This window comes from Myxine glutinosa, chromosome 8, assembly GCF_964187855.1.
Source record: "Myxine glutinosa chromosome 8, kmMyxGlut1.1, whole genome shotgun sequence".
In the NCBI taxonomy this organism is placed as follows: Eukaryota; Metazoa; Chordata; class Myxini; order Myxiniformes; family Myxinidae; genus Myxine; species Myxine glutinosa.
The window spans coordinates 31,064,069-31,116,646 of NC_136268.1; the positions used below are offsets into that span (position 1 = coordinate 31,064,069).

The 52,578-nt window shown below is 46.0% G+C and overlaps 1 protein-coding gene across 1 annotated transcript; it reads left to right on the plus strand.

The window, feature by feature from the left end:
- Positions 1-3,642: 3,642 nt before the first annotated feature.
- On the plus strand, positions 3,643-45,206 carry LOC144893260 (P2X purinoceptor 4-like). The gene is made up of 13 exons (XM_078783144.1): positions 3,643-3,749; positions 4,105-4,221; positions 6,370-6,529; positions 7,192-7,263; positions 13,091-13,151; positions 13,247-13,328; positions 16,045-16,125; positions 17,810-17,948; positions 21,620-21,756; positions 22,464-22,545; positions 28,187-28,252; positions 32,126-32,221; positions 44,779-45,206. The coding sequence occupies exons 2-13, from the start codon at positions 4,106-4,108 to the stop codon at positions 44,788-44,790; spliced, it is 1,104 nt and encodes a 367-aa protein (XP_078639270.1). The 5' UTR covers positions 3,643-3,749; position 4,105; the 3' UTR covers positions 44,791-45,206.
- Positions 45,207-52,578: the final 7,372 nt, after the last annotated feature.

The window sequence follows — 52,578 nt, forward strand, 5'->3', positions numbered from 1 at the left end:
GAAGCATGATAAATGATAATGGAGGTTTGAGTACTGGTGTTGGAAAATGAGGGATTGAAGAAGGGTGTTTGGGAATCTTCTTCCCTTTGTTGAGGGGCAAGGTCCAATGGCACCAAGCTTCTGTCCTGCCTTGAGCACAATACTCCTCCATTCCCCTCTGTCCTTGACCAACTCTCTCCACTCTCCAACCACCTCACCTTACTGATATCCCTCTTAACACAATCCTCCCATCTCAACCGTGGTCTTCCTCTTTTCCTGCTACCTTGGTCCCTCAACTATCTGCTCTCTTTGCCATTCTCTCTTCCACCATACGCACCACGTGTCCAGTCAATCTCAGCTGGAATTTCACCAATCTCCCCGTCAAGCTCATCTGCACATCAATATCCTCCCTCAGTTCATCCATCCTCCTTCTATCCACCCTCTTCACTCCAACAATCCACCAGACCCAATTGTTCTTGCAATCCTGCAGCCTTTGTTGTCATCTCACTGTCAGTGCCACCGTCTCCAAACCGTAAAGGTAGACTGGCATTACACACAACATCAGAACCTTCCCTTTCAATTTCCTTGATATATTCCTGTCTGCCATCAATCCATCCACCCTCCTCCATGCATTCACACATACCTGAATCCTCCTCCACACGTCTGCCTCTGACTTACCATCTGTGAAAGTCCTTTTTTACTGACTTCCTTATTATTAAACTTCAATAAGTCCCTGTGAGTACGTTTTTATTCACAGTTAAATTGTAATTTCTGTGTGGAGCTTTTTGACAATGCAGAAAATAACAGAAACATGAATATTGTTTTGTAGAATTATCTAGAGCCATAACAATGTTGCTTAATCTGTAAAAATGATAATTTAAGCTATATTGGAACATGTTGGAGATGTTAAAAGCGAGAAAGAGCTGGTGATGAATGACTGTTGAAAAATGCAGCACCCAGTGAAGTTCTGGAAAACCAGGGCCAGCTCTCTATAATTACCACAATCAGCAAAAACCTTTCTACGGAGATAAGTTCCATGCCCCTACTTCTTCTCCTCGGTGAGACCTGTAGATAAGAATGACTTCCAGCCTGACTATACAAACGTATTCCTGGCCTTATGATGTGATTGATGAGAAACACATGGGTCCTGGTGTCGGCCTGGCTGTAACTTCAATGACCTTTTAATTACTTTCTGACCTTGCACCAACTTCAGAGAGCTATGGAAACTATAAGAGAGCTGTACTCTTGAAGAGCAGCAAGAAACTCATTTGATGTCTTGTGCGCTGAATATTCAATGAAGTATTTGTTTAAATGCAAGTGAGTTTGTTCCAGCAAGTTTGATTAAATCGTTCACCAGAAAATGATAGTCTCTGTCTCTCCGTTTATCTTAATTGAGTAGAGATATTACACATTCTGCACATCCCTGTTCACTGTTCCCCCCCAGATACTCAAACCTATTTCCCTGTCTGATCTCCTTCCCCTCCTGATATTCATTTCTTTCCTCTGTGGCCTAACCCACATTACTTCCGGCTTGTCCATGTTCATGTTCAGCCCAAGTTTCTCAAATGCTTCCTTCCTCTCCCCCAGCAATTCTTTGCATGTCCCGCCCACTCCACCACAACAGCCAGAACATTCGCATACAACTTCATCCCCAGAATACCTCTCATGTTTTGTTTCCTGCTTAGCAGCTCTATCACCATGATAAACATAAGTGAGCTGAGTGCACTTCCCTGCCTCAAACCGATGTTCACACAACTCGTCTGACATCCCAGGACCAACCCAAACTCTTCCCTTCATTCCCTTATGCTTCCCTTCCACCAACCTAACTTCTGCTTCTGGTACTGCCATACATGTCTGTTGCCATCACCATCTCTCACGGAACAGTGTCGTAGGGCTTTTCCAGGTCGACAAATCCCAATGCCATTACACCTTGCACCTCCAACCTCTTCTCCACCAACTGTCTCAGCGTGAACATGTCCCAGCCGTCGTCCACCTGCCCGTTCTACACCCCTGCTGCTCTTCTCCAATCTCCACCCTCCTCTTTATCCTCCTATCCAAAATCCTGTCCAGCATCTTCATGACATGACTAAGGAGTGTAATGTCCTAGTCTGTCCCCTCCCCCCCCCCCCCCCAAAAAAAATTAATCATATGATCCCTCCCTCAGCTCAATCCATTTTCCCTCCTCCCTCAAAAATACAAACATATCTCTTCTTCACTGGGGAAAGAAATCCAAACTCTTCTCTTGGTGCTCAGTTACTCATTTCCCTATCCATTCCTTTCATTATCCCCAAACAAAATCATCGTTAAATAAAACGTTTCTCTTGCTTCGCACTTCGTGACATTAAAAAGAAAAAAACGCTTCCAAAATGTATTGAAATGCCTTATTCTGCTTTTTACTCCATCAGGAACAACCAATTCATTCTTTTTCTTCATCAAAATCTCTTCCTTTTTCTCTGACTAGGCGTATTTCCCAAACAGTGTTTGGGAAATGTGTTTGTCCGTGCATATGTGTTTGTCCGTGCATATGTATGTCCCCTCAAACGTATACCAATCAGAGCTGAGGATATGGTCACATGACAGGGTGATGTGAACACGCCAGATGTCATTACGGCAGTACGGCGGCTGACTCTCCAGACTCCGCCATTTTGATTTATATGTCGAACGTATCGTCGAACCTGTCATATATCATATCACCATCGCCATGCTCTACCTTTACGTTTTTCATTCAGTGTGAAACACAAACAAACCGATTGTCGAAACCATCGGCGTTACGTCTCTTCCAACAAAACGGTACGTATAGGCCTTTTAGGCGTAATGACTCACCGTCCGCTTCGGACAAATTAAACCCAGGTTTCTTAATACAGTAGTGTATCGTTTCAGTAGTATCGTTTTTGTAATAATAATAATATTATAGTAAATATAACCATAACATTTTAATCCCAATGTGAATGGAAAGTTGATGCATTGAAGCGGTGTAACCGCGGAAGTAAGGAATTCACCTCGGTTTTTCAAAAATAATATAATTTTCGTAATAATAACGTAACGTTACGTTATTATAATAGTAAATCTAATCGTAACACTAATCCCTTTGTAGTGACTGCAAACGTACTGGAGGTTAAATATATATCTTATATAATCATATTAAAGTGGTGGAAGTTTTGTGTCTGGCAGTCATGCTACGTCATTACGTATATGATGGCATTACGGCGTAAACACCCGCTCACTTCGAAAGCGGCAGGAAAGGTCATTCCTCTTTGGGGTATATCGACTAGTCAATCTATGGTCGGGTATCAAGAACATTGGGTGTGTGTTCATTTACCAAGTTTCTTGTGGAGAGATCGCCATTTGGTTTAAGCATTCGAGCAAGCACTCCATTCAAAACCGTTAAGGAACGGCTGGCTTGGCAAGCGCTAGCTAGCTGCTTGGTGAATGAGCACACCTCCTACCCCTGTGGGGTGTATAGATTACAGTAGATCTATCGTCAGTTCTGTAAGTAAAACTTACCTCATGGGTTTCGGGATTTCTCCAAATTTCTTTGTTTAATATTATAAACAGCATTATCGACTGTTTGAAAAGCTAATCATGTGTGTTTGTGGTTTATCATATTTTACAATCCCGGCGACGCCGCTGTTCTTCTGGTCTTGTTTTGTATCAATGATCAATCTCACCCATTTTCGCTTGTCTCCGCCCATCCCGGTCACGTGCGAACTCCAAGTGCAACCACCGAGCTCCTCTCGTTTATTCACTCGAAAGAAAACGAAATTGAGAAGGTAAGCAGATCGGTGTACAACTACAAGAACAAGGTAGCCTGCGATTCAAGGTGTATCGTTTATTTATTTCACCACGAAGCCTCGTTCACTGTAATCGCTTGGGATTTCCAGGTGTGTTCGGTAACCAGGTTTATTGTCGAGCGCTCGCCAAGTGGCTTAAGCACTCCACTCAAAACCGTTAATTGGGAATGGCCGGCTTGGCGAGCGCTAGCAAGCTGCTTGGGTATTTTATTTTTTTTCATCATTTCATTTTCATGTGACAAAGTCCGCCACGCCACTTCCTGCTTCCTGCTCGCTGCTCAGCGCCGCGATCGCCCACACTGATTTGTCTCGCTCACCTCACGTGCTCACGCAGGATGCCCTGTGATTGGTTGTGCTCTTATGACACGCCGCGGTTCGTGCAAATTCGCAGCACAAGCTCCGCCTGCCTGCAATACCTGCTCCAGATTGCTGTGGTCGCCTACGTCATCGGGTGTGTGACGTAACAAACACGGTTACAAACAAAAGGCTTATTACCTCAGCCACTAAAGGTGGATGGAGGTGATGTTTTCACCCCTGTCTGTCCGTTTGTTTGTGAATAAAATATCTCAAAAAGTTGTGGACGGATTCGGACGAAAGTTTGCAGAGATGTAGCGTAGTATGTCACAAGGACGAAATGATTAGATTTTGGTGAAGATCCGGATTCGGATCCGGTTGCTAGAATCTTTTATGTGATTCTTCACCATTGGGAGATCGGGCCAAAAACGATACATAGCAGGATATCTCAACGTTATGGATGGATTTGGACGAAACTTGTTGGACAGTTTGTGTGTGACAAGGGAGAATTGATTGGATTTTGGTGAATATCTGAATATGGATTTGGAGATGATAATTATTTAATTTTTAAAGTGATTCTTCACCATTGGGAGATGGGGCCAAAAACGATACATAGCAGGATATCTCAACGTTATGGATGGATTTGGACGAAACTTGTTGGACAGTTTGTGTGTGACAAGGAAGAATCGATTCAATTTTGGTGAAGATCCGCATCCAGCTCATATAATTTTTGAAGTAATTCTTCACCATTGACTGACATGGCCAACCAGGTGGAGGTTTGCTCTCTACTGAGTGCCGTTCTAGTTGATGAAATGCATTATACATACTAGCTCGTTTTACTTGCATTTCATTTTTTTTTTTTTTTTTTTTTTTTGTATACAGAATCGAGGCTCGTGAAGGAGCTAACATTTATCACACAAACAAATCAAACAGACAAACAAAATATATAAAAAGAGGGAGGGGAAGACAAGATGAGAGAAGGGGAAGCACACAAACACAACATTTGAGAGCAGCGACGTCGGGAGATGTGTGGGAGAGAGAGGGCTTGGGGGGAGGAAGCGTGGGAAGGGAGGGGGTGGGAGAAATATAAAACAAGGACACCAAGGACTTCCAGGAAAGAAGTTGGTATTTCAAAAAAGTGGATTTGGGGTGAAATTAGAGGTGGTAGAAAAGATCAATTAACATCCACATTTTACCGTGACAAATAAGAGATGGTGGTGAACAGCTGTTTTAAAGACCTGGAGGGAGGAGTGGGATTGAAGAGAGTGAGGGAGTTTGTTCCAGAGGTGGGAGAAAAGAGGAATGAAGGAGTGAAGGTGAGCAGAGAGTCTTGATTTTGGCAGTTTAACCATAAGAGGGTTGCAGGCAGATCTTTTGCGACCTGTAGGAATATTTGGGGGACAGAGCCCAGAGAGAGCTGGGGGGGCAAGGCCGGAGAGGAGTCGGTAGAAGACGGAAAGACCACCAACCTGCCTGCGGTGAGTAAGTGAAAGGCCCCCAGAGTTAGCTTCATCGCGGGAGATTCCAATGATTCTGAACGCTTTGGTTTCAACAGCGTAAAGACGAGCTAGGTGTGAGGCAGGAGCACCGGCCCGGAGGGGGGGAACAGTAATCCATTGAGCTGCGGATGAAAGCCTTGTATGTGGTGAGGAGCTCAGGTGTGCCAAGGAAGGACTTCGCACGACGGAGGATGCCCAGTCGGCGACTGGCTTTGGAGGCCAGATTTGAAATGTGCTTTTCCCAGGAAAGATCATGGCAGATAGTGAGACCCAAAAGCTTGAGTGACAGAACTTCTTGGAGAGGATTATTCAGAAAGTGGATGGGAGGGTTGTCCAGTCGGTCTTTTCGGAGAGACATCGTAAGAGTGTGAGATTTGTCAGGATTGAAAGACATGTTCCACTTGTTATATCACAATAAAAACTCGGACATCACTCAGTTGAGCACATACCTCCGCCAGGCTGAACAGTTCACGTTTTGTATCCCACTGATGTGTCGGATCTGGATTCGAACCTGATCCAAAATCTGATCGGCTTGTTCATGTCATCTGACCAACTCATCCACCTAGTTTTAGCATAACCCATCCACAACTTTTTGAGATATCGTGCTATATATAAAGTTTTTGACCCCATCTCTCAATGGTGAAGAATCACTTTTTATTATTAAAAGCTCATATCCAGATCCGGATTCGGATCATCACCAAAACGGAACCAATTTGTCACCTGTCTGTGATGAGTGCAAAGTTCATAATGAGATAAGTCTATAATGTTTGTCCTTTTATAACAATTTATTGCCTTATTGTAAACAGTTGGGTAATCATTTATCGGCATGGCTACCAAGACATGGAAGTGCCAGTTTCCACAGTAACGAGCAAGCTGAGAGGTGTGGCATTTTACCGTGACAACGATTCATCATCGAGTGGAGGTGTCTCGGTCTGGGATGCGGCCGACTACGTAATCCCTCCAGAGGTGAGTTGTAATGCTAAAGATCAGGAGTGACAAAATATTTAAGCACAAAGAAGGGCATATTGCAAATCTTGCCCGTTATCCCCCACCCCTCCCCTTGCATATCTTGCTCTTTCTCTCCCTGCCGACCTCCTGCCACCCCCCAGCTATTGTTCCATTGTTCATGCAGGTGCAGCCATGCTGTTGATGCACTGGCCCTGTAGATTATGGCAGGACTTGAGAATATGGCTCAAATATCAGCACACAGTGGCCCACTCTTTTCAAAAGGCGCCACAAGATCATTAACATCCACAAGTGAATGTTATCAGATGGGATAACCGTCCTAACATCCCCTTAAAGAATGGAGCTTGCAAAATTCCAGGATTACAGCTTATTGTCTGGTCGGGAGTAAAATCCAGAATCGACATCCAAACTAGTTCAAAATTTCCATTGGAATTGCCATTGTATTCCCACCTTATTAATCTCTCTTCTTTCTGTACCTCTTCTTTCTGAAGAGAATAATAAGGTTTGGTCACAGATGACGTTGTATCCCCGCTAACTGTGTCAGATTGATCTCTGGTAACCTTTTATTACTCATACATAAGAAAAGTTAAATGTTTTAAAAGTTTGGACAAAATATCTTCTTTTAACCTGTTTCTTCCTTCTCTATTCCATCCCCTCCCCAGGAAGAGAATGCATTCTTTATTGTTACGAATTTCATCCCGACCGCAAATCAAAGCCGTAGCACCTGTCCATCGGTATTTGCCATATGGCCTAATGCCTTGCCTTACACCCACCACACCCCCAGCCAATCATTTGTCCTGTGTTTCTGTTTAATTCATGATCTGCCGTTATGGATAATGACATAAAACAACTGGAATTCCACCAGGCTGAACAGATTACGTTATGTATCCCACTGACAAGCCGGATCTACATCAGGACCTTAATCAAAATCTAATCGGCTCGTTATTGACACCCAATCAACCTGTCTACCAAGTTTCGTCTGATTCCATCAGTAACCTTTTGAAATAACCTATTCACAGACAGGGGTGAAAACACAAACACAGGGGTGAAAATATCTATATCCACCAAAGGTGAATGGAGGTAATTACATCATGCATACATGGTAATAGATGTTCATCAACTCTTGTTTCTGTGATGAGTTATCAATTAATGAAGCAATTGGCAAGAGCTTTTCATGCCTCTGCTGACGAAGTCGCATGGTGACCTGTTCAAACCAGCCTCTGCTCACCTTAAAGGTTTCACTTTGACTCGACTCGCCTTGTTCGCCTTCAGGTCGTTAAATCAACTGCGGGGTTTAGCCTGGATCGCAATCAAACTTATTTGCACATCAGGTTGGTTTGGGAATTCGATCCAGACCGATAATAAACGGTCCATATTCTCCACCACCAAACTACGAGTGCGAACATTCCTCGAAGCACCCAATGTCGTATTGCACTGCCAAACGGCTCTCACCTTGTCCTTGTTTGTCCTGATTGTCCTCACGGGTATCCCAGTGACGATGGCTATATGCACGATCACCAACATCAAACCCCCTCAACACATCTAATTTGCATCTCTTCTTGCTCACAGACGCACTAGCCTCACTTGATGATTGGTTTTTTTTTATACCAAAACTTTCCTACTTGTATCAGAAAAGTGTTAATTCAACAATATTGTAGAGAAAAAACGGATAACGGGACTACTTGTATTGAGAACTCCCTGTATAAGCATACTAGCAGAAGTACCCGGCATTGCCGGGCGGGGGAGGGGAGGGGGAGGGGAGGGGAACTGGGGGAGAGCGAGCCCCTTGGTAAAGCAAGCGATTTTTTTTTTCCATAGCGTTCATAGCGTCATAGCGATTTTTTTTTTTCATAGCGTCATAGCGTTCATAGCGTCATAGCGTTTCATAGTGTCATAGCAATTTTTTTTGTCATAGCGTTCATAGCGTTTCATAGCGTCATAGCGATTTTTTTTTTCATAGCGTCATAGCGTCATCACGTGATCGCTCTGAGCGAATCAGTGCCTACCTGCTCTGATTCCGTTGATTCCGTGCGCTGAAATGCGCTGAGGTAAATATGAATAAAAAATATGGATCGTCAAATATTTTGAGTTCGGCCAAGTTCGTCCCAGGCTCAATGGCCATGTCTATGCCAAATATCAAGCACGTAAGCCTCTCCGTTTAGGAGTCTATCGGTAACATTACACACACACACACACAAACTGTGTTTTATATATATAGATATTATGATGCAAAGATGAACTGATTAGATTTTGGCAACAAGAGGGCAGAGGTTACGTCAGGTAAAAATGTGATACTTGAGAACAGCTGAAGGGATTTAAATCAAACTTGGTACAAGTGTGTATAACTAGCTGGCGCTGCCTGGGGGAATTTGATGCAATATGTATTGAAATATTGAGTCAGAATCAAAAATATCTTTGTATTCCAGAGGTACATCACTTGCACGCAAAGTTAGTTTAAATGACGTGGGGATGCAAAATAAAATTTAAAAAAAACCGAATAATTACCATCAGTAGTTTAGCCCATGTAATTTCTGTACAACAGACAAAGAGGATTACAGGTGGGGGAGCATGAACACGGTGGTGGCGTTATAAATCTGGAGGTGCAATGTGCCCTAAATGGCCCTTGCCAGAGCTATCTCTATTGGGTGAACTCGCCAGAAGTGCTCCGACTGGCATCTTACCATGCCAACCTTCGTGACGCAGTGGATTAAAGTTAATAACAAAGAAAAATTAACAGACAGATCATACAGAGACAGAGAGGGTTAGAGGGTGGGGGAGAAACGTACCAACGGAATACAGTTTTCCTTATTAGCTTGCATACATGCGACCTCAACATAAGATCTTCACAATACATATTACTCAATCGCGGTAGTGTAGAACCAACATACTCACTCGAGGCCTGAACACGGAGATGTTATAATAAACCGGTGTAAACCAATCTTTTTAATAACAGGCGCAAATGTAAACACTATTGTAATTAAATTTGTGTTGTTGACAACAAATCACGATACACAACCTCAACCAAACATATTACCCGATTGCTCCCAGGAAAAAAAATACACAGGGAGTGTATCACAACAAAACCCGATTGAGGCCTAAAGGCCAATTATCTGCTTCTTTTTTTTCTTTTTTGTTTATCTTACTATAATTCACCAAATGTCCGTCTGTCCATCCGTCCGTCCGTTTGAAGGTACCGCAAAAACGGCTGAACCGATCGCAATGATATTTTGGGTGGGTATTCCTGGGACCCCTGGAGTAAAATAGGCTATATTGTTTTTCCAATTTTCCAGTTTTCCCAAACACGATGGAATAATATTTACCGATATGAACAGTGATGTGGCTTTTATTGAAATTCGACAAATACTGTTTAGATTTTGATGAGAATTATGAACCTGCCACGAATGCGGAAGTAGACAGTTGACGGCATTGCGCGGATTTGATAATATCCCAATGCAACCGTCATTCAATCGTAATGTTAAATCGTTAAACGTTAATCGTGTTAATCGTTTTGTTGAAGTATCAATTGATGACTGGAATTGAGTGAATACAATTACGATTTTGAATTCGTAATTGTATTCACCCAACCGTACGGAACTTCACATCAGGATTTAAATATTTGTTTATGTCACGAATGTTGCTGAAAGTTAATTTTTTTATATTAATGCTATTTAATTTGTGATTGGAGTTATGCTGTTTGGAATGAAAAAAGAGATATCGAGTTCAAGTGAATGACGAAATGACGTAAACGTGAAACGCAATAAGATCAACGTGAAACAAGTGTAAACGTGAAATTCGCGGATCGCCATATGCAAATTCACCACGGACCCACGTTCGATGTTTCTATTCGTGAATGTACCCGTTTTTTTGCGAACGGGTACATTTTTCATGGAAGTCCTTCACGAACTTGCTGTCCATGTCTGACGTGCGACTGAAGGTGCTACAGAAATGTGGAATTTATTGGCTTAATGCTTTAGCATTCGCCATTTCTGCATTGTCTGTTTGCTTCTGGCCTCCCATCCGTGCGTAGCATGGGTACCTCACTAGTTTTTTTTATCCAAGCATAGCCCTTGGCCTTCCTCTGGATGAAAGAGGAGGCCATGCAAACTTTGGTTGCACTTGTTCCTGCAGCGTCCGAATGCATAAACAAACACACAAACAAACTTTCTTCTTTATATATTAGATGATGTAATAATGTGCGTGGAAGAGTGTTTCAGTCAAAGGTCAACGTCAAAGAGTGTCGTTCTAGTTAGTTTTTTAAATAATCGTTTTTGGTCATATATTATACCACATTATTGACAATGCTTCTAATAACTATTATAACCTTTCATTATTTTCAACATCCATTTGAGCTTTCAGTAGCTTCTGGTTTATCAAAACAGAATTTATCAAGTTGTGATAAAAAATGTGTTTTTTGTTAATTCGGCTACAATCCGAAACATAGGGGCAATACCCCTGGCACTCACCTGGTAGAATAAACAGTATACTGCACCGATTAAGGTTATTTTAAACCAATTTCAATGGTTGCTAGAAGACAGGGCAGCATGTACAATCATACTAACATAATCATAAAACTTTAAACAAACAAATAAAAAAATACCTATTTTGGGGGTCAACCCCCACTCCTCCAACCCATATACATCTTAAGACCCCAATTTTTCTAATGCCTTGAACAAACGTTGGTACATCATGGGTGATTAAGGTTGTGGTGAAGTTTCATCGAAATTGCGTGTGTAGTTTCTGCGAAGAAAGCAAATACCTATTTTTGGGGGAAACCCTCTCCCATAGACCTCTAAAGGGGCAGCTTTTTTTTAATGCCGTGAGCATACTTTGGTACATCACGGGTGGTGAAGGTTGTGGTCAGGTTTCATCGAAATCGTGTGTGTAGTTTCAGAGAAGAAAGCAAATACCTATTTTGGGGGGCAACCCCCCATACACCCCCAAAGGGGCAGATAATGTTAATGCCGTGAACAAACTTTGGTACATCACGGGTGGTGAAGGTTGTGGTCAAGTTTCATCGAAATTGTGTGTGTGTAGTTTCTGAGAAAAAAAGCTAATACCTATTTTGGGGGGGCAGCCCCCCCCCCCCCGTATACCCCAAAGGGGCAGATGTTTTTAATGCCGTGAACAGACTTTGGTACAGAATTGATGGTGAAGGTTGTGGTCAAGTTTAATCGAAATAGTGTGTGTAGTTTCAGAGGAAAAAGCAAATTCTTATTTGGGGGGGGGGGTTAAACATGGATCCACTTTGACCCTGGTAAACCCCCCTTAGACCCCGATTTATTTTTTTTCTAATGCCATGAACAAACTTTCGTCACAACACAACAAATATAATTTGTGCCAAATTTGGTCGCAATCCCTTCAGTGGTTTCGGAGAAGAAGTTTCAAGTGTTTACGGACGGACAAAGGACACATTAAATATCAGGAGCACAACTTCAGTGCAAGTGCAGTGGCTTGATGCAAAAACATATTGGAAAGCGAAATTGAGCTTCCGAATTTTGACATTTGACAATTTTGAATTTTGAATTTTGAACGTTTGACATTCCAAATTGGCAAAACCGAGTGATAACAAAATACTTAATTTTCTTTTTTCAGACCAACATTTTACCTTTATCTACTCGGAGGGGAATAATGCAAATAAAGCGTAAATGCGGCTTGCTCTATGCTATCGAGATGGCAATTTGGCTCCGATTGGACAGACCTTCGTCGAGTTGTGGTGGAAAAATGTTAAAACGTCTAATTTGGTCATGACCTGAAAATTAGGTCAAGGTCAAAAAAAGTATCAATCCCACAAACTTTTTATTCCCATTCTTGCTGAAACATTTAATTCCTAAAGTTTCAGCCAGCTCTGAGATACAGCTTGTAAATTGGCAGAAAAAAGGGACAAAATCCTAAATGGGGGTTTAGTACTCCACCGGGTGCAAGACCATGACCGTTTAACCCTGAGGGGTATGGTGTAAATGTAATTCAAATGCACCTTACCCAAAGCTATCTATAGAGAGAACTTTCGTCCCGATCGGACAAACGTTAGTTGAGTTATGGTGAGAAATGTTAAAATGAATAATTAGGTCATGACCTTAAAAATAAGTCAAAGTCAAAAATAGGTCAACTCAGCCTGCTTTCTATTGACATTGTAGATGCAAAATGGAATTCCAAAATTCCCAGCTGGCTCTGAGATACAGCTCGAAAATTGATAGTTTGGAAATTTGGAGTGTTGAGAGTGCAGGAAGAATATATATATATATATAGAATATATAAATATATATATATATATATATATATTTTTTTTTTGAAATGTATTCCTGGGGTTTAAGAAACTCTGTGGTACCATTAAATATTGGGGGCGCCAATTGTAGAAACAAACCAACAACGTGTATAAGCCTTCCCCTCTGGGGGAGGCCTAATTATTACCTGCCAGCATTGTTTTCTTTGTCGTCTTGAGGAATTATTTTTCTTTTCTTATTTGTTTGAAGATTTAATATCTGAACTTTAACTGTGTTGAGCAAATTTGATTTTCAGAGAAACTCTTTCATGTTCTTACATAGAAATATGATTGTTGCACAGACAGCTCATTGTGAATTGCCGCAGGACTGCCCTAAAACAGAGATGGATCCCGAAGGAGTGGGTAAGGTTTATCCGTATCACATGCCGACATTGCCTACTTTCCCTGCTTCTGCATCACTCCAACTGTCAAACGTATCCCCTCTCCCTTGCTTCCAGGGGTGTTCACAGGGAAATGTATCAATACATCGTGTGAAATTCATTCTTGGTGTCCATTAGAAAAAAAGGAAGTACCACCAAAGTGAGCATTTTTGCATTTACTTACACCTGTGTCCCATTTCAAAGTGCTGTATTGCTTTATTCCACCCCTTCCCCATTTGGTTTAAAGGTCTTTAAGACAAACAAATGGTATGTGTCCATGCTAATAGCGTGAAAGATATGCTCGTTGTTGAAGAAAACGATGTACTTGCTATTATGCAAATTAGACAATAGTGGGGAGAGGAGTGAAGGTGGTAGAGATGACACAGAGAAGGAGGTTGGTAGGAGGTTACACGATGTTACACATATGAGATGGAAGAAGTAATGGAGTTGGAATAATAGTTTCAGAAGAGATCAGAAAGGATGTGACGAGTGGAAAAAGGGATGGTTATGGCATGGTTGATGATGCAGAAACAAAGGGAATGTGTTACGTCGGCGTACGGGCCACAGATGGGATGGACTGAGGTGAAGAAGCAGGTTCAGGAACGCACTTGAGAGGAGGATGGGAAGGGTTAAGCCGGAGGTGAAGCTAAGCTCTGCGGTAGACTTCATTGCATATGTCATTGCAACTTGCAAATCAGCATACTTTCAGCTGCGAAAGATCGCATCCATTCGCCACTTTCTTACTCCTCAAGCTGCTCTAACTCTGGTCTGTGCCCTTGTCCTCTCAAGGCTAGACTATTGTAATTCTTTGTTTGCTGGCTGCCCTCAGTTTCTCTTGGATAAGTTACAAAAGGTTCAAAACTCTGCCGCTCGTCTTGTCTGTAAGGCGAAGAAGTCTGACCATGTTACTCCGCTGCTTGAATCTTTACACTGGCTGCCTGTCTCTGCTCGTGTGCAATACAAAATTTGCACACTATGTGTTTCACAAGTCTTTCAAAGTGTAAGTCCTGTTTTCCCTTTGGTTTGAGGTGGGACAGAGATCGAGAGTATGTCTGTGTACATGTGCGGGGGAGGGAGGGGAGGAGGAGGGGGAGTACACATCTGTGGGTTTTGAATGGGGAGGGAGAGGAATAGGGCAAAAGTGAAGGTGTGTCTGTGTGTGTGTATGTTTGTGTGTGTGTGTGTGTGTGCGGTGTGTGTGCATTCGCGTGATAATGTAAAGTGCCATGAGGGTAGTTTACTCTGCTTGATGGGGCTATAAAAGACTCCTTTATTATTATTATTTTTATTTTTATTATTATTATTATTATATGTGGGAGTAATGTAGCCGGGTGAAGAGGAATGTATTTGTAGATTTGAATGAGGAATAGAGAGGATAGAGATCTGATGGTTCATTCTTGCAGAAGCGGGAGAGCCACAAGGTCACATACGGGAGTGGGACAGCACAAAACGGAATTGGATTTTATTGATGATTCGGAATGAACAGCTGTGGAGGATCAAGGACTGTATGACAGTCGTGGGAGAGCATGTCACAACTTGGCACGCGCGCTGTGGTGTTTGTTGTGCGAATGCAGAAGCGGAAGGAGGTTAAGAGTGTGGGCCGAAAGCCGATCAAGTGGTGAAAGTAGAAATATGATGTCACTGAAGTGCAAGGAGATGGTGAAGGTTAAGTATGAGGAACTTAATGAGAAAGCCTAGTGCTTGGAGGAGGAGTGGAAGAAGTACAGAGAGGCATTTAGGGCAATTGCAGAAAATCTGTGGAGAAGAACATCAGGAAAGGGTACAATGTCAGGGAATCGAAACCAGGTGTGGTGGATTGAGGAAGTGGCAAAGGCAGTTGGTGAGAAGGAGGTTTGGGAGTTTGGATAGAAAAGATCAAGGATGCAGGGTTAGGGGAGGAGGACATCTAGATGCAGTGTTATAGCAATTGTCTAGGCCTAAGAGGAAAACAGCAAGAGAAGAAAGCTGTGAATAAGGCAAAAAATTTATATGGAATCGGATGTGTTTAGCAACTTGGACAAGTATAGTCGGACGAAGATTATCTATTAGGGTGTAGGCGAGGCCTGCGGTGGGGGCATAGTGGAAGACTAACGGATGTGTCCTTGTCGCGCAGAAAGCCCAAGGGATTCTGTGCGCAGCTTCCCCCGCAAAGGTCTCAGATATCTCCTCTCCCTCACGGCTCGTAACGTGCCTTTTTGTTTCTCCCCACCTCAAGCCATGACACCACTAGCCTCTCCCTGCTTGGTTGTCATTGGTTCGGGGTGTAGTTCGTGCGCGGGGCAACCTATCATCACCTCATGGTGCTAAGTGGTCATGGCGTTTCCCCATAAATTGGTGCCAATGGCCTGTTAGATCACTTTAAAGGACATTTAAGACAGATTACAAAGGGACAAAAAATAAAATGGTGTGAAGAGAAAGTGGGTTTAGACACACATGTGGGGAAGGAAAGTGACAGCTTTCTATACACATAACGACGCATATCTCTATATTGCAATTAAATTACCTCACGCTTATTCTAATACGCGCATTAAGGGAAATGACTATTGTTATACTATGCAAAGTTACCTCCTAGAAGACATTCCCACAGCAGTATTTAAGTGGGTGAGGGAGAGGAAGTTCCAAAAGGTTTGAACATTTACGTGTATGTAATATGTAATATGTAAATATTTTCTTTTAACGTTGTTCAAAATAAGATGCATACATATGATTATCAAGTCAAACAATAGGATAATAATAGTAAATGAATGAACATCAGAGAGAAATGAGGCATTTTAGAGTATCCTGAGATTTTTCTCCCCTCTGAGGACCAGGTTGTAATGAATTCTGCCACCCCCTCCCCCACCCCCTTCCCGCTTATGTCTTCCCCTAAACAACAGGCCTCCAAAGCTTAAGGGAGCAGAAAACCTCACAGCACTGATCAAGATTTCTGTTTACTTTCCTCGGTTCAACATCAGCAGGTATCATTGTGATAACAGTAAACTAGAGAGTTCATAGAACACGATACCCCATGTAGTGTTTCAGAGCATACTTCAATTCAAGTAATATAATGATTTTGAAGATCGTTCAAAAAAAAAAATCCGGTAGTTTGGCGCTATTAATTAAGTTGTATGCATCTTACGCTAACTCAAAACTTGCCTTCTCCCCCACCCTGCCCTATACAGCATTGATGCTCGTGGAAGAGCTAGAACGGATACGGACAAAAAAAATGAAAGGAACAGAAAGGAAACAACCAAGAGCAGGGAAGAGTGACAAAATAAAGTGGAGCGTGACATGGGGCAAATAGGGATGTGATTACCGAGATTTTAAATCAGACTAGACACAGCTTCGAGGCGAGTGTGCGACGGGGCATTCAGTTTAACGTTCATCCGAAGGACGGCACACACACATTGATGAAAAACACATAGATAATGTAAAACTAAAACAAAATGTACACCACACAGGTAGAGTTAAAAAAAATTTTTTGTTCATTCCCTTGACTTAAATTCAAAAAGCCACCGAGTGCGAATCTAAAATGGCGACTGCTGCTGTCAATGAATGAACGACTACGCGCGTGGTATGGATTTGGTGATGGTTCGGAATGAACAGCTGTGGAGGATCAAAGACTGCAAGGCGGTGGTGGGAGAGCATGTCACAACTCGTCATGCGCTGTGGTGTTTGTTGTGCGAATGCAGAAAAAGAAGGAGGTTAAGAGTGTGGTCCAAAGATCTACGATAGCCTCAGCTATTGATAATTTAAGACATCGAACTGCATTTATTTTAATGGGACTTCTTTTGTCAGTACGGACGTTCATATGTCAAGGAGTTTGGAAGTCCAGGACTGTCTGTATATAATTCAATTTAAATAAAATAAATATTGTAAAAGTCGTACAAATAAATAGATTAATCACGGAATTTACCACCGTTGACGCAGTGGCTATTACACCACCTTATTTAACTTGCTACAATCGTGCTGCCCGGATTAGTCAGGGCAGCGGGGTCACGGTCAGAGTGCCGATCGGTCCCCATGGACCGACCCTTTCCCTTTTGTCTCTGTCTCTTCTCTTCTCTTTCTCTAACTGTCATGGCCCTGACTTCGTGAAGGAAGGGTACACCATTCTGGATGTGGGGGATCCCTGGGTCGCTCCTTGGATAATGATCGGCTGTCTCCGTGCCGCGGGCTTGTTTGAGAGAACTGTCCAGGGCTATACAACAACAACAACAACAACAACAACAACGTTACAATTGTTCTTCATGCCGATTGTTTGTGGCCTTTATGACGTTGTTAAAAACATTGTTTCCAGGTTGGAATTATTTTCTATTTTTTTACTGCCAGACAGGCTTTAAAAAGTACTCTAAAATGGCAGATTAATTTTTCCGATTCATGTTCAAAATATAACATTCAATTGAAATAAGTTAATATATAATTCTCGATAATTAATAATTATAATAATTCTCAATCATAAACTGACGTTCATAAATATACAGATGGACGGACATGAACCAATTGCTTAAACCCACTTTTTGCCTCGCGTGCACGGGGTAAAAATAAAAAGTCACTTTGGAGTTGTTGCTGTGTATTTGCCATTAAGGGCACTATTGGTATTGATGCAACCATTTTCTCTTACATGTACGCTACCTAAACAACATGGGTGTATTGTCACAGACGGAATATCCCAGATGATGCCAACATGACGTGGATGAAAAGCTGCAGATTCAGTACCAAGAACAACACGTGTCCAATCTTCCGTCTTGGTGATATGGTGGCTGCAGCTGGACAAGATTTTGAAACTCTTGCGACCCAGGTTTGCATTCCAAAAAGACAGCCCATGTGGCTTTAATCAAGCACATCTAGCTGCTGTTTGTGAGGTACAAGTCAAAACGAATTGCTATTGTAGGTTTATTTTTTCATTGGTTAATCAAATATCATGACAACCTTTATGTGTTAGGTGAGGCAATTAAAGTTTTAAGTATACTATGTTTAATAATAATAATAATAATGCATTTATTTTATATAGCGCTTTTCAGGAAGCCCAAAGACGCTTTGACAGAGTGCAAAACATAATGCATAGCAAAACATAAAGACAATTGCAAAAAAAGAAGAATCAATAGGGAAATATTCAAAGCACAAAGGAGGGAGAAGGAGAGGAGATAGTCAGGGGTTAGATGCTGTGGGTTAAATGTTGAATGCAGTGTTGAACAGGTGGGTCTTGAGTGATGTTTTGAATGTGGTGAGTGAGGAGGAGTCTCTGATGGTGTGAGGTAGCGAGTTCCAGAGGGTGGGAGCAGCGATGGAGAAGGCCCTGTCCCCCCAGGATGTAAATTTGGTCCGGATGGGGGGGGTCAGGAGGTTGGTACCAGCAGAGCGGAGGTTGCGGGTGGGAGTGTGTCTGGAGAGGAGGTCAGCCAGGTAGGATGGGGCCAGGTTATGGAGGGCTTTGTAGGTCAAGAGGAGGATTTTGTACTGGATTCTCTGGGAGATGGGGAGCCAGTGAAGCTTGTAAAGGACGGGGGTGATGTGGTCACGGGTCCGGGAATGGGTGAGTAGACGGGCAGCGGAGTTCTGAATGTATTGGAGTTTATTGGTGATTGTTGAGGGTGAACCATAAAGGAGGCTATTGCAGTAGTCCAGACGGGAAGTGATGAAGGCGTGGATGAGGGTTTCTGCAGCCACGGAGGAGAGGGATGGACGGAGACGGGCGATGTTTTTCAGGTGAAAGAAGGCTGTCTTTGTGATCTGTTTAGTGTATTTGTCGAAGGAGAGGGTTTGGTCAAAGATGATGCCAAGATTCCGGATGTGAGGGGAGGTGGATACTGGGAAACCGTCGATGTTGAGGGCAAAGTTATGGGTGGACTTGGTGAGCGTTTTTGGGCCAATGATGATTATTTCAGATTTATCACAGTTAAGTTTGAGGAAGTTGATTTGAAGCCAGGATTTTATTTCAGTGATGCAGTTTGTCAGGATAGAGTGGGTGGCGGTGGAGATGGACTTGGTGGAGATGAAAAGCTGGATGTCATCGGCGAAGCAGTGGAATTGGAGACCATGACGGCGGATTAAGTGACCGAGGGGGGGACAGGTAAAGGATGAAGAGGAGGGGGCCAAGAACTGAACCTTGGGGGACACCTTGGGGGAGGGGAGCAGTGGGGGATTTGCAGTTATTGATGGAGATGAACTGATGTCTGTCAGAGAGGTATGATTTAATCCAAGAGAGGGCAGTGCCGGTAATGTTAAAGGTGGTTTCAAGTCGGGTGAGGAGGATGGTGTGATCGATGGTGTCAAAGGCGGCGCTGAGGTCGAGGAGGATGAGAATGTTGAGGTTGCCAGCGTCAGAGGAGAGGAGAAGGTCGTTGGTGATTTTGAGGAGAGCAGTTTCAGTACTGTGGTTGGAGCGGAATCCGGATTGGAATGTTTCATACAGGTTATTGGCAGAGAGGTGATGTTTGAGTTGAGTGGCTACAGCGCGTTCCAAAACCTTTGACAAAGGGTAGGTTGGAGATGGGTCTGAAGTTATTTCGGGTGTCAGGGTTTAGTCCAGGTTTTTTCAGAATGGGGGTAACAGCAGCAATTTTGAGGGATGGTGGGACGATGCCTGTAGACAGGGAGGAGTTTATTGTTGCAATGATAAGTGGAGAGAGAGCAGGAAGGGAGGCCTTGACAAAGCTGGAGGGGATGGGGTCAAGAGTGCAGGTGGCAGTTTTCATTCCGATGAGGAGTTCAGAGAGGTCAGTAGGGGAGACTGGGGAGAATTGAGACAGGGGATGGCAGGATAAGGGGGGGCAGGTGGTTTGAGGGGGAGCGGGTGCGGCGGTGGTCAAGCTGTTGTAGATGTTTTCAATTTTGCGTTGGAAGAATGAAAGGAAGGAGATGCAGTTGTCTATTGTGAATGACTGGGTGGTGGTGTTCAGGGGGCTGAGGAGTTTGTTTATTGTAGAGAAGAGTGCTTTTGGGTTTCCGGAGCCAGAGTGGATAATTTGAGAGTAGTAGGCGGAGCGGGCGCGGGAGAGGGCATCTTTATAGTGTTGTATGTGGTCCTTGTAGGCCTGGGAGTGAACTGTGAGACCCGTCTTATTGCGGAGTCTTTCAAGTTGGCGAGCACGAGTTTTCATCAGGCGGAGTTCAGGGGTAAACCAGGGAGCAGAATGGGTGAAAGAAACTGTTTTGGTTTTTATAGGCGCAAGTTGGTCAAGGCAGGAGGAGAGAGTGTGGTTGTAGTAGTCAGTGAGGTCAGAAGGGGTGTGGAGGTCAACGAAGGGAGAAGTGGACATTTTTTCAGAGAGGGTCGATGAGAATGAGGCAGGTGAAAGAGCGTTTAGCTTACGGAAGTTGATAGTGCGATAATGCCTTGGTGCTGGGGTGGGGATGTTGATGGTCAGAGTGATGGAAGGAGATGAGCCCTGTCCCCCCAGTCCCGTCTAGGTGGTCAGAGAGAGTGAGGTCGGAGCCAGAGAGATGGTGCAAAATTAGTCCAGTAGAGCAGACAAGGTCCAAAATGTGACCACGGTTATGGGTAGGAAAGTTGACATGTTGAGTGAGGTTAAAGCAGGTGAGTAAATCAGTGAAGTCAGTGGTTAGCGTGGAGTCAGTGGAGTCCATGTGGATATTGAAATCACCAAGGAGGAGGATTGAGGGGGAGAGGGAACATAGCTGGGTCAGAAAGTAGGAGAAGTAACTCACCCACACACATTGTTTGTATATATATATTGTTACAGTTGTCAGCCCAGGCCAGTTGCCTGTCCAAATCCTGACAAACCATGCTTAAAGTGGTCATGCCGGTCCACAGTTTCGGATGCAGGTTCACGGGCCTATGTGCCATGCTACCATACTTCAGTGGAACGTCTGAGCCAGTTACGCCACGTGCTGGTACTTCCTTCATGCCCGGCACTGAAGTGACAGCACGGGTGGTTCTGCCACAACGGAAGCGTGAAGCGTTTCATGCAGGGCACTAATGATCCCGAACATAATCTGTCATTTAATGGACGATTAATGATGTGGCTCACCACCAGGGCAACTCAGAGACCAAGGGACTTAATGCGTGTGTTTATTATAACAGGGGAGGGTTTACTATAACAAACGACACGAGAGCCTTTATTCTACAGTACTATTTATACCCGAAATACGAGCACTGGATATCGTACACACTGTAGATACTTAACGAGATAAACCCTAACGGGTCCCGGCCATACCACACAAGAAGGACCAGGGAGAAACGACAGGACAATGGAATACCCCACTGCCAAGATTACTTTTCATAAGCTTAAAATTTAACCCTTGTATGAATACAGGTTGGGTCTTGCACTGGAACAGAATTTCATAAACCAAGATATGTTGAGCATTCATGGCCAAAGTTGAGGTTTTCCCCAGTTGGATCCTGTTTGTTGTTCCTCCGCTAACCAAGTGATATGATTGTAAGGAATGCAAGGTAAATGGTTATGGAGGTTGAGATGCCATGCATTACCGAATGAATGTGGTGAGCAGGGTGGCGTAATCGGAATTCGTGTTGCTTGGTTTTGTGATTTTGACTATCGGGTTTCACTATGTCGGCCAACTTATACCTTTCGTCGACTGGACAACCCAAGTCGACAGTCCACCATCTCACCTGGATATAACTTCCGGTTTGTCTTTCTTGCACACTCCCCGCCCCTCTCACACAACCATCCACCCTCTCTCCACTCCCTAAATTTGACTGTGTTAATGGGAAATGTCAATGCAAAGATTGTGTACATGAGTGCTGACATAACTGGTGACCAACCAAGCACTTTTATGTTCTCGCTCCTCCCTGAGCCTCAACATTGCATTTTTTAAAGTCTCGACTGGTCTTTAATAACTCTGGTCGCCCATCATAAGTCTCCCAGTCATGATCTTGTACCTACACACATTGTACCTCCATCACACATTTCATATTGGGCCTTAATTATATGATCAGATTTGGTAACGATCAGTTCATGTATATGCCCTGCGTTTCACTTTAAGAGTATCATAAAAGCCAAGGTTCTTTGATCGATCAATGTCAACTGGCAGGCGGATGTCATCCAAAGTTGGGATTATTAAAAAAAAAAAAAAAAAAAAAAAAAAAAACCTATACACGAAGCACACCGGCACAGCAATGCTCTCCGCTCCCTCTTGACTCTGCTCTGCCACTTACATACACAGCTCCCAAAAATCCCTCCCTTTATGAACCCACTCATACATATGAGATACTGTAATTCCATATATAGAAGGAGCCAGAAACATGAAATCATGAAAAACCAGAAAACATGAAATCCCCTTTATTCACTCCTCCTGTCCCGTTTCTCATCTACATTTTGTCTTTCTTTCTCAGTTACGCTATCTATCACAACCAGAATGAAAGAACGCTCATTAAGGCCTACGGCATAAGGTTTGAGATCCAAGTCTATGGCAAGGTGAGTTTTATTATCCTTTTATCTGCTTTTTGCCAACGTAATTGAATGGTTCAAGTGTCTTTGACCAAATAAATGTTTGTGGTTATAACCTGGCCAGATATTGTTTTGGCTAATCAAAATAAAGACCAATTACTGCACTGTAGTCCCAAGAAGGAAGCCGGACATTAACAATACACACACACACACACACACACACACACACACACACACACACACACACACACACACACACACACACACACACACACACACGTAATTGCAATCTAAACTAGAACGGCACTCGGTGGAGCGCATACCTCCGCAAGGCTGAACAGTTTGTTTTGTATCCCAATGATCGGCCGGATCTGGATGCGGACCTGAACCAAAATCTAATCAGCTTGTTCTTGTCGCCTAACCAACTCGTCCACCAAGTTTAGTCATAACTCGTCCATAACTTTTTGAGATATCATGTTAAATATCATTTTTCGCCCGATCTCTCAATGGTGAAGAATCACTTGAGAAAAAATTAAATAATCCTCATATTCGAATCCATATTCAGATCTTCAAAATCGAATCTATTTGTCCGTGTCGCACAAACAACCTGTCAACCAAGTTTCGTCCAAATGCGTCTAATTTTTGGAGATATCCTGCTACGTATCGTTTTTGGCCCTATCTCCCAATGGTGAAGAATCACTTTTAAAATTCTCATAGCCGGATCCGGATCCGGTTCTTCACCAAAATCTAATCATTTCGTCCTTGTCACATACCTCATCCTCTCCGCCAAATTTCATCCGATTCCGTCCACAACTTGAGATATTTTGTTCACAGACAGACAGGGGTGAAAACATAACCTCCATCCACCTTCGGTGGCGGAGGTAATTAATTAAATTATATTGGGCATTAAGTTAATTAATTAAATAATCAATAATTGGCAAATTAATAAATTACATTGATTACATTGGTAATCTAAATTGGTCATAGCAAAGTTGTAACGTGACCATGCACGTGCGTGTTAAACCAACTATTTTCTTCGGAAAAGTTGGCTGAACACTCTTCCACGGGAAAGTTGAACACTGAAGGGGAAGTTTTTGAGAGAATGTGATTCCAGAAACGATAACTGGTTACAGCATCGGCTAAACACTCGTGTAAAACAGATTGAGATGCAAGGTTTGAAGTCCAATTCAAACCTTATAACCCGTTTTAAACGACATGACATTAAAAGCACGATGAATCCGGTTTGGAAAACTTGACTTCAGTGAGGTGGAAATGGGAGCTGCAGCTTTCACCAGCACGTGCGAAAATCCCCAAACCGCAACAAATGCTATAATGATTATTTGAATGCTAACTTTTACTTTGGAAAAACATGAGCAGCACTGAATCCCAAAGTTTGAGGCCTTGAAAAGCTCTTGTGTTGTATGTGAAGTCATTTCAAAACTGACTTTGTGAGGGGCTATAGGATTGGTTTAATGAGTGGAGTAAGAGAGTTTATAATTATATGTTTTGAAGGGTCGCGTTTTTACTTCTCCCTATGGGAAATTTTTTCATAACCATTTGAGGCTGACAGGATGGCCTAGAGGTATTGCATTAGTCTTTTGGCCTGGGTTTGAATATGGGGCCATCTGTAAACTGTTACCTATGGGGTTACCTATGTTACCTATAAACTATGGGGTTCCTCGGGCGAGTGAGGCGTGCTTCGAGCTCTCCACGGCATCGAAGTTTGAGTGTTTTCCCATTCTTGGCTTTGTCAAATTTCCACTGGTTATTTTGCTGTGTACGTGTTATTGTGTGTTTCTAGTTGGTGTTGGTTTGTGGTTCGTGCAAACTTGTGTGTAGTTAATCGTTTTCTGAGTCGTACCTCGTGCGCGGCCTGGTGATTTGGGGCTTCCCTCCCTCCGTCGGTGTTTTGTCGGTTTGGGTTATTTCCTTCGCTGTATTGCTTGTTTCTTTTATTTTGTTTTCTCCCCCTCACCTCACCTCCCTAGACAAATAATTATATATTGATTCTTTCTCTCCTCCCGGACACGTGCTTGTTCGCTCTCCTCCTCGTCTCGGCTTGTGCCCCGCCCCCTGTATCTCGTTTTCTTCCGCCTCTGCTCCTTCTTTCTCAAATCCACGTTCTCGCTTGGAGACTTTTCCCGGATTGTTTTTTCATCGTTCTGTTTGGATATTGTTGGAATATGTTTAAACCTCAGCCGTGATGCTGACACCCCCCTCCCCCCCCCCCCCCCCAGAATTTACATGTTTTAAACGTTTCCCAGTGTGTACCCTGGTCAGAATAGGTACACCGTATCCCTGCGTGTCGTAAGAGACGACTAAAAGGGTTGGCGTCAGGAAGGGCATCCGGCCATAAAAACATTGCCTCAAAAAGAGAACCATGACAATCACAAGTACATATGGGCAGGGTGCAGCCCGAAGTGGAGATCGGTTTCTGAGGTTTGGGACATGGAATGTGGGGACAATGACAGGGAGATCAGGAGAAGTGGTGGAAGTATTGGTCAGAAGAAGAGTGGACATATGTCGTGTGCAAGAGACGAGATGGAAGGGAAGTGGTGTGAGAATGGTGAAGGGTAGGCAGGGACAGAAATACAAGTTTGTGTGGCAAGGGTGCCCGGAGGGCGTGAATGGTGTTGGTGTCCTGTTTTCTGAGGAGTTTGTAGACAGTGTGGTGAGTGTGACTAGAGTGAGTGATAGGTTGATGATGGTGAAAATGATGATTGGAAAGCTCTTGGTGAACGTCATCTCGGGATATGCTCCGCAGGTTGGTCGAAGCGATGAAGAGAAGGACAAGTTCTGGTGTGCGATAGAGAAGCTGATGGAAAACGTGAAAGATGAGGAAGTTGTTGTGGTGGGAGGAGACCTGAATGGACATGTGGGAAGGAGTATGGATGGTTTTGAGGGAGTTCATGGGGGTTACGGATATGGTGTGAGAAATGGAGAAGGTGAAAGGATTTTGGAGTTTGCTGATGGAGCTGATTTGTTGATTTGTAATACTCAGTTCCAGAAAGAGGACAATAAGCTTGTTTTACATACACGTCAGGTGGGTCGACGACAACCGTTGACTACCTGATGGTGCGTTGGCGAGATAGGGGGCACCTCCGGGACACAAAGGTGATCCCGGGGGAGGAGGCTGTTTCACAGCACCACTTGGTTGTCTGCGACATAAGGGTGAAAGGTGCGAGGAGAGCTCGGCGGGTGAAGTACCAACCGAGAATGAAGGTGTGGAGGTTGAAAGAGGTGACAGTAAGGGAGGCATTAAAAGAGAGGCTGAGTAGGGTAGAGGATGATGTGGTTGAGCTTGAAAGTGGTTGGATGTCAATGAAAGCTAGTCTGTTGGGAGCCGTTGGTGAGGTATGTGGATGGACAAAAGGACCACCGAGGCACTCGGAAACATGGTGGTGGGATGTTGAGGTTGGAAAGAGGATTGACGAGAAGAGGAAGAAGTTCAAAGAGTGGCAGAAGGCAAAGGGTACGGGAGCAGAAACAGCAGAGCATGAACGTTATAAGGCAGCCAGGAAGGCTGCAAAGAAAGAGGTAGCAAAGGCGCAGGAGGCATGTAGGAAAATGTTCGGAGAACGCTTGGATTCGGAAGAGGGTCAGAAAGCAGTATTCAGGATTGCAAAGCAGATAGCGAAAGAGAGGTGTGATGTGATGGGGGTGAGTTGCTTGAAGGATGAAGTGGGACAAATCGTTGTCGACCCAGATGGAATTAAAGGAAGATGGAAAAGATATATGGAAATGCTGTTGAATACAGAGAATGAATGGGATGGCAACATAGAGAGTAACCCAGTTTTAGGACCGGCAGAGAAGATAACTGAGAAGGAAGTTGAGGAAGCGATAAAAGCAATGAAGAGTGGAAAAGTGGGAGGGCCGACGGGAGTTGTGGGAGATATGTTGAAGGCAGCAGGAAGTTGGGGTGTGAAGAGAATGACAGAGATCTGTAATCTGGTGGTGAAAGAAGGCCGCATTCCAGTGGATTGGGAACTGAGTACCCTCGTCCCTCTATACAAGGGGAAAGGTGACCCTCTCGAGTGTGGCTCGTACCGAGCGATAAAGTTATTGGAGCATGGAATGAAGGTATTGGAAAGGGTGTTGGAGAGGAGGATAAGGAAGAAAGTGAAGATCGACGAAATGCAGTTTGGATTTATGCCAGGAAGAGGAACGACAGATGCGCTTTTCATTGTGAGGCAGTTGCAGGAGAAGTACATGGATAAGAGGAAGAAGTTGTTTTTTGGGTTTGTTGATCTGGAGAAAGCATTCGATAGGGTTCCACGCAAAGTATTGACATGGGCATTGAGGAAGTTAGGAGTGGAGGAATGGTTGATCAGAGTAGTGATGGCAATGTACAAAAGAGCACGCACAGCTGTAAGGACGAAGGACGGGAACAGTGGTGAGTTTGAGGTGAAGGTGGGAGTGCATCAGGGGTCGGTACTAAGTCCACTACTATTTGTAGCTGTGATGGAGGTGCTGGCTCAGACCGTAAAGGAGGGTTTACCGTGGGAGTTGTTGTATGCAGATGATCTGGTGTTGATTGCGGAAAGTATGGATGGACTGAAGGAAAAGATGAACAAGTGGAAGGAATGTATGGAGACAAAAGGTCTGAAGGTGAATATCGGAAAGACAAAGGTGATGGCAAGTGGTAAAGCATGTGGTGAGGTGGAAAGAACTGGGAAGTGGCCGTGTGCTGTGTGCAGGAAGGGTGTCGGAGTGAACTCCATTCAATGTACAATGTGTGCTGAGTGGGTTCATCAAAAATGTAGTGGTCTGAGAGGGTCATTAACCAGTGTGGCAGCTACATTCAAATGTAAGGTGTGCACAGAGGGAGCTGCAGATGGAGGAAATGTTGAGTTGGATCTTGGAGACGGCGTGAAGCTGGAAGGTGTGAAAACATTTTGCTACCTCGGAGACATGCTGAATGGAGAAGGTGGATCAGACTCGGCAACGGTTGCTCGAGTGAGATGTGCATGGAAGAAGTTTCGGGGACTGAGTGGCATGCTGATGAGGAGGAGAGTGTCGCTGAAGCTGAAGGGAAAGGTGTATGCTGCATGTGTGAGAAGTGTTATGATTTATGGGAGCGAGACATGGGTAATGAACGTAGAGCAGCAACGAAGGCTGGAAAGGGTGGAAATGCGAATGGTTCGATGGATGTGCTTTGACATGTGCTTTGATGTGCTTTGACAACGATGGATATCGTTGAGAGAGAGGAAGACAAATGATGAATTGCGAAAGATGATGGGAATATTGCCTGTGATTGATGCTGTGAAGAGGAACAGGTTGAGATGGTTTGGTCATGTATTGAGGAAGGATGAAAGTGACTGGTTGAGAAGAGTGATGGAAGTTAATGTAGAAGGAAGTAGAGGACGGGGAAGACCGAGAAAGACTTGGCTAAAGATGGTGGAAGAAGAAATGCGGGCAAGGGGGTTAACAAGGAGAGATGCAGAAAATAGGGCAAAATGGAGAAGATTGTCATGGGGACCGCAAGGCTAACCCCCGCTCTAGCAGGGAACATGGCCTTAAAATGCATGTTGTTGTTTGTTGTTGTAAACTGTTACCCTGGTGATTAACATGCAGGGATAAATATCAATGTTTGCTCCGTCCATCGGATGGACGTTAAACTGGATAATTGTTTTACATTTTCTTTCACATATTTACATTCTCTCATCAGGCTCGCAAATTTGGAATTGTCCCGACTGTACTAAACATTGCCTCGGGGATTGCCTTGCTTGGTGGGGTAAGTAAATCCGCACATTATTTGAGTTTATTTTATATTTGGTTATAATTGCCAAGTTATCAAAGCTAAAGCAATGCATATTGAAGTGAAAGCATGCTAAACTAGAACGGCACTTGGTAGAGCATCCCAATGTTTTGTATCCCAATGATATGCCGGATCTGGATTCGGACCTGAACCAAAATCGAATCGCTTGTTCTTGTCACCTAACCAACTCATTCACCAAGTTTAGTCACAAGTCATGCATAAATTTTTTTAATATCATGTTGTATATCACTATTCACCCGATCCCTCAATGGTGAAGAAACACTTATAAATTAAATAATTCTCAAATCCGAATCCATATTGAGATCTTCACCAAAATCGAATCTGTTTGGCCTTGTCACACACACAACCTGTCCACCAAGTTTCGTCCAAATCCGTCCATAACTTTTTGAGATATCCTGCTATGTATAATTTTTGGCCCTATCTCCCAATGGTGAAGAATCACTTTAAAAATTATACTACCCGGATCCGAATCCAGATCTTCACCAAAATCTAATAATTTCGTCCATTTCACATGCACTACCCCTCTGCCAAATTTCGTCCGTTTCACATGCACTACCTCCCTGCCAAATTTCATCCATTTCACATGTACGACCTCCCTGCCAAATTTCATCCATTTCACATGTACTACCTCCCTGCCAAATTTCGTCCGTTTCACATGCACTACCTCCCTGCCAAATTTCGTCCATTTCACATGCACTACCTCCCTGCCAAATTTCGACCATTTCACATGCACTACCTCCCTGCCAAATTTCGTCCATTTCACATGTACTACCTCCCTGCCAAATTTCGTCCATTTCACATGCACCACCTCCCTGCCAAATTTCGTCCATTTCACATGCACTACCTCCCTGCCAAATTTCGTCCATTTCACATGCACTACCTCCCTGCCAAATTTCGTCCATTTCACATGCACTACCTCCCTGCCAAATTTCGTCCATTTCACATGCACTACCTCCCTGCCAAATTTCGTCCATTTCACATGCACTACCTCCCTGCCAAATTTCGTCCATTTCACATGCACCACCTCCCTGCCAAATTTCGTCCATTTCACATGCACTACCTCCCTGCCAAATTTCGTCCATTTCACATGCACCACCTCCCTGCCAAATTTCGTCCATTTCACATGCACTACCTCCCTGCCAAATTTCGTCCATTTCACATGCACCACCTCCCTGCCAAATTTCGTCCGTTTCACATGTTCTACCTCCCTGCCAAATTTCGTCCGTTTCACATGCACTACCTCCCTGCCAAATTTCGTCCATTTCACATGCACTACCTCCCTGCCAAATTTCGTCCGTTTCACATGCACTACCTCCCTGCCAAATTTCGTCCGTTTCACATGCACTACCTCCCTGCCAAATTTCGTCCGTTTCACATGCACTACCTCCCTGCCAAATTTCGTCCGTTTCACATGCACTACCTCCCTGCCAAATTTCGTCCGTTTCACATGCACTACCTCCCTGCCAAATTTCGTCCGTGTCACATGCACTACCTCCCTGCAAAATTTCATCCATTTCACATGTACGACCTCCCTGCCAAATTTCATCCATTTCACATCTACTACCTCCCTGCCAAATTTCGTCCATTTCACATGCACTACCTCCTTGCCAAATTTCGTCCATTTCACATCTACTACCTCCCTGCCAAATTTCGTCCATTTCACATGCACTACCTCCTTGCCAAATTTCGTCCATTTCACATGTACTACCTCCCTGCCAAATTTCATCCATTTCACATCTACTACCTCCCTGCCAAATTTCGTCCATTTCACATGCACTACCTCCTTGCCAAATTTCGTCCATTTCACATGTACTACCTCCCTGCCAAATTTCGTCCATTTCACATGTACTACCTCCCTGCCAAATTTCATCCATTTCACATGCACTACCTCCCTGCCAAATTTCGTCCGAATCCGTCCACAACTTTTTGAGATATCTTGTTCACAGACAGACACACAGACAGATGTGAAAACTTAACCTCCATCCACCTTTGGTGGTGGAGGTAACTAGGACGTCACATGGTAGAGCGCATACCTCCGCCTGGCTGAACAGTTTACATTTTGTTGACCACTGATCGGTCATATCTACATCCATACCTAAACCAAAATCGAATCACCTTGTTGTTCTCACCTACCCAACTCAACCACCCAGCTTCGTACGAATCCGTTCACAACTTTTTGAGATATCGTGCTATATATCGTTTTTGACCATATCTCTCAATTGTGAAGAACTAGGGCATGCCCGTACAATATCTATATCTAAAATTATATCCCCCCCTCTATTTACATGAAATGGTTTGGTCCATGAAATGTTTTGGTCCATTCGCAACGCCAAAGCGAACGGCGAACGCTTTACATGAAATGGTTTGGTGCATGAAATGTTTTGGTCCATTCGCAACGCCAAAGCGAACGGCGAACGGCTTGCGAGTACAGTGACAATCCCCCCGGGGTTTTTATTAGTTTTAAAACGGAGCTTGGCAACCGCTGGCGTTCTTTAGCCGGCAGCTTCGCCCGCCCGAACGCCGTTACAGTACCTTCGACCGCGAGTTGCTCGGACTTCACTTGGCGGTCAGGCACTTCCGCCATCTGCTCGTGCGAGTACAGTGACAATCCCCCCCCCCCCCCCTCTATTTACATGAAATGGTTTTTATTAGTTTTAAAACATAGTTTAACGCCAACATAGCGCCAACATAGTTTGCAAACGTGAAATAAATGAATACGCTCTCAAATGTGCCATCCGAGGCAGAGTGTGTCCGCCACGTTCGGCACACGCGATAGTTCGCTGCTCTCTGATTGGTTGAATCGTTTTTTGGACATAGCTCGGTAAGTAATTGTCCGATTAATATGAAACCTTGAAAAGGCACATCCTCGGGTCCCCAGCAATATACCTGGCAAGTTAAAAGTATATCGGACCCGTGGTTGTCGAGAAACAGCGGTCACAGACAAACAAACAAACGTACAAACGTACAAACGTACAAACGTACAAACAAACACACAGAGATTACTGGAATTATAGATAGATTACAAACAATTGTACGGTGTCCGGATTCGGATATTCACTAAAATCGTACAAAAATACGCTATTTGGTGTCTGTCTGTCTGTTTAACCGCAATACATTCGGTCGTTCTTGACTGTTCTTGATTCTTGAGGCATTACATGCTTATCGCGTCCCCACAGACTAACAGACCCCAGCCCAGATCTGCTGTAATCTATATACTCCAAAGAGGATAACAACACGACCCTTCCTGTCGTTCCCTTAGGGAGTGTGTGATGCGTGTGCTGGTCTAATAAATTCGTCCTTGTCACATACCCAATGTGTCCAACAAGTTTTGCCTGAATATGTCCATAACTTTTTGAGATATCCTGCTCACGGGCAAGCGGGTGAATACATAACCTCCGTCCAACCTTCAGTGGCAGAGGTAGCAATATAAATGGGGTAGCAGAGTAGCTGGAAGGTAGCACACACCTTTGCACAGTCTACCCTGGGTTAAATTGCTGATCTGATTCGAAACTACCACTCTGGTGTTGCACAGGCATGGCTACAAATGTGTCAGAGGGGACATTGCTGGTCGATGTTAAACGTTCCACATTGATTGATGATCCACGTTAGACGTTCTACATTGGTATCTCCGAGTCATCGAGTTACGCTGTCGATACCCTGAACAAATCCCTCACGTGCAGTGTCATCGGTAGCACACACTCTCCCAGAAATGATGCAACCAGCAGCTCAGTTCTGCAGACAAATGTATGATTGAACAGTAATAAGCAGGTTTTTAAACATCAATCTCAATTTCAGATTGGTCGTCACTTTTCTTTCCCCTCACCACAGGTGACCATCATCTGTGACATCTTTGTGATTTACTGCCTTGGGCACAGACACCTTTACCTGGACAAAAAGTTCAAACATGTGGATGAAGGCTCAAACGTGAGTCTTTAAGGAGGCCAAGCTGCTGAAACCGTGATGATGGAGGTAATGAATATTTATTAGGTTACCTGCTCACCCCCCCACCCCCCCCCCCCCCTCCTTACTCCTCACAGAATTTGTCTTCTTACAGCCAAATGGATTGAGGGAACAGAAAGAGAAGGCCACTCCATTGTGTGTTTGAAATTAAACTGACAACTTGATGTCATTTGAAGAAGGGGAATGTGGTGGAGGGGAGAAATTATTTTATTGATTTGCAGATAAATAAAGTTCTGCATTCGATACAAAAATGACACAAACGGCTGAATATTTGAGTTGAAAGTGCAATTTTTGATACAAGGTTTTATGTATATCTAAATATGCTCACCACTCATGCACACATGCCCTGCTTGAGCGGTAAAAATGGTCAAAGTGGAAACTTTATAAAAGCCGTTGCATCATCACATTGAATCACTGGAACTATTGGATCATATTATTAAGACATGTGGCAGGTCGAGGTTCAAAACTCCCAACTTTACTCGCCTGGGTTTGAATCTCAACCCAGCCATTAGCTCTCACCCTGGTGTTTTGCATGCAGGGTGAAACAATTTGTGCACCGTCCCTCGATGAGCAATAAACTGGAGGATCTGTATTATGGACGCTAAATTTCCCACCATGACGTCCATGAAGAGTAGACGAGTTATCGCCGGCACCATGAACATGTTACTAATTTCTGCCTGGACCGTGGGTAGGAATTGGTCTGGTCTTCTTGGAGGCCCATTGACACCATTGTTGATGTCTTCCGATTCCGGGTGTGAGCACGTTGGATGTTGGGTCATGCAGTTCCTCCTTACAGTTCATCAAAGCTAAGTTTTCTGAAATTGGCATCTACGCAAAATCCTTGTAATTGACGTTCTCGATGTGTGCCCCTCCGCGGTTCAGACAGGCATTGATCCTGACTCCAAAGTTCTGTTCAACTTTCCTGTAGGTCTCATGTGGCACTGCCCGGCGGTAGTCTGACACCACCTGCTTCAGATCATCCAGTGTGGCAGGGCGGTTGATGTAGACAGAGCCCTTGGCAGCCCCCCAGAACCAGTAGTCTAGAAGGTTCAAGTCTAGCTATGGCATGCCCAGTCAGGAGCGGTACCCAGGACAACGAGGTGGTCTCTGAAGAGCTGCTGCAGGAAAGTGATGGTGTCACCAGCTGTATGCTGGGGTGCACCATCCTGCATAAACCAGGTCATGCTGAGCTGGTTTGGGGTGGCCTTTTGGGCTCGATCATTATGGAACAACTGGAGCACGGCCCGGTAGCGCTCACCGTTGATCATCACCGTCCTGCTGTTGTCATTCTCAAACCAGTAAGGCCATAGCATTACCCATTGGCATTGAAGGTGCAGAAGCATGTCACCTTAGGCCCTTTCAGGTACCTCTCAGTGATCTCCCAAGGTGGTTCTGCCCCCCAGAAAATGTTGTTGTGGTTGTTGATGTTGTTGATTTGACCACTTTTGTCTTCTGCTCCACTGTCAATGGCTTAGTTGAGCTACGGAGCTAGAAATCCCAGGGAACAAATACGACGATAACACCACCAAACCCTGAAAAGGAAAACGGTATAGGTCAAAAAACAAAGAAATGACAGGAAGTCAAAGTTGGATCAATCTTTTTGAAACACCCTGCATATACCCCGTGGGGAGCTGACGACATATGCCAAGTTTCATTTTTTTTGTTGTTGAGAGGTTTTGGAGGTGTCCAATTTTTTTTCCCTTTAATCCAATATGGCTGCCATGCCGTGTGATCTGTGACAGTTATCAATAAAATATTCTCCAGGGGAAATCCTTCCAATGTTTAAAGTTTTGCATTGATGAGACAAATGGTTTTTTTTTTTGTTTTGTTTTTTGTATACAAGATCGAGGCTCGTGAAAGTGCGAACATTTATCACACAGAAAGACAAACCGCCAAACCGACACATAACCGACAAACCGACACATAAAACAAATAACATCGGGAGCGGTAGACAAGATGGGGAGAGAGGGGGAAGGACACAAACACAACATTTGAGAGCAGGAACCGAGAGACATCGAGAGATCTGTGGGAGGGAGAGGGCTTTGGGGGGGAGGAATGGGAAAGGGGGTGGGAGAGGCACAAAACATATGGACACTGCCAGGACTTCCAGGAAAGAAGTTGGAATTACAAACAAGGTGGATCTGGGGTTAATTAGTGGGGGTAGAAAAGATCAAGGTCCTGGATGGGGGAAGATAAGAGATGGTGGTGAACAGCCGTTTTAAAGACCTGGAGGGAGGAGTGGGATTGAAGGGAGTGTGGGAGTTTGTTCCAGAGGCGGGAGAAAAGAGGAATGAAGGAGTGAAGGTGAGCAGTTGCAGAGATATATAGACGTGGACACACAGGCAGATCGACAGACAGTCTGGCACGGGCATTACAATAGTCTCGAAACCTCTTCGGAGTGAGACTAACTAGTAGGCCCTGCATAAATTCACCGTACTGTAAAATGTGGCTCGTCTTCAACTGTCCCCCCCAACCGCAAGTCCACAACCACCCCTCCCTCCCCCCAACCTCGAGTCCAAGTAACTCCCCCCTGCCAACCTCAGAACCCTCAACTCTCCCCCTCCCAACCACAGAGTCCAACTCCTCCCCCAACCAACCCCATGCCTTCAAATGCCCCCCCACTTAAAGTCCTCAACCCATGGCCATCCAACCCCAAATTCTCAATCCCCCACTCCCCTTTAATGAAGTCTACAAACCCCATCTCCCAACTCTTTGCCCACCGACAACCTTCCAACTCTGTGCCCATCCAACTATGTGCCCACTAGCTCTGTCCTCCCCTCCTCCTTTCTTCTTTAAGTCCTGTTTGTTAAGAATAAGGTTAAAGTTAAATAATGACGGAACGTTTTTCGTAATATCACCAGATTCCATCTCGCGATTCTTAAATGAAAATAAGGAAGGTAATGAAAAAAAACCCATTAGTGTCATTGGTAATGGAAAAAATAATATCCAACCGGACCTCCTCGGACAAAGACAACTAGAGAGTTCATGGAACACCTTTTATTTTTATTTTATTTTTTTGTATACAAGATCGAGGCTCGTGTAAGAGCTAACATTAATCACAAAAAAAAAACACACACACACATAAAACATATAAATAAGGGGAGCGGGAGACAAGATTGGGAGAGAGAGGGAAGCACACATGTACAACAGCAGAGAGCAACCTCATCATACCACGTCGTCATGTTACGTGTGGTGGGATGGCATACTGTGCCATTTTTTCATGCTGGCCGTCTATTTATTACGTTCGCAAAAAGCGGTAGTGATGTGACGTGAAAGGAATTGAAATGGGAATAAGGGAAGTGTAATGAAGGTCGTTTCTGGGACAAATATCATTGTGGTGGGTGTGGGTCATATTCCACTAAATATGCGTATGTAATAAATGTACACGCTGGGTCACATGCCGTTAAATATGCGTATGTAATAAATGTAAACACTCGGTCATATTCCGCTAAATATGCGTACATAATAAATGTAAACAGTCATATTTCGCTAAATATGTGTACGTAATAAATGTAAACGCTGGGCCATATTCCGCTAAATATGTGTACGTAATAAATGTAAAGGCTGGGTCATATTCCGCTAAATATGCGTACGTCACAAATATAAACGCTGGGTCATATTCCGCTAATTATGTGTACGTAATAAATATAAACGCTGGGTCACATTCCGCAAAATATGCGTACGTAATAAATGTAAACGCTGGGTCATATTCCGCCAAATATGCGTACGTAATAAATGTAAACGCTGGGCCATATTCCGCTAAATATGCGTACGTAATAAATGTAAAGGCTGGGTCATATTCCACTAAATATGCGTACGTAATAAATATAAAAGCTGGGTCATATTCCGCAAAATATGCGTACGTAATAAATGTAAACGCTGGGTCATATTCCGCCAAATATGCGTACGTAACAAATATAAACGCTAGGTCATTCCGCTAAATATGCGTACGTAATAAATATAAATGCTGGGTCATATTCCGCTAAATATGCATACGTAATAAATATAAACGCTAGGTCATATTCCACTAAATATGCGTACGTAATAAATGTAAACGCTGGGTCATATTCCGCCAAATATGCGAATGTAACAAATATAAGCGCTGGGTCATTCCGCTAAATATGCGTACGTAATAAATATAAACGCTAGGTCATATTCCACTAAATATGCGTACGTAATAAATGTAAACGCTGGGTCATATTCCGCTAAATATGTGTACGTAATAAATGTAAAAGCTGGGTCATATTCCGCTAAATATGCGTACGTAATAAATGTAAACACCTTCCAAAGCGGCTCCGTTTTCTCTCCGCATATCAAACTCGATCTCCTTTTACTCGGTCGTGCTTTGTGGAGTCGAACGAAACGGTTTGTTTACATCAGGAGTTACACGTCACCTGAAAGTTCGTGCTGTGAATGTAATGATCGTTTCTATGGCCACCCGGTCTGAATACAGAGTTAACGAACATTGTTTGGAGTCCACCATGGATGACACTCCATATGGATTGTGAATTGGTGCCACGTGTTTCGGGATTTCCACGACGAACGTCCGTTCCAGCAAATAGAACCATCTTCACAACACCACAAGTTTATGTGATTCTGAGCAATCACGACAAAGCCAGTTAAATACGCCCACATTTTAGACCAATCACATTGCACTCGTAGATTTTACGTCACCCATTCGCCTCCAAAGCCACGCCCACCCTCATTCTCCAGAGCTGACCCTGTTTACTTCGTTTTGAGAACCACCAAGGTCTTGGGAGACGTTTATTGAAAGTTTTTGTTTTTAAACAAAATGGACATTGGCGAGTTCGAGGCCGAATACTATGACGAGTACGACTTTTACAACATAAATGACCGCACGGCAGGTAAGTTGAGCATATCATATGGTTTGCACCTGGTACGATTCCCAAAGCCAAAGGTTGTCCGTATGTGAAAAAGGACGATGGCACCGCCGCCGACCCTCCCTCACCCCCAGAGCAAGGCAGAGGGAGCGGGAAACTGCGCACGAAGCGGGAGGCAGAGGAGCACACGAACAGACACTCTCCAGGTGGTCACGAACGTAAGATCACCCAGAAACTGCAAAACCTGGAGGCGAAACGCAAGGACGCACCGAGCGCTCCAGGTGCATCGAGACCAGAGCGGCACCAGCACGTCGGGGATGGTCGCACCTGTGTAAGGTTGCGGGGCCGTGACGTCATTCTCATCCACGCATATATAATATTCCCAGTTGTTTGTTCTTTTTTATGCAAATGAATCAATTTAAGAGAAAATTGTAAAAAAAAATTGTTTTAGTAAAATGAAATATGTTTAGAAAATGGTTTAAAATCGTTATTGTTTTAGTAAAATGAAATATGTTTAGAAAATGGTTTAAAATCGTTATTGTTTTAGTAATAAACTAGCCGAAACCCGTGGAACATCCACGGAAGGGAGGATGTGGTGTATGGATGGCATAGGGGATTTGCTTGTCCGAGTAAGAGTTAGGAAGAAAGATGAGAATGAAGAGTGCGTATATGAACAACGATCGCCGACACCGGCACAAATGCATGCTCTGGATTGTCCACTCACTGGACGGCTTGCTTTTGCCTTCGCCTGTCCAATCAGCGGACGGCTTGCTTCGCCTTCGCCCAGCAGACGCCAATACGATGGCGTCGTAAGATGGCGCCGTATCGGCAGTTAATCGGATGCTTTTGGGCCCCAACGTCGGCTAATTCAGATTTTTCGAGTATGGCTGTACGTGATAAACAAAGAGTGCGGTTCGTAGATCGTAAATCCATTAGTGCCGTGGGCATCGGGTCACTGGGTGCGGCGTAAAAGGGATAACAAAGTCGAGTCCTTACGCTATTATTATATAGACTAGCCGAAACCCGTGGAACATCCACGGAAGGGAGGATGTGGTGTATGGATAGAGTGTACCATTATGGATGGTATAGGGAAGCACTCATGGGATCTTCTTCTTCCGTTAAGCTCCAATTTTTTCTCTTTAAGGTAAGTCCAATCAGTCCTCTCTGCTCGAAGTGCTCAGGCCATGTCTTCCCGCTCTCATACTTTTATTGCCGTTCGGTGTAGAAAGGGATTGACATATCGTTCGTCTGTTTCAGCTCGTTATCTTTAAGCTTCCTTACGTCTCGCCACTTGCTACACCTCTCTGAGTTATGAGGATTTATGCAACGCACCCCGAGTATCGCAACGTCACTCCATTTAACTTTATTAAAATGACGATAAAGACGTTTCCTTATATATCCTAATTTAAAATGTTCAAGGGAATAAAAAGACCATTTGGTTCACACCACCCATGTTCACACCACTCCACTGTCCAATCAGCGGACGGCTCGCTTCGCCTTCGCCCAGCAGACGCCAATACGATGGCGTCGTAAGATGGCGTCGTATCGGCAGTTAATCGGATGCTTTTGGGCCCCAACGTCGGCTAATTCAGATTTTTCGAGTATGGCTGTACGTGATAAACAAAGAGCGCGGTTCGTAGATCATAAATCCATTAGTGCCGTGGGCATCGGGTCACTGGGTGCGGCGTAAAAGGGATAACACAAGTCGAGTCCTTACGGTATTATTATTTAGATAAATTACATCCCGTTGGACACGTGAACAAAACACGAGCTCGGAAGAACCGAAAACTGTGCAATGATCGGAGTTGATTCAAAGCTGCAGAATCAGAGTTTTAAACGTGCACGAGGATAAAAGCACAAACACCCCTGAAAGTGTGAGGTATTCTTTCGGTGTGTGTGTGTGTGTGTGTGTGTGTGTGTGATATTTGTGTGTGTGTGACATTTGTGTGTGTGTGATATTTTTGTGTGTGTGTGATATTTGTGTGTGTGTGATTTTTGTGTTTGTGTGTGATTTTTGTGTATGTGTGCGTGTGTATGTGTATGTGTGTGTATGTGTGCTTGCGTGCATGTGTGTGTTTGTGTGTGCGTGTGTATGTGTGCTTGTGTGCGTGTGATATTTGTTTGTGTGTGTGTGTGTGTGATATTTGTGTGTGTGTGTGTGTGTGTGTGTGTGTGTGTGTGTGTGTGTGTGTGTGTGTGTGTGTGTGATATTTGTGTGTGTGTGTGTGTGTGTGTGTGATATTTGTGTGTGTGTGTGATATTTGTGTTTGTGTATTTGTGTGTGTGTGATGTTTGTGTGTGTGTGTGTGATATTAGTGTGTTTGTGTGTGTGTGTGTGATATTTGTGTGTGTGTGTGTGTGTGTGTGTGTGTGTGTGTGTGTGTGTGTGTGATATATGTGTGTGATATTTGTGTGTTTGACCACTTTCAACATGTTCTGCACTACCCTACTCCACCATTTTCCCCCCGTTTCCAAACTTCTCCCCTTGGTTTTAAAGAAGATTTTAAACCGCAAATTCACAACTACCATATCGTTCCTATGTGCGTTCACACGTACCATAACATTCCTATCTGTCCATGTTTCGGGAATGTTCTGCAAACATCAGAACGAGTTTGGCATTCAATGTTCCCTTGATAAACCCCATCCCTTTGTGTAACTTGCAGCAGTACACGTCACCATAGAAGGCAAACAAACGCCTTATCACATGTTGACAAAAGCAACCACGTTGTGTTCCAACCACCTCCAGGATCTGCACTAACATGTTCATAATAAAAGTTTCCTTGCAAGGACCATCGCAGGTGGAGGCCATTCGGCCAATCACACCGATGTGACTGTTGCCAACCTATGGTTGTGTATCCATGCTCTTGTGGCGGACACAAAAGCCCACTGGCGTGGTGACATCATTCCACGCACCAAGTGGGCGGTGGCCACGCCCGAGGGGTAGGCGTGGCCTCATGATATACACCGGGCGACCAGCCCGGAGCAGTTCAGTGTTACAGTGTGGTCTTACAATAAAGACGTTTATATGTTACCGCTTGTCCGCTTCCTCCTTGCTCACAAGCAGCGCGCGTAACGCCGCGCTTTACTGGTGACCCTCGACGTTGGATCTGCCGTAGCGATCCTTCCGAACACGACGCCATTGCAATGGCCAACGACAAGGCAATGGCGATTAAACTTCCCGAATTTTGGGAGGCCCAGGCCGAAGTCTGGTTCGTTCAAGCCGAAGTCCAATTTCAGCTTCGGCGCCTCACCAACGACGACCTGCGCTACTGCCATGTCGTCGCCTCCCTCGGGCCCGGCACGGCCGCTCGAGTTGTGTCCGTCCTTCGCCACCCACCGGACGGCCACAAGTACGAGGCACTCAAGCGGCTACTCCTAGCCACGTTCGGCCTCACGGACGACGCACGGGCCGACCGCCTCCTGGATCTCCCCGAGCTCGGTGAGACGCGCCCGTCGGTCCGAATGGACCATATGCTGTCACTGTTGGGCGACGAAGCCCCCGGTTCGCTATTCCGGGCGCTTTTCCGGCGCCAACTTCCAGCGCAGGTTCGCCTCGCGTTGGCCGGGACCGAGCTAACGGAACCCCGAGCATTGGCAGCCGAGGCGGACAGGTACTTCGCCGCTTCGGACACGCGGGCGAGCGTCGGCGTGGCCGTCACGGCCCTCAACGCTGATGTTCAGCAGCATGTTCCACAGCATCAGCTTCTACAGCATGCTGATGTTCAGCAGCACGCTGATGTTCAGCAGCATGCTGATACGCACCTCGTGAACGCCGCCACGCCCCGCCCACCGCCGCGGCGAAAACCGCCACCGCGGGGAAACCCGCCAACTCCACCGGCCTGGCGGAGCCAGCCGCGCTCCTCCAGCTCCACCACCTGGTGCTGGTTCCACGCCAAGTTCGGCCACGAAGCTCGGCGGTGTCATCCGCCGTGCTCCTTCAACGGGTCGGGAAACGCCCGGGCCGGCGCTCAATAGTGGCGATGAGCGCCGGCCGTTCGAGCAGCCTGCTGTTCATAACGGACACCTTCTCCGGGCGCCGTTACCTGTGCGACACGGGAGCGCAGGTGAGTGTCATTCCCGCCGGCACGTCAGACAAGCACGCCGCGGGTGGGGGCCCCGCGCTGCTTGCCGCGAACGGGACGCCCATCCGTACGTACGGAAAACGCTGCCTCTCTCTGCGGTTTGGAGGGCAGGTTTTCCGATGGACGTTCGTCACCGCCGACGTGCCCATGGCACTGCTTGGCGCGGACTTCCTGTGTGCTAATGGGCTCCTGGTCGACGTCAAGCGCAGACGGCTTGTCCAGGCCGAGACGTTCAGCTCGCTCGCTTGTGCGTTGCCCAGCTCAACGAGCGGCTTGCCAAGCGGCTTGCCGAACGATTCCGTTCCGGCCACGTTGGTCTGTACGCTTCCGGCAGCGGACGCATTCACCCGCCTCCTCGCCGGCTTCCCGGCCCTCACGCGGCCCACCTTCTCGGCGGGGGCCGTCAAGCACGGGGTGGCCCATCACATCCCCACCGTCGGGCCACCGGTCTACGCCCGGGCACGCCGCCTCGAGCCGACGAAGCTGGCGGTGGCAAAAGCGGCGTTCGCTACCCTGGAGCGACTCGGCATCGTTCGGCGCTCAGAGAGCGCTTGGGCGTCGCCGCTGCACATCGTGCCGAAGCCCGGCGGGGGATGGCGACCGTGCGGGGACTATCGCCGTCTCAATGACGCCACGACTCCCGACCGCTACCCCGTCCCCCACATTCAGGACTTTTCCGCCCGTTTGGCGGGCAGGTCCTTCTTCTCGAAGGTGGACCTCATACGCGGCTACCATCAGGTCCCCATCAGGCCGGAGGACGTCCCGAAGACGGCGGTCATCACGCCATTCGGACTCTTCGAGTTCCTGCGCATGCCCTTCGGTCTGAAGAATGCGGCTCAGGCGTTCCAGCGACTGATGGACAGCGTCCTGCGCGACTTGGATTTTGTCTACGTCTACCTGGACGATATCCTCGTCGCCAGCGCGTCCCGCGAAGAGCACCTACGCCACCTCCGCACGCTCTTCGAACGCCTGGGCCAGCATGGCCTGATTGTGAACCCCGCAAAGTGCCGGTTCGGCGCCGCCACAATCGATTTTCTGGGGCACCGTGTCACCAGGCACGGAGCCGTCCCCCTGCCGGCCAAGGTGGAGGCGGTGAAGGGGTTTCCGCGCCCCCGCACGATCAGAGGGCTGCAGGAGTTCCTGGGCATGGTGAACTTTTACCATCGGTTCCTGCCCCGTATCGCCCAGCTCCTGCGCCCCCTGCACGAAGCTCTCCGAGGTAAGCCGGGCAAAGGCGACGTTACCTGGACCGAGCAGATGGACACGGCGTTCACGGGCGCGAAGCTCGCCTTGGCTAACGCCACCACCATGCTCGCGCACCCGGCGCCCGATGCACCGATCGCCCTCACCACCGATGCCTCGGACTACACGGTGGGCGCGGTGCACGAGCAATGGGTGCGTGGAGCTTGGCAACCGCTGGCGTTCTTTAGCCGGCAGCTTCGCCCGCCCGAACGCCATTACAGTACCTTCGACCGTGAGTTGCTCGGACTTCACTTGGCGGTCAGGCACTTCCGCCATCTGCTCGAGGGCCGTGCGTTCACTGCCTTCGTCGACCACAAGCCGCTGATCTTCGCGATGGGCAAGGTCACCGAGCCGTGGTCGGCCCGGCAGCAGCGTCACCTCTCGGCCGTGTCCGAGTACACGACGGACATCCAGCACGTCGCGGGGAAGGACAACCCGGTGGCGGATTGCCTTTCCCGGGCCGTCGCCCACGCAGTCCACCTCGGCATCGACTATGCCGGGATGGCAGCGGACCAGGCCGCTGACCCCGACGTCCAGGCCTTGCGGACCGCCGTCACGGGCCTCCGCGTCACCGAGGTGCCGTTCGACGGCGCGGGCGCGGCCCTCTTGTGCGACGTCTCCCTCGGGCGTCCTCGCCCCATCGTGCCCGCGGGCTGGCAGCGCCAGGTGTTTGACGCCATCCACGGCCTGTCCCACCCGGGCGCGAGGGCCTCCCAAAGGCTGATCGCCGACAAGTTCGTCTGGCATGGCCTCCGGAAGGCCGTCCGCGGCTGGGCCAGGACGTGCCTCGCGTGCCAGCGCGCCAAGGTGCACCGGCACACCCAGGCCCCGTTGGCCCCGGTCACGGTGCCGGAACGCCGGTTTGACCACGTCCACGTGGACCTGGTGGGACCTCTGCCCCCCTCCCAAAGGCTGGTTTCACCTACGTCCTCACCATGGTGGACCGCACCACCCGGTGGCCGGAGGCCGTGCCCTTGGCATCGACAACGGCGGCCGATGTCGCGCAGGCTTTCATCGCCACCTGGGTCGCCCGGTTCGGCGCCCCCTCAGACATCTCATCCGACCGCGGCCCCCAGTTCACCTCGGAGCTCTAGGGGGCGGTTGCGCAGGGGCTCGGGGTCCGGCTGCACCGAACCACGGCCTACCACCCCCAGGCTAACGGCCTGTGTGAGAGATTTCACCGCTCATTGAAGGCCGCGCTCCGGGCCACCCTCCGCGACGGCGGCTGGGTCGACAGGCTCCCCTGGGTCCTGCTGGGCCTCCGGACGGCGCCCAAGGAGGACCTGCGCGCATCCGCGGCGGAGTTGGTCTTCGGGCAACCGCTGCGGGTGCCGGGCGAGTTCCTCCCCGACTCCACGGCACCATGGTCCGCGGCACAGCAGCGCTCCGCTCTGCAAGAGACCGCCCAGAGGTTCGCCCCGGTGCCAACGGCATGCCACGGGCACCCACCGACGCACGTCGCCCCGGAGCTTCGCACGGCGGAGTACGTCTTCGTCCGCCACGATGCCCATCGGACACCACTGCGGCCCCCGTACGACGGGCCTTTCCGCGTGCTGGAGACCGGGGCGAAGCACTTCACCCTGGACATCGGCGGTACTCCTGACCGCGTTTCGGTAGGCCGCCTCAAGCCGGCCCACCTCGATGTGGACCATCCACCGCCAGTGGCCCGACCCCCACGTCGGGGCCGCCCTCCTGCGGGCGGACCCCCGGCACCGCCTAGCCCCGCCGCCCCCCGGTCCTGCACCCATCCCAGGGGCAGCCAGGGGCATCCCACCTGGCATCCCTGCACCCCGGACGCCGCCGATCGCCAGGGGGCGCTTCGGCCGGGTCATTTGTCTGCCCCGCAAACTGGCCCTCCAGGTGCGCGGGAATTCTGGGGGGGCGCGTGTGGCGGACACAAAAGCCCACTGGCGTGGTGACATCATTCCACGCACCAAGTGGGCGGTGGCCACGCCCGAGGGGTAGGCGTGGCCTCATGATATACACCGGGCGACCAGCCCGGAGCACGGGAGCAGTTCAGTGTTGCAGTGTGCTCTTACAATAAAGACGTTTAATATGTTACCGCTTGTCCGCTTCCTCCTTGCTCACAAGCAGCGCGCGTAACGCCGCGCTTTACTCTATTCTTTTTCAATATCGAGCGAGGGAGCAGCAGGGAGAGGTTTTAAAAGTCTTTGGTGTGACTCGGTCCGGGTTCGAACCTTTGGCAGAAAACACACCAAGTCTGTCTTGTTGATGTTTGCAAGGTTTATGATGCGACGTGCAATATGTACACGTTTATGGATATTATATGAAGATCGCCTTGTTCACTTTCTCCCTGTAATGGCTTTCGTGACTCTTTCCTCTTTTCCTTCTGAAGGATCAGAAATGACGAGGATTGATGGTTCGGTTTTCATCGGGTGGAGGATCGATAACGAGGACCATCAACATGGAGGAGTGGACCAAGATGCCGCCATTACAACTGCCGTCAGCAATAAGCAAATCGAGTAATCATTCCATGTGCAGGAAAATAGGATTGAAAATGGAGTTTCCCCTTCGGGTGGGAACAGCTGCCTTTGCTTATGATAACCGCGGACAGAGGGGACCAAACGTGAGCGTTCCTGGCTTCAATATGGGAAGCTGGGGCTGCACAGGGAAGAGTTGGAAGAACAGTTTGAAAGTTTAGGTTTTGTTAAAAAGTCTTATCGGTGACTTTTATGTACAAGCAAATGTAACCAGCAAAACGAATTAACATGGAATCGGCTTCTCAAATCAACAATATAATCAATAAACACTTTTTAATGCTGACACTTTCATTTCGGTCTTTTCCTCCACCATGATGAAGTCGTTGGTTTATACTACTACTACTACTACTATGACTACTACTACTACTACTACTACTACTACAACTACTACTACGGTTTCGGTGGTTAAACATTTTGGTGGTGGAGTTCAACAACAACTACTACTACTACTACTACCACGACTATTGCTACGACTACTACTATTACTATGACTACTACTACCACTACTACTATTACTGACTACTACTACGAACTATGACTACTATTACTACGACTACCACTACTATTACTATGACTACTACTTCTACTACTACGACTACTATTACTATGACTACTACGACTACTATTACTATGACTACCACTACTACTATTACTATGACTACTACGACTACTACTACCACGACTACTACTACTATGACTACTATTACTATGACTACTACTACTATGACTACTACTACTATCACGACTACTACTACTATGACTACTATTACTATGACTACTACTACTATGACTACTACTACTATGACTACTACTACTACCACGACTACTAGTACTACGACTACTACTACTATGACTACTATTACTATGACTACTACTACGACTACTACTACTATGACTACTATTACTATGACTACCACTACTAGTACTACTACTACGACGACTACTACTACTATGCCTACTACTACGACGACTACTACTACGATTACGACTTCTATTTCAACGGCCCCATTTATTCCCGCCTTCTTGGGTGCTCGGCCATGGAATATATTTGGCCCGATTCGATCCTGAACACACTGACCTGACCGCGCCTGATGTTCAACGGATGGTGATTTGGACAGCAATTTGTCATGGTACCGGCGATAACTCCCCTACTCTTCACAAAGGACACCGTGTGATATTTAACATCCGCCAACTCATGGCGGCAGATGGGATGCCACGTGCCAGTTTAACGTCCATCCGAGTGATGGCAGATACATTGATGAATCACCTGTGAAACACCAGGATGACAGTTTACAGCTGGGTTGGGATTCCAACCTCGGCTCGACAGTGCAGAGGTGAGTGTGCGTACCTCAATGCCATCCTGCCAGCCAAATCAGGTGGGAAGGGAGGGGGTGGGAGAAATATAAAACAAGGACACCAAGGACTTCCAGGAAAGAAGTTGGTATTTCAAAAAAGTGGATTTGGGGTGAAATTAGAGGTGGTAGAAAAGATCAAGGTTTTGGATGGGGGACGATAAGAGATGGTGGTGAACAGCTGTTTTAAAGACCTGGAGGGAGGAGTGGGATTGAAGAGAGTGAGGGAGTTTGTTCCAGAGGTGGGAGAAAAGAGGAATGAAGAGGAATCACTATCCCCCGACCCGCCATTCCTCCCCCTACCCGCCATGCCTCCCCCTACCCGCCATGCCTCCCCCTACCCGCCATGCCTCCCCCTACCCGCCATGCCTCCCCCTACCCGCCATGCCTCCCCCTACCCACCATGCCTCGCCATGCCTCACCCTACCCGCCATTCCTCCCCCGACCCGCCATGCCTTTCCCCTACCCACTATTCATTCTCACACCCAAGTCTCTCTATTTTGTCCTTCCATCCTGCTGTTGGTGTTCCATCCTCCTTTTTACTGTTCCTTTTGTTCTTTCACCATGATCCATTCTATGTTCCAGCTCTTCCACGAGCCTCGGCTTTGTGTACAAAAAGGGTTTTTGGCAGGTATTCATTTATGCATTTCATAGCCTGGTGTTGGCTTTAATGGTTAGGGTGCTGGCTTGGGATCCGAGGATCCTGATTTTGAATCCCGGTTGATCTTTGAATTAATGCCAGGGGGGTTGACTCAGCCTGCCATCCTTCCGAGGTCGGAAATTGAGTACCAGCTCACTGGTAATTGGGCCACTGCATCAGCGGCACAAACGCACTTCCAGAAAAATGATGCAAACCGGCAGCCGAAGGCCGCATACAAAACACCAACAACAACATGCATTTTATTTTCTTGTTCGATTTTTCAATCCTGCGTTTGTTCACTTCTGTGTTTTAGTAAACTAGGGCATGCCCGTACTATATATATATCTAAAAGTATATCCCCCCCCCCTCTATTTACATGCAATGGTTTGGTCCAAAGCTAACGGCTTGCGAGTACGGTGACAATCCCCCCCCCCTCTATTTACATGAAATGGTTTGGTCCAAAGCTAACGGCTAGCGGAGTTTGGTAAAGAAATCGCCATAGCGTGCACAAATGCGCAGGAAAGCGAAAGAATCGCAAATTAGTTTTAATTAGTTGTAAAACATAGTTTAACGCCAACATAGCGGCAACATAGTTTGCCAACGTGAAATAAATGAATACGCTCTCAAATGTGCCAAAAAAAAAAAAAAACGCTACCCGTACGCTCTACCCCGCCCGTAAACAAAAAAAACAACGCTCTTCGCTTCCGCCCTTCGCTCTGACTGAATTGGGAGAAATAATGCGCATAAGAAATCGAGAAATTATTATTTTCTCCGGAAGAAATCGAATTACGTACCGTAATGGCGCACGCGCTGGGCTCAGCATCAGCTCGCTCTCACATCGGCCACGCCTACGCAATAACGCGTTCTGTGATTGGATGCCGGAAGTGCAGTCCTCACTGTCCGGAAGGTCGTATATCGCAGTTACGATGAATCGCAAATTAGTTTTTATTAGTTTTAAAACATAGTTTAACGGCAACATAGTTTGCAAACGTGAAATAAATGAATACGCTCTCAAATGTGCCATCCGAGGCAGAGTGTGTCCGCCACGTTCGGCACACGCGATAGCTCGCTGCTCTCTGATTGGTTGAATCGTTTTTTGGACATAGCTCGGTAAGTAATTGTCCGATTAATATGAAACCTTGAAAAGGCACATCCTCGGGTCCCCAGCAATATACCTGGCAAGTTTCAAGTATATCGGACCGGTAGTTGTCGAGAAACAGCGGTCACAGACATACAAACAAACAAACAAACGTACAAACAAACATACACACAGAGATTAGTGGAATTATAGATAGATGTTGCATTTTTTTTTTTTATTGGCATGTTAGTGGTTTTATTTATTTTTTATTATTATTATTTTTCATCTTAAAACAAAACAACTGCACACATCAATGTCATCTTATTACGACATCTCGATGAGAGGGAATGTGATGCAAAATGTCATCGTTTACGACAAGCACCATCTGAAGTGACTAAATCTGGCAGGGTCCTCGCGCCCAAATTTCACGCTACCTTTCAGGTGAGTTGGTTACCCTCAGATAAGGCTTGTTCCCTCGACGCCCACTTTTATCTATCAATTAGGTACGGCAGAGCAGAACCATCACTGGGATGTCGGCTAGTCTGACCATGGCAAATCAATGGGGTACAACCTCCCGTTTACTAATTGCATGCTATGTCTAACTAATGGAGGAATGAGACACGTGGGCAGGTTGGAAATAATAAATCTTGTATTAACAAAAGGCATGTATATGCAGCAATGCAGTTTACAAAAGGAAAGACCTTTTAGCTCATATATGAGCCTCAACTAAGTATACAAGAAAATAAAACTTTACTCTAAATGACACACTTTATTCAATTAGCCTTAACATGAAATGCAGACAGGCGCCACATTCATTCCGGGAAGTTATAAGAGATACGGTATTTGACATAGGGGGAGAGAAGTTAGTGGGGTATAGGGAGGACCCTGGCCTCACCCCTATGAGAACCGGATGACTCGCGTGGAACCGAACAGGATGTAAAGTTTGGTAAGTGAGAGATGCAGCGGAGGTCAGTTCTGCTGGTTTGCTCGGTGCCTGGTTGGTGTTTCTTGGCGCTCGCTTGGTGTTTCTCAGTGTTCCTGGCTAAGTCTTTCTCTCCTTCACAAACTGTCGAACTCCCCTCAGCTTTATGAGCTCCGGAACTCCGCACCACACTAACTCTCAAACTCCCAAACTCCACGTCCACTCTCGGCATCCAGCCACACCGATCCACTGTGGCGCACTCCGATCCAGCTGCTGGGATTTGGCCCCAGAGAGCAGGGCCGGGCGCTGGCCTCTCTGATGCCACAATGACTGGTATGCTGGAACGGCGGGGGTTTTGGCAATTGCAACGCTGGAATGGCGGTTATTTGGTCGAAGCACCGGTGAGGTGAAGTGCTTTGAGAATATGGTTTAGAAATGAAGCATGATAAATGATAATGGAGGTTTGAGTACTGGTGTTGGAAAATGAGGGATTGAAGAAGGGTGTTTGGGAATCTTCTTCCCTTTGTTGAGGGGCAAGGTCCAATGGCACCAAGCTTCTGTCCTGCCTTGAGCACAATACTCCTCCATTCCCCTCTGTCCTTGACCAACTCTCTCCACTCTCCAACCACCTCACCTTACTGATATCCCTCTTCACACAATCCTCCCATCTCAACCGTGGTCTTCCTCTTTTCCTGCTACCTTGGTCCCTCAACTATCTGCTCTCTTTGCCATTCTCTCTTCCACCATACGCACCACGTGTCCAGTCAATCTCAGCTGGAATTTCACCAATCTCCCCGTCAAGCTCATCTGCACATCAATATCCTCCCTCAGTTCATCCATCCTCCTTCTATCCACCCTCTTCACTCCAACAATCCACCAGACCCAATTGTTCTTGCAATCCTGCAGCCTTTGTTGTCATCTCACTGTCAGTGCCACCGTCTCCAAACCGTAAAGGTAGACTGGCATTACACACAACATCAGAACCTTCCCTTTCAATTTCCTTGATATATTCCTGTCTGCCATCAATCCATCCACCCTCCTCCATGCATTCACACATACCTGAATCCTCCTCCACACGTCTGCCTCTGACTTACCATCCGTGAAAGTCCTTTTTCACTGACTTCCTTATTATTAAACTTCAATAAGTCCCTGTGAGTACGTTTTTATTCACAGTTAAATTGTAATTTCTGTGTGGAGCTTTTTGACAATGCAGAAAATAACAGAAACATGAATATTGTTTTGTAGAATTATCTAGAGCCATAACAATTTTGCTTAATCTGTAAAAATGATAATTTAAGCTATATTGGAACATGTTGGAGATGTTAAAAGCGAGAAAGAGCTGGTGATGAATGACTGTTGAAAAATGCAGCACCCAGTGAAGTTCTGGAAAACCAGGGCCAGCTCTCTATAATTACCACAATCAGCAAAAACCTTTCTACGGAGATAAGTTCCATGCCCCTACTTCTTCTCCTCGGTGAGACCTGTAGATAAGAATGACTTCCAGCCTGACTATACAAACATATTCCTGGCCTTATGATGTGATTGATGAGAAACACATGGGTCCTGGTGTCGGCCTGGCTGTAACTTCAATGACCTTTTAATTACTTTCTGACCTTGCACCAACTTCAGAGAGCTACGGAAACTATAAGAGAGCTGTACTCTTGAAGAGCAGCAAGAAACTCATTTGATGTCTTGTGCGCTGAATATTCAATGAAGTATTTGTTTAAATGCAAGTGAGTTTGTTCCAGCAAGTTTGATTAAATCGTTCACCAGAAAATGATAGTCTCTGTCTCTCCGTTTATCTTAATTGAGTAGAGATATTACACATTCTGCACATCCCTGTTCACTGTTCCCCCCCAGATACTCAAACCTATTTCCCTGTCTGATCTCCTTCCCCTCCTGATATTCATTTCTTTCCTCTGTGGCCTAACCCACATTACTTCCGGCTTGTCCATGTTCATGTTCAGCCCAAGTTTCTCAAATGCTTCCTTCCTCTCCCCCAGCAATTCTTTGCATGTCCCGCCCACTCCACCACAACAGCCAGAACATTCGCATACAACATCATCCCCAGAATACCTCTCATGTTTTGTTTCCTGCTTAGCAGCTCTATCACCATGATAAACATAAGTGAGCTGAGTGCACTTCCCTGCCTCAAACCGATGTTCACACAACTCGTCTGACATCCCAGGACCAACCCAAACTCTTCCCTTCATTCCCTTATGCTTCCCTTCCACCAACCTAACTTCTGCTTCTGGTACTGCCATACATGTCTGTTGCCATCACCATCTCTCACGGAACAGTGTCGTAGGGCTTTTCCAGGTCGACAAATCCCAATGCCATTACACCTTGCACCTCCAACCTCTTCTCCACCAACTGTCTCAGCGTGAACATGTCCCAGCCGTCGTCCCCCTGCCCGTTCTACACCCCTGCTGCTCTTCTCCAATCTCCACCCTCCTCTTTATCCTCCTATCCAAAATCCTGTCCAGCATCTTCATGACATGACTAAGGAGTGTAATGTCCTTGTCTGTCCCCTCCCCCCCCCCCCCCCCCAAAAAAAAATTAATCATATGATCCCTCCCTCAGCTCAATCCATTTTCCCTCCTCCCTCAAAAATACAAACATATCTCTTCTTCACTGGGGAAAGAAATCCAAACTCTTCTCTTGGTGCTCAGTTACTCATTTCCCTATCCATTCCTTTCATTATCCCCAAACAAAATCATCGTTAAATAAAACGTTTCTCTTGCTTCGCACTTCGTGACATTAAAAAGAAAAAAACGCTTCCAAAATGTATTGAAATGCCTTATTCTGCTTTTTACTCCATCAGGAACAACCAATTCATTCTTTTTCTTCATCAAAATCTCTTCCTTTTTCTCTGACTAGGCGTATTTCCCAAACAGTGTTTGGGAAATGTGTTTGTCCGTGCATATGTGTTTGTCCGTGCATATGTGTTTGTCCGTGCATATGTGTTTGTCCGTGCATATGTGTTTGTCCGTGCATATGTATGTCCCCTCAAACGTATACCAATCAGAGCTGAGGATATGGTCACATGACAGGGTGATGTGAATACGCCAGATGTCATTACGGCAGTACGGCGGCTGACTCTCCAGACTCCGCCATTTTGATTTATATGTCGAACGTATCGTCGAACCTGTCATATATCATATCACCATCGCCATGCTCTACCTTTACGTTTTTCATTCAGTGTGAAACACAAACAAACCGATTGTCGAAACCATCGGCGTTACGTCTCTTCCAACAAAACGGTACGTATAGGCCTTAGGCGTAATGACTCACCGTCCGCTTCGGACAAATTAAACCCAGGTTTCTTAATACAGTAGTGTATCGTTTCAGTAGTATCGTTTTTGTAATAATAATAATATTATAGTAAATATAACCATAACATTTTAATCCCAATGTGAATGGAAAGTTGATGTATTGAAGCGGTGTAACCGTGGAAGTAAGGAATTCACCTCGGTTTTTCAAAAATAATATAATTTTCGTAATAATAACGTAACGTTACGTTATTATAATAGTAAATCTAATCGTAACACTAATCCCTTTGTAGTGACTGCAAACGTACTGGAGGTTAAATATATATCTTATATATATTAAAGTGGTGGAAGTTTTGTGTCTGGCAGTCATGCTACGTCATTACGTATATGA

Bases quoted from the DNA above. Each gene is read 5' to 3' on its own strand.
- LOC144893260 (XM_078783144.1), top strand. From the start codon at position 4,106: ATGCCCTGTGATTGGTTGTGCTCTTATGACACGCCGCGGTTCGTGCAA. The intron at 16,126-17,809 runs GTATCATTGTGA...GTATTGTCACAG, and splicing joins CCTCGGTTCAACATCAGCAG to ACGGAATATCCCAGATGATG. The intron at 28,253-32,125 runs GTAAGTAAATCC...CCCTCACCACAG, and splicing joins GGATTGCCTTGCTTGGTGGG to GTGACCATCATCTGTGACAT.